The sequence below is a fragment of the Sphaerodactylus townsendi genome, linkage group LG11 (assembly GCF_021028975.2).
Source record: "Sphaerodactylus townsendi isolate TG3544 linkage group LG11, MPM_Stown_v2.3, whole genome shotgun sequence".
In the NCBI taxonomy this organism is placed as follows: Eukaryota; Metazoa; Chordata; class Lepidosauria; order Squamata; family Sphaerodactylidae; genus Sphaerodactylus; species Sphaerodactylus townsendi.
Genome location: NC_059435.1, coordinates 21,688,123 through 21,759,681, shown reverse-complemented (window position 1 = coordinate 21,759,681; position 71,559 = coordinate 21,688,123). Strand labels below are relative to the sequence as shown.

Sequence of the window (71,559 nt, the reverse complement as noted above, 5' to 3'; positions counted from 1 at the left end):
ACCCCCCCCCCCCCCCACCCCCCCCCCCCCCCACCCCCCCCCCCCCCCACCCCCCCCCCCCCCCACCCCCCCCCCCCCCCACCCCCCCCCCCCCCCACCCCCCCCCCCCCCCACCCCCCCCCCCCCCCACCCCCCCCCCCCCCCACCCCCCCCCCCCCCCACCCCCCCCCCCCCCCACCCCCCCCCCCCCCCACCCCCCCCCCCCCCCACCCCCCCCCCCCCCCACCCCCCCCCCCCCCCACCCCCCCCCCCCCCCACCCCCCCCCCCCCCCACCCCCCCCCCCCCCCACCCCCCCCCCCCCCCACCCCCCCCCCCCCCCACCCCCCCCCCCCCCCACCCCCCCCCCCCCCCACCCCCCCCCCCCCCCACCCCCCCCCCCCCCCACCCCCCCCCCCCCCCACCCCCCCCCCCCCCCACCCCCCCCCCCCCCCACCCCCCCCCCCCCCCACCCCCCCCCCCCCCCACCCCCCCCCCCCCCCACCCCCCCCCCCCCCCACCCCCCCCCCCCCCCACCCCCCCCCCCCCCCACCCCCCCCCCCCCCCACCCCCCCCCCCCCCCACCCCCCCCCCCCCCCACCCCCCCCCCCCCCCACCCCCCCCCCCCCCCACCCCCCCCCCCCCCCACCCCCCCCCCCCCCCACCCCCCCCCCCCCCCACCCCCCCCCCCCCCCACCCCCCCCCCCCCCCACCCCCCCCCCCCCCCACCCCCCCCCCCCCCCACCCCCCCCCCCCCCCACCCCCCCCCCCCCCCACCCCCCCCCCCCCCCACCCCCCCCCCCCCCCACCCCCCCCCCCCCCCACCCCCCCCCCCCCCCACCCCCCCCCCCCCCCACCCCCCCCCCCCCCCACCCCCCCCCCCCCCCACCCCCCCCCCCCCCCACCCCCCCCCCCCCCCACCCCCCCCCCCCCCCACCCCCCCCCCCCCCCACCCCCCCCCCCCCCCACCCCCCCCCCCCCCCACCCCCCCCCCCCCCCACCCCCCCCCCCCCCCACCCCCCCCCCCCCCCACCCCCCCCCCCCCCCACCCCCCCCCCCCCCCACCCCCCCCCCCCCCCACCCCCCCCCCCCCCCACCCCCCCCCCCCCCCACCCCCCCCCCCCCCCACCCCCCCCCCCCCCCACCCCCCCCCCCCCCCACCCCCCCCCCCCCCCACCCCCCCCCCCCCCCACCCCCCCCCCCCCCCACCCCCCCCCCCCCCCACCCCCCCCCCCCCCCACCCCCCCCCCCCCCCACCCCCCCCCCCCCCCACCCCCCCCCCCCCCCACCCCCCCCCCCCCCCACCCCCCCCCCCCCCCACCCCCCCCCCCCCCCACCCCCCCCCCCCCCCACCCCCCCCCCCCCCCACCCCCCCCCCCCCCCACCCCCCCCCCCCCCCACCCCCCCCCCCCCCCACCCCCCCCCCCCCCCACCCCCCCCCCCCCCCACCCCCCCCCCCCCCCACCCCCCCCCCCCCCCACCCCCCCCCCCCCCCACCCCCCCCCCCCCCCACCCCCCCCCCCCCCCACCCCCCCCCCCCCCCACCCCCCCCCCCCCCCACCCCCCCCCCCCCCCACCCCCCCCCCCCCCCACCCCCCCCCCCCCCCACCCCCCCCCCCCCCCACCCCCCCCCCCCCCCACCCCCCCCCCCCCCCACCCCCCCCCCCCCCCACCCCCCCCCCCCCCCACCCCCCCCCCCCCCCACCCCCCCCCCCCCCCACCCCCCCCCCCCCCCACCCCCCCCCCCCCCCACCCCCCCCCCCCCCCACCCCCCCCCCCCCCCACCCCCCCCCCCCCCCACCCCCCCCCCCCCCCACCCCCCCCCCCCCCCACCCCCCCCCCCCCCCACCCCCCCCCCCCCCCACCCCCCCCCCCCCCCACCCCCCCCCCCCCCCACCCCCCCCCCCCCCCACCCCCCCCCCCCCCCACCCCCCCCCCCCCCCACCCCCCCCCCCCCCCACCCCCCCCCCCCCCCACCCCCCCCCCCCCCCACCCCCCCCCCCCCCCACCCCCCCCCCCCCCCACCCCCCCCCCCCCCCACCCCCCCCCCCCCCCACCCCCCCCCCCCCCCACCCCCCCCCCCCCCCACCCCCCCCCCCCCCCACCCCCCCCCCCCCCCACCCCCCCCCCCCCCCACCCCCCCCCCCCCCCACCCCCCCCCCCCCCCACCCCCCCCCCCCCCCACCCCCCCCCCCCCCCACCCCCCCCCCCCCCCACCCCCCCCCCCCCCCACCCCCCCCCCCCCCCACCCCCCCCCCCCCCCACCCCCCCCCCCCCCCACCCCCCCCCCCCCCCACCCCCCCCCCCCCCCACCCCCCCCCCCCCCCACCCCCCCCCCCCCCCACCCCCCCCCCCCCCCACCCCCCCCCCCCCCCACCCCCCCCCCCCCCCACCCCCCCCCCCCCCCACCCCCCCCCCCCCCCACCCCCCCCCCCCCCCACCCCCCCCCCCCCCCACCCCCCCCCCCCCCCACCCCCCCCCCCCCCCACCCCCCCCCCCCCCCACCCCCCCCCCCCCCCACCCCCCCCCCCCCCCACCCCCCCCCCCCCCCACCCCCCCCCCCCCCCACCCCCCCCCCCCCCCACCCCCCCCCCCCCCCACCCCCCCCCCCCCCCACCCCCCCCCCCCCCCACCCCCCCCCCCCCCCACCCCCCCCCCCCCCCACCCCCCCCCCCCCCCACCCCCCCCCCCCCCCACCCCCCCCCCCCCCCACCCCCCCCCCCCCCCACCCCCCCCCCCCCCCACCCCCCCCCCCCCCCACCCCCCCCCCCCCCCACCCCCCCCCCCCCCCACCCCCCCCCCCCCCCACCCCCCCCCCCCCCCACCCCCCCCCCCCCCCACCCCCCCCCCCCCCCACCCCCCCCCCCCCCCACCCCCCCCCCCCCCCACCCCCCCCCCCCCCCACCCCCCCCCCCCCCCACCCCCCCCCCCCCCCACCCCCCCCCCCCCCCACCCCCCCCCCCCCCCACCCCCCCCCCCCCCCACCCCCCCCCCCCCCCACCCCCCCCCCCCCCCACCCCCCCCCCCCCCCACCCCCCCCCCCCCCCACCCCCCCCCCCCCCCACCCCCCCCCCCCCCCACCCCCCCCCCCCCCCACCCCCCCCCCCCCCCACCCCCCCCCCCCCCCACCCCCCCCCCCCCCCACCCCCCCCCCCCCCCACCCCCCCCCCCCCCCACCCCCCCCCCCCCCCACCCCCCCCCCCCCCCACCCCCCCCCCCCCCCACCCCCCCCCCCCCCCACCCCCCCCCCCCCCCACCCCCCCCCCCCCCCACCCCCCCCCCCCCCCACCCCCCCCCCCCCCCACCCCCCCCCCCCCCCACCCCCCCCCCCCCCCACCCCCCCCCCCCCCCACCCCCCCCCCCCCCCACCCCCCCCCCCCCCCACCCCCCCCCCCCCCCACCCCCCCCCCCCCCCACCCCCCCCCCCCCCCACCCCCCCCCCCCCCCACCCCCCCCCCCCCCCACCCCCCCCCCCCCCCACCCCCCCCCCCCCCCACCCCCCCCCCCCCCCACCCCCCCCCCCCCCCACCCCCCCCCCCCCCCACCCCCCCCCCCCCCCACCCCCCCCCCCCCCCACCCCCCCCCCCCCCCACCCCCCCCCCCCCCCACCCCCCCCCCCCCCCACCCCCCCCCCCCCCCACCCCCCCCCCCCCCCACCCCCCCCCCCCCCCACCCCCCCCCCCCCCCACCCCCCCCCCCCCCCACCCCCCCCCCCCCCCACCCCCCCCCCCCCCCACCCCCCCCCCCCCCCACCCCCCCCCCCCCCCACCCCCCCCCCCCCCCACCCCCCCCCCCCCCCACCCCCCCCCCCCCCCACCCCCCCCCCCCCCCACCCCCCCCCCCCCCCACCCCCCCCCCCCCCCACCCCCCCCCCCCCCCACCCCCCCCCCCCCCCACCCCCCCCCCCCCCCACCCCCCCCCCCCCCCACCCCCCCCCCCCCCCACCCCCCCCCCCCCCCACCCCCCCCCCCCCCCACCCCCCCCCCCCCCCACCCCCCCCCCCCCCCACCCCCCCCCCCCCCCACCCCCCCCCCCCCCCACCCCCCCCCCCCCCCACCCCCCCCCCCCCCCACCCCCCCCCCCCCCCACCCCCCCCCCCCCCCACCCCCCCCCCCCCCCACCCCCCCCCCCCCCCACCCCCCCCCCCCCCCACCCCCCCCCCCCCCCACCCCCCCCCCCCCCCACCCCCCCCCCCCCCCACCCCCCCCCCCCCCCACCCCCCCCCCCCCCCACCCCCCCCCCCCCCCACCCCCCCCCCCCCCCACCCCCCCCCCCCCCCACCCCCCCCCCCCCCCACCCCCCCCCCCCCCCACCCCCCCCCCCCCCCACCCCCCCCCCCCCCCACCCCCCCCCCCCCCCACCCCCCCCCCCCCCCACCCCCCCCCCCCCCCACCCCCCCCCCCCCCCACCCCCCCCCCCCCCCACCCCCCCCCCCCCCCACCCCCCCCCCCCCCCACCCCCCCCCCCCCCCACCCCCCCCCCCCCCCACCCCCCCCCCCCCCCACCCCCCCCCCCCCCCACCCCCCCCCCCCCCCACCCCCCCCCCCCCCCACCCCCCCCCCCCCCCACCCCCCCCCCCCCCCACCCCCCCCCCCCCCCACCCCCCCCCCCCCCCACCCCCCCCCCCCCCCACCCCCCCCCCCCCCCACCCCCCCCCCCCCCCACCCCCCCCCCCCCCCACCCCCCCCCCCCCCCACCCCCCCCCCCCCCCACCCCCCCCCCCCCCCACCCCCCCCCCCCCCCACCCCCCCCCCCCCCCACCCCCCCCCCCCCCCACCCCCCCCCCCCCCCACCCCCCCCCCCCCCCACCCCCCCCCCCCCCCACCCCCCCCCCCCCCCACCCCCCCCCCCCCCCACCCCCCCCCCCCCCCACCCCCCCCCCCCCCCACCCCCCCCCCCCCCCACCCCCCCCCCCCCCCACCCCCCCCCCCCCCCACCCCCCCCCCCCCCCACCCCCCCCCCCCCCCACCCCCCCCCCCCCCCACCCCCCCCCCCCCCCACCCCCCCCCCCCCCCACCCCCCCCCCCCCCCACCCCCCCCCCCCCCCACCCCCCCCCCCCCCCACCCCCCCCCCCCCCCACCCCCCCCCCCCCCCACCCCCCCCCCCCCCCACCCCCCCCCCCCCCCACCCCCCCCCCCCCCCACCCCCCCCCCCCCCCACCCCCCCCCCCCCCCACCCCCCCCCCCCCCCACCCCCCCCCCCCCCCACCCCCCCCCCCCCCCACCCCCCCCCCCCCCCACCCCCCCCCCCCCCCACCCCCCCCCCCCCCCACCCCCCCCCCCCCCCACCCCCCCCCCCCCCCACCCCCCCCCCCCCCCACCCCCCCCCCCCCCCACCCCCCCCCCCCCCCACCCCCCCCCCCCCCCACCCCCCCCCCCCCCCACCCCCCCCCCCCCCCACCCCCCCCCCCCCCCACCCCCCCCCCCCCCCACCCCCCCCCCCCCCCACCCCCCCCCCCCCCCACCCCCCCCCCCCCCCACCCCCCCCCCCCCCCACCCCCCCCCCCCCCCACCCCCCCCCCCCCCCACCCCCCCCCCCCCCCACCCCCCCCCCCCCCCACCCCCCCCCCCCCCCACCCCCCCCCCCCCCCACCCCCCCCCCCCCCCACCCCCCCCCCCCCCCACCCCCCCCCCCCCCCACCCCCCCCCCCCCCCACCCCCCCCCCCCCCCACCCCCCCCCCCCCCCACCCCCCCCCCCCCCCACCCCCCCCCCCCCCCACCCCCCCCCCCCCCCACCCCCCCCCCCCCCCACCCCCCCCCCCCCCCACCCCCCCCCCCCCCCACCCCCCCCCCCCCCCACCCCCCCCCCCCCCCACCCCCCCCCCCCCCCACCCCCCCCCCCCCCCACCCCCCCCCCCCCCCACCCCCCCCCCCCCCCACCCCCCCCCCCCCCCACCCCCCCCCCCCCCCACCCCCCCCCCCCCCCACCCCCCCCCCCCCCCACCCCCCCCCCCCCCCACCCCCCCCCCCCCCCACCCCCCCCCCCCCCCACCCCCCCCCCCCCCCACCCCCCCCCCCCCCCACCCCCCCCCCCCCCCACCCCCCCCCCCCCCCACCCCCCCCCCCCCCCACCCCCCCCCCCCCCCACCCCCCCCCCCCCCCACCCCCCCCCCCCCCCACCCCCCCCCCCCCCCACCCCCCCCCCCCCCCACCCCCCCCCCCCCCCACCCCCCCCCCCCCCCACCCCCCCCCCCCCCCACCCCCCCCCCCCCCCACCCCCCCCCCCCCCCACCCCCCCCCCCCCCCACCCCCCCCCCCCCCCACCCCCCCCCCCCCCCACCCCCCCCCCCCCCCACCCCCCCCCCCCCCCACCCCCCCCCCCCCCCACCCCCCCCCCCCCCCACCCCCCCCCCCCCCCACCCCCCCCCCCCCCCACCCCCCCCCCCCCCCACCCCCCCCCCCCCCCACCCCCCCCCCCCCCCACCCCCCCCCCCCCCCACCCCCCCCCCCCCCCACCCCCCCCCCCCCCCACCCCCCCCCCCCCCCACCCCCCCCCCCCCCCACCCCCCCCCCCCCCCACCCCCCCCCCCCCCCACCCCCCCCCCCCCCCACCCCCCCCCCCCCCCACCCCCCCCCCCCCCCACCCCCCCCCCCCCCCACCCCCCCCCCCCCCCACCCCCCCCCCCCCCCACCCCCCCCCCCCCCCACCCCCCCCCCCCCCCACCCCCCCCCCCCCCCACCCCCCCCCCCCCCCACCCCCCCCCCCCCCCACCCCCCCCCCCCCCCACCCCCCCCCCCCCCCACCCCCCCCCCCCCCCACCCCCCCCCCCCCCCACCCCCCCCCCCCCCCACCCCCCCCCCCCCCCACCCCCCCCCCCCCCCACCCCCCCCCCCCCCCACCCCCCCCCCCCCCCACCCCCCCCCCCCCCCACCCCCCCCCCCCCCCACCCCCCCCCCCCCCCACCCCCCCCCCCCCCCACCCCCCCCCCCCCCCACCCCCCCCCCCCCCCACCCCCCCCCCCCCCCACCCCCCCCCCCCCCCACCCCCCCCCCCCCCCACCCCCCCCCCCCCCCACCCCCCCCCCCCCCCACCCCCCCCCCCCCCCACCCCCCCCCCCCCCCACCCCCCCCCCCCCCCACCCCCCCCCCCCCCCACCCCCCCCCCCCCCCACCCCCCCCCCCCCCCACCCCCCCCCCCCCCCACCCCCCCCCCCCCCCACCCCCCCCCCCCCCCACCCCCCCCCCCCCCCACCCCCCCCCCCCCCCACCCCCCCCCCCCCCCACCCCCCCCCCCCCCCACCCCCCCCCCCCCCCACCCCCCCCCCCCCCCACCCCCCCCCCCCCCCACCCCCCCCCCCCCCCACCCCCCCCCCCCCCCACCCCCCCCCCCCCCCACCCCCCCCCCCCCCCACCCCCCCCCCCCCCCACCCCCCCCCCCCCCCACCCCCCCCCCCCCCCACCCCCCCCCCCCCCCACCCCCCCCCCCCCCCACCCCCCCCCCCCCCCACCCCCCCCCCCCCCCACCCCCCCCCCCCCCCACCCCCCCCCCCCCCCACCCCCCCCCCCCCCCACCCCCCCCCCCCCCCACCCCCCCCCCCCCCCACCCCCCCCCCCCCCCACCCCCCCCCCCCCCCACCCCCCCCCCCCCCCACCCCCCCCCCCCCCCACCCCCCCCCCCCCCCACCCCCCCCCCCCCCCACCCCCCCCCCCCCCCACCCCCCCCCCCCCCCACCCCCCCCCCCCCCCACCCCCCCCCCCCCCCACCCCCCCCCCCCCCCACCCCCCCCCCCCCCCACCCCCCCCCCCCCCCACCCCCCCCCCCCCCCACCCCCCCCCCCCCCCACCCCCCCCCCCCCCCACCCCCCCCCCCCCCCACCCCCCCCCCCCCCCACCCCCCCCCCCCCCCACCCCCCCCCCCCCCCACCCCCCCCCCCCCCCACCCCCCCCCCCCCCCACCCCCCCCCCCCCCCACCCCCCCCCCCCCCCACCCCCCCCCCCCCCCACCCCCCCCCCCCCCCACCCCCCCCCCCCCCCACCCCCCCCCCCCCCCACCCCCCCCCCCCCCCACCCCCCCCCCCCCCCACCCCCCCCCCCCCCCACCCCCCCCCCCCCCCACCCCCCCCCCCCCCCACCCCCCCCCCCCCCCACCCCCCCCCCCCCCCACCCCCCCCCCCCCCCACCCCCCCCCCCCCCCACCCCCCCCCCCCCCCACCCCCCCCCCCCCCCACCCCCCCCCCCCCCCACCCCCCCCCCCCCCCACCCCCCCCCCCCCCCACCCCCCCCCCCCCCCACCCCCCCCCCCCCCCACCCCCCCCCCCCCCCACCCCCCCCCCCCCCCACCCCCCCCCCCCCCCACCCCCCCCCCCCCCCACCCCCCCCCCCCCCCACCCCCCCCCCCCCCCACCCCCCCCCCCCCCCACCCCCCCCCCCCCCCACCCCCCCCCCCCCCCACCCCCCCCCCCCCCCACCCCCCCCCCCCCCCACCCCCCCCCCCCCCCACCCCCCCCCCCCCCCACCCCCCCCCCCCCCCACCCCCCCCCCCCCCCACCCCCCCCCCCCCCCACCCCCCCCCCCCCCCACCCCCCCCCCCCCCCACCCCCCCCCCCCCCCACCCCCCCCCCCCCCCACCCCCCCCCCCCCCCACCCCCCCCCCCCCCCACCCCCCCCCCCCCCCACCCCCCCCCCCCCCCACCCCCCCCCCCCCCCACCCCCCCCCCCCCCCACCCCCCCCCCCCCCCACCCCCCCCCCCCCCCACCCCCCCCCCCCCCCACCCCCCCCCCCCCCCACCCCCCCCCCCCCCCACCCCCCCCCCCCCCCACCCCCCCCCCCCCCCACCCCCCCCCCCCCCCACCCCCCCCCCCCCCCACCCCCCCCCCCCCCCACCCCCCCCCCCCCCCACCCCCCCCCCCCCCCACCCCCCCCCCCCCCCACCCCCCCCCCCCCCCACCCCCCCCCCCCCCCACCCCCCCCCCCCCCCACCCCCCCCCCCCCCCACCCCCCCCCCCCCCCACCCCCCCCCCCCCCCACCCCCCCCCCCCCCCACCCCCCCCCCCCCCCACCCCCCCCCCCCCCCACCCCCCCCCCCCCCCACCCCCCCCCCCCCCCACCCCCCCCCCCCCCCACCCCCCCCCCCCCCCACCCCCCCCCCCCCCCACCCCCCCCCCCCCCCACCCCCCCCCCCCCCCACCCCCCCCCCCCCCCACCCCCCCCCCCCCCCACCCCCCCCCCCCCCCACCCCCCCCCCCCCCCACCCCCCCCCCCCCCCACCCCCCCCCCCCCCCACCCCCCCCCCCCCCCACCCCCCCCCCCCCCCACCCCCCCCCCCCCCCACCCCCCCCCCCCCCCACCCCCCCCCCCCCCCACCCCCCCCCCCCCCCACCCCCCCCCCCCCCCACCCCCCCCCCCCCCCACCCCCCCCCCCCCCCACCCCCCCCCCCCCCCACCCCCCCCCCCCCCCACCCCCCCCCCCCCCCACCCCCCCCCCCCCCCACCCCCCCCCCCCCCCACCCCCCCCCCCCCCCACCCCCCCCCCCCCCCACCCCCCCCCCCCCCCACCCCCCCCCCCCCCCACCCCCCCCCCCCCCCACCCCCCCCCCCCCCCACCCCCCCCCCCCCCCACCCCCCCCCCCCCCCACCCCCCCCCCCCCCCACCCCCCCCCCCCCCCACCCCCCCCCCCCCCCACCCCCCCCCCCCCCCACCCCCCCCCCCCCCCACCCCCCCCCCCCCCCACCCCCCCCCCCCCCCACCCCCCCCCCCCCCCACCCCCCCCCCCCCCCACCCCCCCCCCCCCCCACCCCCCCCCCCCCCCACCCCCCCCCCCCCCCACCCCCCCCCCCCCCCACCCCCCCCCCCCCCCACCCCCCCCCCCCCCCACCCCCCCCCCCCCCCACCCCCCCCCCCCCCCACCCCCCCCCCCCCCCACCCCCCCCCCCCCCCACCCCCCCCCCCCCCCACCCCCCCCCCCCCCCACCCCCCCCCCCCCCCACCCCCCCCCCCCCCCACCCCCCCCCCCCCCCACCCCCCCCCCCCCCCACCCCCCCCCCCCCCCACCCCCCCCCCCCCCCACCCCCCCCCCCCCCCACCCCCCCCCCCCCCCACCCCCCCCCCCCCCCACCCCCCCCCCCCCCCACCCCCCCCCCCCCCCACCCCCCCCCCCCCCCACCCCCCCCCCCCCCCACCCCCCCCCCCCCCCACCCCCCCCCCCCCCCACCCCCCCCCCCCCCCACCCCCCCCCCCCCCCACCCCCCCCCCCCCCCACCCCCCCCCCCCCCCACCCCCCCCCCCCCCCACCCCCCCCCCCCCCCACCCCCCCCCCCCCCCACCCCCCCCCCCCCCCACCCCCCCCCCCCCCCACCCCCCCCCCCCCCCACCCCCCCCCCCCCCCACCCCCCCCCCCCCCCACCCCCCCCCCCCCCCACCCCCCCCCCCCCCCACCCCCCCCCCCCCCCACCCCCCCCCCCCCCCACCCCCCCCCCCCCCCACCCCCCCCCCCCCCCACCCCCCCCCCCCCCCACCCCCCCCCCCCCCCACCCCCCCCCCCCCCCACCCCCCCCCCCCCCCACCCCCCCCCCCCCCCACCCCCCCCCCCCCCCACCCCCCCCCCCCCCCACCCCCCCCCCCCCCCACCCCCCCCCCCCCCCACCCCCCCCCCCCCCCACCCCCCCCCCCCCCCACCCCCCCCCCCCCCCACCCCCCCCCCCCCCCACCCCCCCCCCCCCCCACCCCCCCCCCCCCCCACCCCCCCCCCCCCCCACCCCCCCCCCCCCCCACCCCCCCCCCCCCCCACCCCCCCCCCCCCCCACCCCCCCCCCCCCCCACCCCCCCCCCCCCCCACCCCCCCCCCCCCCCACCCCCCCCCCCCCCCACCCCCCCCCCCCCCCACCCCCCCCCCCCCCCACCCCCCCCCCCCCCCACCCCCCCCCCCCCCCACCCCCCCCCCCCCCCACCCCCCCCCCCCCCCACCCCCCCCCCCCCCCACCCCCCCCCCCCCCCACCCCCCCCCCCCCCCACCCCCCCCCCCCCCCACCCCCCCCCCCCCCCACCCCCCCCCCCCCCCACCCCCCCCCCCCCCCACCCCCCCCCCCCCCCACCCCCCCCCCCCCCCACCCCCCCCCCCCCCCACCCCCCCCCCCCCCCACCCCCCCCCCCCCCCACCCCCCCCCCCCCCCACCCCCCCCCCCCCCCACCCCCCCCCCCCCCCACCCCCCCCCCCCCCCACCCCCCCCCCCCCCCACCCCCCCCCCCCCCCACCCCCCCCCCCCCCCACCCCCCCCCCCCCCCACCCCCCCCCCCCCCCACCCCCCCCCCCCCCCACCCCCCCCCCCCCCCACCCCCCCCCCCCCCCACCCCCCCCCCCCCCCACCCCCCCCCCCCCCCACCCCCCCCCCCCCCCACCCCCCCCCCCCCCCACCCCCCCCCCCCCCCACCCCCCCCCCCCCCCACCCCCCCCCCCCCCCACCCCCCCCCCCCCCCACCCCCCCCCCCCCCCACCCCCCCCCCCCCCCACCCCCCCCCCCCCCCACCCCCCCCCCCCCCCACCCCCCCCCCCCCCCACCCCCCCCCCCCCCCACCCCCCCCCCCCCCCACCCCCCCCCCCCCCCACCCCCCCCCCCCCCCACCCCCCCCCCCCCCCACCCCCCCCCCCCCCCACCCCCCCCCCCCCCCACCCCCCCCCCCCCCCACCCCCCCCCCCCCCCACCCCCCCCCCCCCCCACCCCCCCCCCCCCCCACCCCCCCCCCCCCCCACCCCCCCCCCCCCCCACCCCCCCCCCCCCCCACCCCCCCCCCCCCCCACCCCCCCCCCCCCCCACCCCCCCCCCCCCCCACCCCCCCCCCCCCCCACCCCCCCCCCCCCCCACCCCCCCCCCCCCCCACCCCCCCCCCCCCCCACCCCCCCCCCCCCCCACCCCCCCCCCCCCCCACCCCCCCCCCCCCCCACCCCCCCCCCCCCCCACCCCCCCCCCCCCCCACCCCCCCCCCCCCCCACCCCCCCCCCCCCCCACCCCCCCCCCCCCCCACCCCCCCCCCCCCCCCCCCCCCCCCCCCCCCACCCCCCCCCCCCCCAACCCCCCCCCCCCCCCCCCCCCCCCCTCCCCCCCCCCCACGCCCCCCCCCCCCCCCCCCACCCCCCCCCCCCCCCACCCCCCGCCCCCCCCCCCCCCCCACCCCCCCCACCCCCCCCACCCCCCACCCCCCCCCCCCCCCACCCCCCCCCCCCCACCCCCCCCCCCCCCCCCTCCCCTCCCCCCCCCCACCCCCCCCCCCCCCCAATGCTGTCATAGCCTTCCTTATCTTAAAACTGAGTAATGCCAGCAAGAAGGGGAGGCCTATGATGATCCTTTTTAAGGTGACTATACCAGGGAGCAAACTTGGAATGTAAAATTATATCTCTGTCCATACACCGTTTATCTCCTCTTTTGAATATCCAGTCCCCGAATTAAGTCGATTTAAAATTGGTGAAGAAGGGAATAAATGATCGGGAAGAGAATAACTGATGAATATGTTATGTAGGGAGGTATTATGTAATTTTGAGGCCTTTTAGTAATATCTTCCAGACTTTGATTCCCCAAACGAAGTCGGGTTTTAGTCGAACTCTTTTTAACGTATTTCAAAATTGCCAATTCAGCTCGAGCTTTAATAGAAGGCAAACCGAGTTCTGCCCTAAGGAGGGCTGCTGGCGTTCCTTTAGGGAGTAGGAGAATTCGTTTAAGGAAGGAGTTTTGAATAGTTTCTATTTTATGTAGGACTTGGACATTCCAGCCACAAATCTCTGTAGCATAGAGTAACATAGATATAACTTTAGTTTTAAAAATTTTTAGGGCTGGATCAACTAAATGACCTCCTTTTGTATGATAAAATCTCAATATTGCCCCAACAGATTTTTGGGCAGCTGCTTTGACCACTGCTAAGTGGGCATTCCAATTTAGTGAAGGACTGAATGTAACACCTAAATATTTAAAATAATTGCATTGCTCTATAGGAATATTATATATATAACTCCGAATAAGCTATAATGTAATAAACTGTAATATAAGCTATAATATAATGCTGTTCTCTTACTTAATGAATTGTTGTCCTAATCCAATCAAATGCAGCAGGCATGTATCCAGCCACACAGTTCCCCCTACAGAATAGCATTTCCATTCGTCGAAAAGGGGGTGCCCATTTCTGCCAGTTCCTCTCTCCCATGGCAGGCCCCCCCACTTTGCCTCCTACTGCTTGTATGGTTCCACTGTCTCCCCCGGAAAAAAAGATTGGGTGCTCAGTAATCTACAGCGAAAGGGGGGAATGGGAAACTCCCATTCTGGGAAGTCTGGTGGTGGGTCACAGGCCACTGTTATCACACCTTCAACTTGCCTTGAAGCCCCCACCAAGAAAGTGAGATACTCCAAGATAACCCCACAGCTACATTTTCTGAAGAATTTACAACTTGAAGGCAACTCTATTTTCCATCTCAGAGACTGCAGCTTTAAGCCTGTCTAAGAGGCTGTCAATCATCAGCATAAGAGACCTGCACAGACCCCTGCTTGTGTTGGCAGTGTCCCGTGAGGAACTTCACACACGGTCCCAAGCAGTATTGGCATGTGGTTATCACCACTCACCTCCCGGGACATCTTAGAATAATAAACCAGTAATTGAAAGGCGAGTTCAGTGCTGCTGTTTGCAGCGAGCCATGGCCCGTTGAATGATTACCACAGCAGGCGGTGTGCCCGGAGGTGCTGAAAGAGTCTATTAGTTTGCTTAGTCTCAGTCGGTATTAATACAAGCTCTCTGCAAACAAATAGACACAGAAGAAGGCTTGTGGGGGGCAGAGAGCATAGGGGTTAGAATTCATTTCTCTGGAGCCTTCCTAGTCTTCCTTCTCGGCAGGAAAACGGTTTTGTATGCAAGTTTGAAATACGAAGTGCCTACCAACATAGGTGAAAGAAGGAATCGACCAATTCAAAATCACTGTTTCTTTAAAAGAGGGGAGAAGTTCTTTGACAGAGTTATACCTCTTTTCAAGGGTTAAGAACAACCCAGTAAAAACTGCAGCAAATGTCTTGGAGGCAATGCTCAATTTTTTCACACGTGCTAAATTTGGTTGCTTTCCAGTGGTAAAATACCAATGGTTTTGCAGGGAATTTTTTACGGAACCAAGTAAGGTTCGTACGGAACCAAGTAAGGTCACGGGAAAGAAGATGGATCAGATCGCACTGATTCAATAATATCACTAGTGTAAGGTCACAAGGATGTATACTTGAAGCATTTGCCAAATAGGCAGAGAGCACCTTCTGTCAACCAAAAGGCAGGCCCACCCGTCCAGATATTGCACAGGTATTTCACAGATAAAGCCATGGTAGATACATGACGGATGCCCTCACTCTGCCAGGTGCAAATGATATGGCTCCCTTGAGATTAGGAGTATTTGCCCACACAGAGTTGGACTGTGGAGCCTTTTGAAGATTTTTCCATAGGGATTGGCAACAGGGAAATGGTATTTTTTTTTTATCCAGATATCAGGGAGCTGAAAAAAATTGTATTTCCAGTTGTCCAGGTTTCAAATACTGGTTTGGTATTCAGATCTGGATTCCCACCCCCCACCCAACCCCAGGATTCTGGTATTATTTGACTCCATTATTCCCTATAGGGAATATTTCTGAAGCTGCAAGGTGGTCATTTTTTAAGCCAGTGGAACCAAAATTGAAGGCAAGTTGCTTTTGGCCTGTCAATTAAATATTCCCACGTTTCAAGTGAATTGGATTAAGAAATCCAATTCTATGGGCCCCTGAACAAGGCGACTCCAGCTATCCTCCATTATATCTTTTATGGGGAAATGCCAAGTTTTCTCCAGGACAAACAATAACCAAACACTGGCCAATTACATACAACATGTCTGCTGTGTGTTGGGGGCAAATGTCCGTCACAGCGAGATTTCTTGTATGGCCCTATTTCCTCAAGCCCTGCTTTCACTTTCTATCCTCCTTGCAGCATGTGAGACCACTTCTAGCACAAAAGTAATTTTGCTTCACTGCCAGCACAGGCAGACGTGCCAGGGAGCACAGCTTTGCCCCAGACCTCTTCCCACTACCCATGGTGAGAATCCTAGCTCCACCCTTTCCAGTCCCACACACTGCTGTTCATGCCTTCACCACTGCCCCTGTTCCATGTTGCCGACTCCCTCCTGCTTCTCTAAGTGCTTATATTGAGATTTCAATATAAACCAGTCTCTTTCTAGCTTCAGCTCATCTCCCTGGCTCTGCTTCCACTCTCCGCGATGTTTGGGAGGGCTTTTTAAAACTTAATTTGAAGCAAGCCTATTTTTTTTTGAAAAACAAGTCTCTCTTGCAGTAGTAGCAGCAGTGGTGAGAGAAAGAGACAGAGAGAGTGGAGGGGAAGGGGGAATACAGAATATCAGCAGAGTTAAGAGAAGCAGCAAAAGGAGGGGCCAGTTGAGACTAGCAAGCAGCTGGGAGGCAGGCACTGGGCTGCCTCTTCATGTGTAAACAGAGAAATGCAAGGAGACCACACTTCAGTCCCACCATGGAGCTATCAACTCCTAGGTAAGTGTTCCTTGAGTAATGAGTCACTCAAGAGCAAGCAAACCAACCAATGTCCAAAAGCTTCCCAAAGCAAACAAAACCAGCAAGTCCAAAGAACCAGTGCAGAACCAGGGAACCCTAGCAGAAGCACAGGACAATGGGGCAAGCCTAACACAACAAATGTCAAATCAGAGAAGCCAAACCTATGTCAACGCACAGAATTATCCATGCTAAACCAAACCGGAATGCTGTTGCAAAGACAACCAATGTAAAATTCAAGAATTAGAGCAAATTGGAGAATCCAAGTCAAGAATCTAAAGCAATGTCAAACCCAAGAATCTATCACAAACGTCACCAAACCAACTCAAGCAAAGAACCCAATGCTGCAAGACCACAAACCAATGCCAAAGGACACAGACAAAGCCAAAACAACATGGCTAGCTGGTATCAAGCTCCTGGAAGACACACAAACATAATAAAATTAAAGAAAAATAAGTCCTGAGAGCCTTGAAATGCTGGTTCCAGATATTCCTGATTACTTCCAAATATTTCTGGGAATTTTCAGGACCCATTTCCAAGTATTCTGGAAAATCCTGGATATTTGGAGGCTTGACTATATCCAAAAATACTGATAGAGCATTTTTCAGATGTAAATTCAGATTGGATATATCCAAATGAACAACCCCAGATGGGAACACTTTCTTGCCCAGCAAATATTTGATTAATTACTTGACCATTGATGGATTCAGGCTTGTTTCTATTTTTCTGGGAGTTTTAAGTGATGATTTTATGGCTGATAGCTATGTATGAAACAGTTTTAGTCATGCGTCCTCCTTGAAATATGGAATAGCAATATATACATTTCTAAATAATAACATTCCATAGATATAACATATACACTCATATCATGGGTGGTTGGACACGGATAGGTATAGAGATGAGTCCTCAACAATACCTTTAATTATGCTTTGGAAAAACAAGAGTGTCAATATAAATTTCAGCATCTGATGCATGGTTTCTAACTGCGGGGGAAGGGGGACCCCTGGATATCATATTAGGATAGGATCATTGCTTAACAGTGCCTTCCTATACAGGTCTACTCAGACTCAAGTCTATTCAAAGGGCCTTACTCTCAGGAAAATGTTCTTAGAATTGCACTGCCAATCATCTATCCTGATTGTGACTTTCTCATTAGAAGCAAACGGTGCCTTCAGAAATCTCAATAAACACTGGTGGAAACTGGATCAACGTAATTCTTTCTGGAGGAAATATTTACACAGTGCCCTTTAAAAATGCTTTTCTGAGTCCCCAGTGCCAGAGTTTCCAGGTCCCCAGCACCACAAGCCCTCAAATGTCAGGGGCTGATGGTAGCCCATGATCTACTATCAATAATGCTAATATTTCCACACACCCACTAAGCATTGCACCAAGTGGTAATTTCTGGTTTATATGTTAGCAGTTATCATAAGTGGCCATGGAAAAAAAAGAAACCCACAAGGGTGTTTGTGTGAATGAGCGTGTGTGCACATGTCAACAGTTTGCCCTCAGATTTCAGCTGGCAGTCCTTAAAATCAAACCAACTTCAGGCCCAAAGTCTGGCAACAGTAGGCCCCATTCCAGAGATAGTTAGCACGTCACCTTATCTGTTGGTTTGTTTATTAGATTTATATTCCACCCTTTCCTGATTCTAGTCAAAACTATAGTCCCGCCCTTGCAAGTATCAATGAAAAATTTCCATTTTGGTGAGAACATAGAAATGCAATGACAGGAAGTAGAAAGTTGGGTCACTTCCTGCTTCTCTTGCTTCCTCAGTGCATCCAAAAATACTTAACAAAGCATTTCTATACTGTTACTGATTTAATAATTATTTTCTTCTTCCCAACCCTGAAAGGGTGGGGGCTGTTAAACAGGATTATCCACAACCAAACCACCATTCCTCAGATCCCAACAATTAAAGTGGTACTACACAGATAGCATAGATTTGTCACTAGTTAACGGTTGTGAGCACAGTTCCCTCATTAGTTTTAGAAAAGCAGCTGAAACCCCTAGTGTAAGGGGTTTCTTTTTTAAAAAACAGTTTGCTAGTATGGCATTCTGATCTTGCCAAATGTGAAGAAATGCTCAATATCTGTGTCCCTTTTTGAAAAATAGCAGAGAGAAGTCATTGTAATTATAACCAGTTATGCCCTTCAGAATGAGATAATCCCATCCAGTTAATTTGTATGTACTGAGGGGATCACGTGTCTTCAGTGAGTCGCTGCTCCGGCTGCCAAGTCACATTAAAATCTGGCCGTTCCAAAACACGGGACTTGAAGCCGGCCATGTGATTGCAGGCGCTGAGGCTGTCCGGTGGCATAAGCACATCATATGGCTCCATGCTCTGCACATTGGGGTAATCATTTGGAAGGAACAATTACAGGACAGGAAATTAGAGCTCGGGATGGAAGGAAACAATCTTTCAGCACAAGATAAACCACAGACACTCGATCTGCAGTTATCACAACCTGACCAATGCGATGTTAGCCTGAAAACCACTCCTTTTCCTCTTTTTCTTATTTTGTTTATGACAGTGGATTACCAGAATATAATTGGATGCAAAGGCAACAAAAGCGGCTAAACAATCTGCTTGATTGATATCCCATGTTCAGTCCGCAGTTAAACAAAATAGGCACCAGGTGATGTGAGAGTCTGGAGAGCTATTGCCAGTCAGAAGACATGATACATACCATATATACTCGTGTATAAGTCGACCCAAATATAAGTCGAGGCACCTAATTTTACCACAAAAAACTGGGAAAACTTATTGACTCAAGTATAAGTCTAGGGTGGGAAAAGCAGCAGCTACCGGTAAATTTCAAAAATAAAAATAGATACGGTCGGTTGCTATTTGGGGGTCTCTGCCACTGATTCCCCTATCTCACCAATCCCAAGGTCTCTGCCACCAACCTCTCCATCCCGCAGCTTGTCCAGCTCACCCAGGTCGACTGGCTGTCACCCGTCAAGAGCCAGGGGCTGGCTGCCGCCGAGATGAAGGCAGAGGCAGAGAAAGTGGCTGAAAGGGGGAAGGCAGAGGAGAGCGAAGACGGGAGAGGGGGAACGCCACACAAGAATTAAGTGGGACCCTCACTTGAGTATAAGTCGGGGGGGGCTTTTTCAGCACAAAAAATGTGCTGAAAATGTAGACTTATTCTATACATGAGTATATAAGGTACTTTTACAGACTGACAGTCTGACTAGGTGTGAGGCAGATGCCTGTATTCAGGTGTTCAAGGCAGGAAATAGAATTCTTCATAGAATCACAGCCTTGCTTTAAACCACAAGCGCATGGGTGGCAAATCAATGTCATGGTTGCCACATATGGCCCTAGTGGTGTGTGTATGGATGGCAGAGGACTTATAAAGATAACTATTATTGGAATAGGCAGTGGCTGGTGTACGAAGAAGATAAGACCCTGCAGGGGGAATCAAGGCAAACGCATAGCAGCAATGGGGATATCCAGGGCAGCTTGTTCTAGGTGCTGTCATTGCTGTCATGTGTCGGGGGGTGGGGGGGTGTTGGGCCATTTCGGGGGCGGGGCAGGGGCGGGAGGGGGTGCACTGGCAGCTCATGCCTCAGGCACAGTTCCCCCTCCCTTCGTCACTGTCACACCCATAGACCTTTTACTTGGCACAGCTTGTTTATGTTTCTGTGTTTGACCACCTCTTCCTATGGACAGACAGACAGCTAACACTCCCATTTTAAACTGAAGTCAAACAGTGTTTCTTCTCCTAAGCAAAGTCGTCCTGCCCTCCTTGAAAGTCATTTCATCACTGGCCACACCCACCACAACAGCCATTTTGTTATGATTATTTCTACCCTTTCTGAAAAAGCTCCCACAGGCTCAATAAGGTTAAGGATCTCATCTTAGAATATGTGAGTGAGAGGCATTGGATGCATCTGCGAGAGTGCTCACTGGGACACCAGTGAGAGAGAACATTGGACCTGCGCTCTTCTGGCTTCATTGGTTGCCAATTAAATTCTGGATCACCTTCAAGGTTTTGGTTCTAACCTTCTAAGGTTTTGAACAAGCTGCTCTTCTGGCTGCATTGGTTGCCAGTTGAATTCTGGATCATCTTCAAGGTTTTGGTTCTAACCTTCTAAGGCTAGAAGCAGTCCTTCTAAGGACTGTCATATCTTCAGGACCGCATCTCCCCATATCGTCCACAGAGGACCCTTCAGTTCTCCAATAGTAATCTACTGGTGGTCCCCAGCCCCAAGGACAGTTGGCTGAATTCCACCAGAGCCAGGGTCTTCTTGGCTCTGGGCCCTATCTGGTAGAACTCACTTCCTGTGAACATCAGGGCCCCTGAGATATATAAACCAATTCCACAGGGCCTGCAAGACCAAAATGTTCCACTGGGCCTACAATGGAAGACTCTGGTCCTAAACAGTGACCTCTTGGCCCCTGAATTTACACCCCCTCCTCTCTCACCCATAAGTTTCCTATCTGTGGTGAGAGTGGGACTGATGTGGACCTGGTTTGGTTAAACTGCCATCTTTGTATTTATGGTACACCGGAGGATTTTAATCCATTTATTGATTTGTAATATTGTGATTGTTTTCAAATATATGTGCCAGCCGCCCTGAGCCTGGCCTCTGGCTGGGGAGGGCACAATATTAAATCAAATAATTTAATAAATATGTGAGAGAGGGGAAAAGAAAGAGCAAGCGCCGCGTGTTATTTGAGGGGGGAGGAAATTGGAATGAGATGAACACGCTCATACACACAAAGGGGCAAGGACTGCAGCAAGCAGTATTCCTTGTACACTTCGAGGGTCCCCGCATGGCTAAGAGCCTGCTGAATCATCACCATGTGCAAGTTTATATTTTCATAGCTTGAACAGAGCCAATAGACCGTCTCATAGAGGCCAGCCAGGCAGATGTTTATTTGCTTAAACTGGACCGGGTTGCGGGCGGAGTCCAGCACACAGCGCCCTCTCGTCTCTACTTCACCGGGGTTGTTCTTTCAAACATATCAAGAAACATCCACGCTGTCAGCGAAGAGAAAAGGAAATTCTCAGATGAGCTGTTTGAAGCATTCAGTTTGCAGTGGTCCAAAAGTAAATATATTAGGCTTGGAGGGGGCGGGGCGGGGGGGCTTCTTAAGAGAATTGTTTTCATTGGTCTCGAGAATCTGCTAAGTCTTCCTAGAACCCGCAGCCACACCATCATCCCACTGGTGTTAGGGCTTCATAACTGTTGGCCTTATTCATCTTTGGCATTTGGTTTATTAAACAAATAGAATACTTGAATCTTCAAGGTGTATTTGCTTATAAAATGCAATGCACCACAGCAGCTGTGAGTGCAGAAGGTAAGAACGTTGACCATTTCCCAAGAGTCACATTTTGGGTGTTTGTTTTTTGTTTAATGGGGGGGGGGGGGCTGGACTCCACTAGGAAATGAAATAAGAATGAGAGTGAGAGACAAGGGGGTATAGGCTGAGGTACATAAATTTCTTGCTTACACTTGTCACAAGATGAGGCAGATCCCAAGTTCAAACAAGTGGTAAAACCATTAATAGCTTTTTAAGGGGGGGAAGCACATCTACAATGTGAAGCCTGGAATATATAGTAATGATCCCAGCCTTGGCACTTCAGATGTTTGAAAACATTAAACTGTCTACCAAGGTCTGTTTTCTTTTGAGGGAAATTAGAAATCTTTCATCAGAGTGTTTCATGCCAGCAGGTTTGAGGGGCCTATTTTTGTTTTGTTTTGCACAGTGGTTGTGGAGGCCAGAAGAGAATTCTCCCGTTAGCAGAAGGGAAGGCAGTGTGCTTAATTCCCCAATCGCTAGGCGAAACATTTGCCTGCCTACATCAAGCTAAGTAAACATTGGTTCACTTGATATACCTATACTAAAAAAGAAGAATTGAAACACATTTTGAACACCACATATTCTTTAAAAGAAATACTCAAGTATTTCTCAGAATTGGAATTGGAGTAACAGTGACTCAGCATTCCTGAAATTGCTAATTTATACATTTAAAATAATTAAATCAGGAAAACAATATTAATGCAGGGGAGCTTGTGTGGTGTAGTGATTGAAAACACGTTGGATTTGGATCTTGCTTATCCACATATACACACATCACGAATGCAGGAAATGCCAGATCCAGAGTGAAATATAACCTGTGAAAACCACAACAAAAGACATATTAAATCTTACAAATCTGCTAACCAGAAGATTCCAAGCTTCAGAAGTTAGCTTCATCCAGTTCATTATGACTTGCCTCGAACCAAGATGTGAAGATAACTGTGGAATTTAGTCCTGCTTCATGCATTGTTTTAAATCTAAACTGTTCTGAAACATGGAATCAGCAAGATGAATAGGATTCTACTGCCAGATGCCATGCCTGTAAGTACTGGGCATGAAAGCAGCTGATAAGATACCTTCACTAAGGCTCTTCCCAAGTGATCTTTTTTCTTTTCTTTTTTTTTAACCAGCAATAAATGACCACTGTTTGATCTCTGCATGAACGGGCTTCTTTCTTCCCTTAAAATCTCTGAGAGCTTTGCCCTCCCTGTCTTCAGGTTGGAACAGATGATGTGTATTCCTTCTAGGGCTTTATGCTAGACGTACTGCCTTTCCCCACTTACCTTAAGCCCCGCGCTACTCTCCTTAAGTAGCGTGGGGTCCCGGGGCACTCCCCACGACAGGGGCGGCAACAGCGCAGCCACCCCAACACTGCGGCTGTCGCACCCCCTCAGCGCACGGCATCCCTGGCGCTCTTGTAAACGGCGCCTTTTGATGACCCCGCGCTCTGGTCATGGGGATGCCCGGGCGCGCGCCAAGGATGCCGCGCGCTGCTCTCATAGGGGGGGTCGGGGTGAATGGGGAAACGCCCGTAGCCCACCTTTTCCCTCTTGAGAATCTCAGCTTGCATTTTTGTAAAAAAAAACACAACCCAAAACAAGTCACTGGTTCTTATGGCTATGACCATGGGTTTGAGACTGCACAGATAATACTTACTAAAAAATAAAAATAAAAACTAGAGCTGGCTGAGTAATATTTCCAGAGGTACACCTCTTGCTACCGTACTCCCTAGCAAATTGGAGTAACTGGTTGTTGTGGTCTTTCCAGGCTGTGTGGCTGTGGTCTGGTAGATCTTGTTTCTAATGTTTCGCCTGCATCTTTGGCTGGCATCTTCAGTAGTGTCAAAGGCTGGATCCAACTGGTTGTTGTGGGCTTTCTGGGCTGCATGGCCATGCTCTAGTAGCATTTTCTCCTGATGTTTCGCCTGCATTTGTGGCTGGCATCTTCAAAGGTGTACATCTCTGAAGATGCCAGCCACAGATGCAGGCGAAACATTAGGAACAAGACCACGGCCACACAGCCCAGAAAGCCCACAACAACCAGTTGAATCCGGCCGTGAAAGCCTTTGACAATAAATTGGAGTAAGTTATACAGTATAGTCAAAGATAGCAGTATCAACTCTACTGCATGGGCATTTGCAGGATCGGATCAAGCATTTCCCCTTTCACGTGGCAGCCATTTCTGACCTCAGTGAAGATTACTCCCAGGATTGTAGAATCCCTAATAGCCATGTGGTTCGGTAAGCTGCTGTGAAGAGGAGCAAGGGGTGAAATCCCTTTAGCAAAAGTCGGGGGGGGGGGGGCACTTCTTCGACTGAACAGAGCTACTCCCTAACAATTGATTATCTGTGTTCATTAACCTGGTAATATTTTTTTAAATTTTTTCATAAAAGCATAACAGCATTATAAGACAATGAAACAAAATAATAGAAACTGAGAACGAAACTTAGCTTACTTACGATTCTAAATGACGATATTGAAGAAAGGGCCAGTACAATTATACCAATGAAGATCTACAAGGGCATTTCGTTCTCTGATTGTTAAGAAATGTTACCATGCATATGTTTTTGTTGTACGCTTTGGTCCCCCCACCCACCATGATAAGTTAGGCACAATTATGTGACGCAGTCATTCACTGTAAATTTATAACAGCACACCAAACAAAGTCTGCCCTGCATTCAAATTTATCCAAGGTATGCCCTGACCCACACGGCCCAGGCTAGCCGGATATCATCAGATCTTGAAAGCTGAGCAGTTTCGGCTCTTTACACTTGGATGGGAGACCACCAAGGAAGGACAGAGTTGCTACACAAAGACAGGCATCAATTCGTCTCTTGCGTTGGAAACCATACAGGTTGCTACAGAAAGTCAGCTGATCTCTGATGGGACTTTCTATCCCTTCCCCGAAAGTATTCCCCAGAATCCTCTGGAATGTGCAGGGGGCTCCTTAGCATACACAGCAATGAGGAAAGGTTGTCTGGATACGGAAACTTTGCAAATCTGCTTTAAAGAGAGCAATGATCTGTACCCAGAGTGGGATTCATTCTTACTACCTGTTGTGTAAGAGGCCAGTTCTAAAGAATAAGATCCAGAAAACTGGACTGTTCTTAAGTGCGGAGCATTAGCTTCAATCCTACTCCCCTTTGGAGTCTACATTCCAATGAACCCACACAAATCCTCCGTACACACTTTCCATATTCCACCTTCTATAAATCATAAGTACCAGGGCTGAGGGAGCCAGTTTCCATGCAATCTAGGAAATGCAATAATTTTAAGACGTGTCATGGTGGTGTAGTGGTTAAGAGCAGGTGGATTCTAATCTGGAGAACCGGGTTTGATTCCCCACTCCTCCATCTGGATGGTGGAGGCTTATCTGGTGAACCAGATGTGTTTCTGCACTCCTACATTCCTGCTGGGTGACTTTGGGCTGGTCACAGCTCTTTGGAACTCTTTCAGGTGACTGTTGTGAGGAGGGGAAGCTTGTAAGCCACCTTGAGTCTCCTTACAGGAGAGAAAGGTGGAGTATAAATCCAATTTCTTCTTCTTCTTCTTCCTCCTCCTCCTCCTCCTCCTCCTCCTTCTTCCTGGTAAATTTCAAATATTTCAATCAAACATTTCATGAAAATATAAATCTTTTCTGTTCTTTAGACACATTTGTGAAAAACAGAACAGCTGATGCAAGGGTTCTTAAGAGCTTGGAAGCACTGAGGGGCATCTGCCACCAAGAGCCATTTTGTACGGAATTGCTATTACAGCAAGCCATATTGAACTATATTATTTCAGAGATCACAATTCAGATATTCATTCTTTTTGATCAATTGGTTTGCTCAGTACATTATGCATTGGAAGGATGTTCAGAATTGCAGATATTGTGTGTTTTAAGGGGAGTGCAGTCATTAAAAGGTCAAAACAGTAATTGGGAGGTAATACGATTGTGTGAGATTGTACTAAAGACCACAGTTATTCAGCTTGTTTCATTTGGTCATTAGCTACAGAACTGTCTATCTATCTCGGATGGAGCTGATTCAGTTATGTTAATGCCAGAAATCTGGGCTTCGGGGCTTTCTGCTTCTGCTACCTGGAATGCACATCACTTCCAATCATAACGCAGTTCGATCAAGTCCGTTTCAAAAGCAAAGTTCCTTTTACACTCCAATTACCGATGCAATTATTGGGATGATGCATTCATTTCAGTGGGATTTAAAGGGCAAGAGGCGACTTAGAACTGATCCAACCAGTTAGAATTTTCGTCAAAGTATGGTTGTGACCATGACTCAGTAGAAGAGCAACTGTTTGCTAGTAGAAGGTTCCAGGTTCAATCCCAGCTTTGGAAGTTAAAAGATCTTCAGATAGTAGGGAATATTAAAAACCTCTCCATGAGACCCTGGAGATCCACTGCCAGTCAGAATAGATACCACTGACTTCCATGGACCAATTGTCTAATTTACTAGTCCTAAGCCAAATCCCCACTGAAAATTTAATCTAGATACAACCAAGTGTCAAAAGAATCGGCACCTTTTCATCCAGGTTCCAACATCCTCACTGCAGCATGTTTCTAGTGAAGACATCTAGGCCTGCCCCTGAGGGGAGGGTGCCTGCTGTCAGGGGTGCAATTGTTAAGCTAGCAGCACCAAAATTTCAGAGTATCTTTAGGAGACCCTCCTGGTGATACCATCCAGGTTTGGTGAAGTTTGGTTCATGGGGGCCAAAGTTATGGACCCTAAAATGTGTAGCCCCCATCTCCTATGTACTCCTATTGGAGTGTTTTTTCAAAAAGGTGCATATACAAGCAGGTCCAGGAAAATCCTGTGATAAGGGGTGCGGGGAGCGCCAGAAATGGGACTGATCTGTGTTCCGTGGTTCGGCTGTGAGGAGATCTCAGGTAAACCTGGATATTTTGGGTGACTATCCCAGGATTAATCGCCAGTGGGAATTAGCCCTTATTCACACATTACAGTGTACGCATTCGCAACCTACATTATGTGCAAATATTTGCAAGAAAAAGTCAACGCATGGTGACTTTACAAATATATCTGGGCATGAGTACCTGGACAAATGTGAGGTTTTTCAACCACACATGCAGCTGGACATGTGTTAAATAATAATGATGATGATGATGATGATGATGATGATGATGATGATGATGATGATGATGATGATGATGATGATGATGATGATGATGATGATGATAGCCTTTATTTGCCATAATTATGTGTTAAATATGATAATTACTCAATGCATGGATAAAGAAAAATCAAGCGTACACTGTGCATGACTATACATGTACTCACGGTTACTTGTGAACAGGGCTACAACAAGGCAGCTTAGTTCGTACTTCATCTACTTAATCTCAGCTGTCCTTAGAACAATACTTTGATTCTATATTGCAGGTGACAGTCTGAGAGGTGAAGACTTGGCTCAAGCTGTAATTCAGTGGTACTTTCACTCCAAACAGCCCATTTTAGTTCCTGTTTAAAAAGCTTATATACCAGGCAGCAAAAGACCTGCACACAAGACCCTGAGTGCTTTTGGCAGTCACAGCACTGAGCTAGATGGATCAATGGTTTGAATCCATATATTAATAAATTCATACAGCACAGCTAGTGCGTGTAGTGGTTAGAGCATTTAATTAGGATTTGGGAGACCCAGGTTTGAATTCCCGTTCTGCCATGGAAGCTCTCTGCATGGCTTTGGGTTAGTTCCATACTGACTCAGCCTATTCATTCATTCATTCATTCATTCATTCATTCATTCATTCATTTGATTTTTAAACCACTCTCCCCCCAAAGGGCTCAGGGCAGTGTACAACATAAAACTATAAAAGCATTAAAATTATTTCAGATTAAAACCATTTAAAACATCAACAATAAATACTAAAGGAACTTTAACTGTAACAGATTCTGATACACCCCCCTCCCACACACACACACACACGCACCCACACCCAAGTCCACTGGGGGCCAGGATCAATCAACCCAGCTGGCCAAATGCCCGGCGGAACAGGTCCATTTTACAGGCCCTGCAGACAGCTTGTAGATCCTGCAGGGCCCTGGTCTCCTTTGGGAGCCTGTTCCACCAGAGCTGGGCAAGGGCTGTGAAAGCCCTAGTAGAGGCCAGCTGGATGTACTTCAGGCCGGGGACCTCCAATAGGTTGTCATGAGTACCAAAAGGAGGCGAGGAGAATCATGTTGTAAGCCATTTTGGGGTCCTCACTGGGAAGAAAAATGGGGTATAAATATATAAAACTAAGTAAATAATACATCCACCGCTAAGACAAGGTTTGTATTGGGGATCACCAGGGGATCTTACTCTTTGCCACTGAATTACCCAAGCTCCTGGGATCCATATTTATTAGGAATTCCTTAACTCTACACACACACACACACATTTTTTAGGGGGGAGAAGTATGTGAAAAATAGAACATCATCATCATCATCATCATCATCATCATCATCATCATCATCATTATTATTATTATTATTATTATTATTATTATTATTATTATTATTATTATTATTATTATTATTTCAATTTAATAGACCGCCCTACCCCCGAAGGGAGTAATTTAGGACTATAACTTATTTTCTTCTGACTTCACTAAACAACTGGAGCTCTTTACCTGTACTGATGCACAGATAGAGCTCATGCAGAAACTAAAATCTCCTATTCCCTTGGAGAGAGCAGAAACTTCTGCCTGTGTGCATAGGTATGCGTACAGGGAAACGCCCCCCTCAGTTGTATTGAATGGGACAATCTTTTGAGCTCCATGCGATCACTGAGCTGAATCGAACACTAAACGCACACATGGAGGCTGTTCCTTTGCAGTTACTTATTACTCTTGTTTTCCATTCCATTTCTGAAGTATTCCATGAATGTTCTCCCTTTCCTTCCTTCGTGCACAATCTTTTGGGGTCAAAAGCAAAACCACCATAAGTGTTTTCATTTCCTCTTTTTAGAAAGAAACCCTGCTAAATGAGCCCTGGTTTGCTGCAAGTTTTCCATCATTAATGTAAGCACGGCTCGAGCCTCAAACCGGTCTCAGACAGATACTAAGCAAACTTGGAATGATTTATGCATTCACGTCAAAACCGTCTGCAAGTGATGATCTTGCATATTTTGCCGAGAGAAAAACAAAATGGTTTCAACAGGGATTAGGCTTCCAACTTGGAAGACTATTTGAAAACCTGAACAGGATTCACGCAGCTTCCACCCTGGGTCAGCACTTTGGTAGGCTGTAACTATGTCTTTGGAGCATCATACTAGCTCATTTCAGCACACAGTAGGGAAAACATAGGAATGCTGCGCAAAGGTCTTAGCTAGCTTGGTTCCACCACGAGTCAAACATCTAAGACAGCATTATGAATACAAGCAGTGGCGCACGCCTGGGGTGGAAAATCGCCCCAGGCCCCTCCCCCTGCTCCCCTGTGGCGCCCCCATCCCCCACCCCCTTCCCACACTTACCTTAGTTTTTTTCCTTTTCCTAGAACTTTTTCAGGCTGAAAAAAAGGCCTGTTCACAGTACAGGCTAAAAACGGCCTGAGGAACTACAGTTCCCAAAAGACCTTGGGACTCACAAGGTCTCCTGGGAAGTATAGTTCCCATCAGGCCGTTTTTAAGCCTGAACTGTGAATGGGCCTTTTTTTCAGCCTGAAAAAGTTCTAGGAAAAGGAAAAAAACTAAGGTAAGTGTGGGAAGGGGAAAAGGGGAGTGCCACGGGGTGATGTTGCTGCAGGGGGGGGGAGCATGGGGGGGCAGACAATATAGACTGCACACTGGGAGCAGTTTGGCCCAGCTATGCCTCTGAATACAAGCTGTTCACATGTGGATGTTGTAAGCTGGAAGGATTCAGATCAGTTTCGCTACTACTTTGCTGGAGAGAAAGGGAGAGCCATTGAGTAATTTACATCAAAGTACAAAACAAATGAAATGCAAATAAAGTCATCCCTGAACCACTGGGAGCTCTTGGCTGTGTTTCATTCCACATCACATAAACAGTAGAGACTCATTCTCTGGAATATGTATACAAGGGCAGAAGCTTCAGAATTTCAGCTTCAGCTTCAAATGATTTGCCAGGAAAGCACGGCTCAAAAATAAGATTAATTATATGCTGATGAATCCTATTAGTCTCTACTCTAGCCAATTCAAAAGCTGGCAGGAACCTTTTCAAAATGGGCATCAGTGCAGTGTTGAAATGTGTCGTCTCTGGCATAGATGAGAGGAGTTTGTGGTTGATGCGGAAGAGCATGGCACAGCCTCCCAGCCAATCTCTTCCCCTCCTCCTCCTTAAAAACCTCCAGAGGCATATCTAGGGACAATGTAGCCCGGTGCAAAATCTGAGTCCCCCTTCCCCATATGGGCGGCTGCCCTCCCCCACCATGATTAAACAATGTTCTTTTGCACCAGGTCTTGAAGTCAGTGTATGGGCCCGGGGAGAAGGAGGAGGGATATGGGGGGCGATTTTCCCTAAAAGGCCGCAGCCCAGGGACATTTGACCCCATATGTCCCCCTGGGCGGTACGTCCCTGCAAACCACTTTGGTCTCTTTTGGCTGAACATTTTCTCAGATCATTTTTTTAAAATGTTGAAATTATGGTTTATTTGAAGGCATGCATTTCTCAAAAACAAACTGGGATATCATGGAAAGTTATACAGGATCAGGCCAATGGTCCACCTGAACTGGCATCCTGTTTCTCACAACAGACAACCAGATGCCCTGGAGGGCCTAAGAAACAGGGTTCAGAGGCCAAGACCTTCCCCAGGTTCTGCCTCTTGGCACACATATTCAGAGGTTTACTCCCTTTGGACATAGCTGCGGGGCTGTTGTATCACCCCTCTGCTGAAAGGTCTGTCCTGCTGCCTACAGGGTTTCTGGGTACAATTCAAAGTGCTGGTTCTTATCTTTAAGGCCTTTAAGTCTTGGAATGAGGATGCCTAAAGGACCATCTTCTCCCAAACTATCTGGCCAGAGTTCCTTCCACCTTGCCTAGTAGGACTTGTTTTTCCCGACCATTCTTCGTCCCTTCTGAACTCATTTTAATTTGCCCGCATCTTGCTTAAATGGAGGTGCCCTGAATTAAACATTCTAAGCCAGTGATGGCGAACCTTTTCGAGACCGAGTGCCCAAACTGCAACCCAAAACCCACTTATTTATCACAAAGTGCCAATGTAACCTCAGCTTGTGGGTTCTGTGGGGCAGTACTTGGAAGGAGTTGCAAAGAACCAAATTTAAACAAAACAGTTTACTTCTCTTTACAAATAACATTAAACATCAACATTTAACATTACAATTCAAGGTCCTGTTCAGGTTTTGCATTTCAAGTCCTTCTAGTTACAGTCTACTGATACTGCCAAGTCCAATTCTTCTTTGCAAGTGGGTTGGCTCCTGAAGACTCCAAGGGCTTGATGAACAGGATGCAACATGATGAAGGTTTCCAGGAGAACTCTCACCCATTACAACCACAAAAAGAAACCCTGAAACAATAAACTCCAACATTTACAACATAGCAAAAACAAACAACTACCTTCCCAGTAGTTCCCAATAATATTGCAGTTTACCTTAACAAGGTGTTAAGGGCTTATAGAACCAAGGTCCGAGTCTGGTAGCCTTGTCTTCTCCAAAGAGATCTGCAGCCTTTCTGCTGCTCTGAGTCTCCACCCCCTTACTGGTTCAACCCATTCTGGGCATGGGGGTTACACCAACACCGCAATTTAACCTGAATACTGAGGTTTTAGTTTAGAATAAATGGTTGGCTCTGAGGCGTGCGTTACTCGGGAGTAAGCTTGGTGGTAGAAGGTGGCTGTGCTTTGAAGCAACCATGCAACTCTTCGAACGGGTGAACCACAACCCTAGGAGGGTTTACTCAGAAGCAAGCCACATTGCCAGCAACCAAGTTTACTCCCAGGTAAAGGATCACGCTTCAGTTCTTTGCATGAAAATCAGTGGGGTTTAACAGCACTTAACAGGGTTACCTATACTGCTTCCCCAAAACTAGGTCTTAGGTTTAATGCTAATAATCGAGCCCAGCGGCCCAAGCCAGCCTAGATGTGGGGGGGGGGTGATTCCCCCCCACACACGATGAACTCTGTGCATGCCCGCAGAGAGAGCTCTGGGTGCCACCTCTGGCACCCGTGCCATAGGTTCGCCATCACTGTTCTAAGCCAAATGACTAGAGTGAAGAACTTTGGATGTTTTAGGTCTTAAGACGCTATGCTCCTATTAACGCAGTCTGAAATCTCACTCCCCTTTTAAAAATGACATCACACTGTTGACTTGCATCATGCAACTCAAGCCGGATCAAAGCAAACATCTACCCATGAATGCATGAAACAACATTTATGGGAAAAAGGAAGATCCTGTAAAAGCCACACACTGAACACAAATGCTGTACTTTTCAGCACCGGTATTTTTGATGCCAGCCTTCACCGAAGTGAAATCCTTCTACTCAGCAATCACTCGCAGGTTTTCTTCCCCACAAGAGAGAAATCAGTCATCCCTTCAGTGTGAAAACAAATTTTCCCAGTGTGGCCGCAAGCTGAGCTAACACAGAAAACATTTCCTACCAGTGCTTATGGAGGATGGGTTTAGTCCCTGGACATTGTATTTGGTTTCAGCAGAGAGCTGTGAAGCCAGCCCTGAGGCTGGGAAAAACCACCCTGCCCGCGGAATGAAGGAAATGGTGTTGAAAGCCAAGCATTCGGCTCGGTTAGGGTTATTTCTGAGCACCCACAATATCGCTGTAAAATGAATAAACCGTGTCATGGAATTCCCTCCATGGTATGCACCAAACAAGGGCAGTAAAACAGAGCATTTCATAGCCTGGGCCAATAGATAGGACAGGCACGTCGGTTTCTTTCCTTAATAAAACAAAGGGGAATAGGTGCTGCTAATGAGGGATGTCAGAAACCAGAGAGGATCCTGGTTTTTTTGAACGGCTATACATGTGGAAACAATTTTTTAAAGCAGGAGAGAAATAAATCCAGGGCTCGCCAAGAATACGTAGGGGCCCCCTTCCATTCCCAAGCCTTATTCACACAAACACCCACTTGAAAGAGGAAAACTGAATTAAATAAAACTCATACTAGATATTGATAGGAGGTGTGACGGGCAGAATGTTGGACCGGGGTGGTGGGTGGGATTTGTTGCCGTTTTTCCTTTGTTTGCCGCTTCTTCCATTTGCTTTTCTGAGTTTGAACGGGAAATCCAGAGTGAAAACAGGAAACGTTAAAAGGAGGAGGAGAAAGCACCCTGCAATATTTTTTAAATTGATTAAATTGATTTCATTTTTACCTTGTCTGCCCTTTGAGGAGCTCTCGGCATTGTATATAGCAGCAGGGGCGAACCTAGGCAAACTGGAGCCCGGGGACAAAACCTGAGTTTGCCCCCACCCCACCGAATGGGTGGCCACCCTCCCCCACCATGAACAAACAATTATTTTTTGCACCAGCTCACAAAACACCAGCAAAACATACATGGCTCTCTCCCCACCAACTCTTTTCCTAATTTCCTAATCACAACAACCCTGTGAGGTAGGTCGTTAGCCTGAGAAACAACTCCAAGCCAGTGCAAGTGGGTATTAAGCTTGTAAACCTCTCACAAACCACCCCCAGCAAAACATTTACCAAACAAATGTCAGCATCATCTCTCACAAAACACCTCCAGTGGAATCCACCCCCAAACAGCATCAGTTTCAATGGTGTTTAAACTAGGGAGCTCAGATTCTTCTTTTAAATCCACCTTAAAGGGAGAATCTGGAGTCTCCGGTTAAAACAAAATTGAACGTGATGCTGTTTGGGGGTGGATTCTCCCCCACCCTGAAACAACATCACTTTTGAGGGTTGGAGATTTAGATGAAACAAATACCAGATTCAGCCAGAATCTGGGCAAATTTGGGCACATTTGAACAAAAAGTGTCCAATTATGTCCTGCCCAAATATGAACAAATGTGAATGCAAGGTATTTGGGCTTTTGGGGGGGGTATTTTTGGTGTTTTTTGGCCTGCAGGGAGGGCATTTTTAAAGCTAACAGCACCATGATTTCAGGGCTTCATCCAGAGACTGCCTTGATGATACCACCCAAGTTTGGTGATGTTTGGTTCAGGGGAAGCAAAGTTATGGACGCCCAAATGGAATGCCCCCATCCCCATTGTTTTCAATGGGAGTTCAGGAGATGGGGGCTACCCATTTGAGGGACCATAACTTTGCTCCCCCTGAACCTAACTTCACCAAACTTGGGTGGCATCATAAGAATAGTTACCAGATGATACCCTGAAATTTTGGGGTCACTAGCTTTAAAAATACACCCCTTACAGGCACCCCAAGACAGTTGCCCAGGATTCTTTGTTTTGCAATGACTTTGCTCCATTGTAGCCAATGGGGAATTTCTGAGTGTGTAGGCAGGCTGCACATTTCTGAAGATAGAGGCACCAGACTTTCAAGGTGGCTCCAGGAAGCCCTCCTGGTAATAGCGTCCAGGCATAGAGACCTTTGCTTCTGAGGGTTCAATTTTATGGGCCCGCAAAAGGCTTATTTGGTTTCCATGCTCCTGCCCATGAAGCCTGCGGGCTGAGTTCTCTCAGAACTCTCTCAACTCGCCCCCCCCCACTCCAGAAGCAAAGCTCACCAAGCTTGGATGCTATTACCCAAGGCCTCTTGGAGCCACCTTGAAAGTCTGGCGCCTCTATCTTAAAAAATGTGTGGTCAGTGCTTACACACTCAGAAATTCCCCAGAATCTGCCAGGCTCTTCAGCAAGTTCTATGGTGGGAAACATTATTTTTCCCACCATAGACTTCAATGGGGCTTTCTGTTATGCCCAGCTGGTGCTGTGGTAGAGGTTTCAACAGGAGGCAATGTGGTAGTGGTCTTGCTCTGGGTGGGGGCACTAAAGTTTGCCTGGGATGGCCGAATGCTGTGGGCATCAGGTTCACCTTCGACTTGGTGCCCACAGCATTTTAGCAAATTTGGTTGGTTCCTTTAAGGAGACTCACACCAGCAGCCTTGCAGGAAATGCCCCCACCCAGAGCAAGACCCCTACCACAGTGCCTCCCATTGAAACCTCTACCACAGCACCAGCTGGGCATAACAGAAAGCCCCATTGAAGTCTATGGTGGGAAAAGTAATTTTCCCACCACAGAACTTGCTGAAGAGCCTGGCAGATTCTGGGGAATTTCTGAGTGTGTAAGCACTGGCTGCACATTTTTGAAGATAGAGGCACCAGACTTTCAAGGTGGCTCCAAGAGGTCTTGGGTAATAGCATCCAAGCTTGGTGAGCTTTGCTTCTGGAGTGGGGGAGGGAATGAGTTGAGAGAGTTCTGAGAGAACTCAGCCCGCAGGCTTTCATGTGCAGGAGCGTGGAAACAAAATAAGCCTTTTGGGGGTCCATAAAATTGAACCCTCAGAAGCAAAGGTCTCTATGCCTGGATGCTATTACCAGGAGGGCCTCCTGAGCCACCTTGAAAGTCTGGTGCCTCTATCTTCAAAAATGTGCAGCCTACCTACACACTCAGAAATTCCCCATTGGCTACAATGGAGCAAAGTCATTGCAAAACAAAGAATCCTGGGCAACTGTCTTGGGGTGCCTGTAAGGGGTGTATTTTTAAAGCTAGTGACCCCAAAATTTCAGGGTATCATCTGGTAACTATTCTTATGACACCACCCAAGTTTGGTGAAGTTAGGTTCAGGGGGAGCAAAGTTATGGTCCCTCAAATGGGTAGCCCCAATCTCCTGTTAGCTCCCATTGAAAACAATGGGGATGGGGGCATTCCATTTGGGCGTCCATAACTTTGCTTCCCCTGAACCAAACATCACCAAACTTGGGTGGTATCATCAGGACAGTCTCTGGGTGGTACCCTGAAGATTTGGTGTTGCTAGCCTTAAAAACGCGCCCCCTGCAGGCCAAAACGTAAAGAACTACAAAATTTTAAAAATCACACAAACGACCCTGAAATGGTGGCGCCCCCCCACGTGACCAAATGGGGGCGCCCAGGGACATAGGGTACCCCCTGTCCCTAGGCAGAAACACCACTGTATAGCAGTGGTGGTGAACCTATGGCACTCCAGATGTTCATGGACGACAGCTCCCATCAGCCCCTGCCAGCATGGCCAATTTGGGGCTGATGGGAATTGTAGTCCTTGACCATCTGGAGTGCCGTAGGTTCACCACCACTTCTATATAGCTTTCCCCTCCTCCCATTTATATTCACAGGGAGGGAGGTGAGCTGAGAAAGAATAGCCCGGAACTTACCAAGGGCTGCCATTGCTGGCCTGGAGCGGGAGACGGGTCAAGGGTCAGCCTCTGCGATGGCTGCGCGGTGCCCACAGGGGCACGGCTGCTGGAGGTCTGGCCGAAGCAAGCTAGTGAGGTGGCTGGGGGTGGAGCTGCAACGGCCTGGCCAGTTAAGTCCAGGCAAGGTGGACTTCTGCCTCTTCAGCCCCCATGCTTTACTGGCCCCCACGCTCAGCTCAGATGGCTCCCGCTGTCTTGCTGCTCCTGTTTCCCTCAGACTTGGGCCTGGGGAAGGGGCATCACTAGGGACAGCAAGGATGTTGCCCAGTGTTTGAATCCATCCCCTATGCTGCGCTTCCATTTCCTTAGCCAGCCATTCCAGTAAACAGGCCGTGGCCAGTTTTTCCCCACAAAATTGGTTGTCTTGTGTCTTACTATGGGCCCATGGACAATCTCTCCCCTGGGTGGCAAGCTGACCCACTGACCTTTAAGGCAGAGAGAAGAATTGAACCCAGGCTGCTGGTCCTTAGTCCAACACACCCACCTTTCTACTACAAGTACACCTGCCCTGTAATCCTGAATTTCCCACCCAAACCCTACCCCCACGCACACCCCTCAAATCGCAGATAAATCTTCTCCGAAAGCCGCCATAATTTGTCTAACAGAGCCGTGGCACTCAACATGGAAGCTTCATTTATTTACCTAGGCTCACACTCGGCTAGAAAGTCTCCCTTCCCACAACAGTTTGGATGGCTGGCCTCTTATTCCCAGCTGCCATCAGTAAGCTATTGAGAAGAGTTTACAGACATGTGGCCAACCATAACAGAGGCCTGAGCATCACAGCCATGTGCACGCCTCGCCTATTAACAGGGGCACTTATCTCCTCACCCATGATATGATGTGAAAAAATAAAGACAGATACATTCCCATCGTTCCAAGCGTTCCACAAACAGCCCATTTTAAACAAACCCAACAGTCCGAGGGACAGGCCAGAATCGGAGACGGTCTGCTTTGGTTTAAATCCACCCCTGAATGATGTCCCTGAGTTACTAGTGGGAGTTGCGAGGAAATGAATAAATAAACAAGGAGGGGAAAAACGGGGATGGGGAGAGAAGGAGCCAGACATTTCAAACAATCAGACTCCAGAGTCATTCGCGAGCTAACATCCATACGTTTCAAACAGCTCTGTGGAAATGCAGCAAAAGTCAACACTCAAATCAGCCTAGGAAGGAACAACACAAAGATGGGGCCCAGGACTACATTCAAAACTGGGGAACACAACTCAAATCTCAAGCTTGTTTTCTCACTGAGGCCCAAGCTAGACATTACTTTTGGCCCCAAGGCGGGTTGTGGTTCCTTGGACCTAAACTTAACATTTCCATAGCAAAACTTGACCTCAGAGAACACAAATTTCCGAGTGTACCAGGGCGCAATTCAACTTGGGGGTGCCAGCAGTGGTGGAATCCAAAAATTTTAGTAACAGGTTCCCATGGTGGTGGGATTCAAACTGTGGTGTAGCGCCAATGGGGCTGGGCGGGGCACGACGGGTGTGTGGTCGGGCATTCCGGGGGAGGGGCATTCCTGGCCGGGGCTGAGGCAAGGATGCAGCCGCTGCACCGGTCCTTGGGCGGGAAACGAATGCACGCAGGCGCAGGCTGCCACGCACGCCGGCACACCTCCTGCTAGACTGCTCCAAGTTCTGCGCGCTACTGCTGAGAGGAGGGGCGTAACTAAGGCAAAAATCTCGTGGCAAAATCACCCATTAGTAACCCCCTCTCGGCACACACAAAACCTACTCTCGGGAACCTGTGAGAACCTGCTGAATCCCACCTCTGGGTGCCAAGCTCCAGGCAGGGCCTGGAGATCTCCCAAAATTACAACTGATTTCCAAATGACATAGTTTAGTACCACTGGAGCATAGATGGCAAACTCGCGGCCCTCCAGATGTTATGGACTACAGTTCCCATCATCCCCTGCCAGCATGATGCTGGCAGGGGATGATGGGAACTGTAGTCCATAACATTTGGAGGGCCACGAGTTTGACACCTGTGAACTGGAGAATAGCTGGTTTGGAGGGTGGACTGTATGGTATTATGCTGAAGTCTCTCTTCTCCCCAAACTCCACCCTCCTCAGGAGCCACCCGCAAAATCTCCAGGTATTTTTCAATCCAGAGTTGGACTCGCTTGAAAACTTTAATTCCCTGTCATCACGTTTGTCTGCACAGACATTACAGTTGGTCGTATCAAATGCATCATCTAGTTTGCACTTGAAAATGAAATTCCAAGGCTCTACCTTAAGTTCAGCACAATGTGAAAGAACAGAAAAACTGACTTCTGGCTTCTCAAGTAGAGAAACAGGATAATTAATTAGGGATAATTAGGGGATAATTAGGAAAGGAATTGATAATAAAACTGCAAGGATTGTCATGCCCTTATATAAAGCAGTGGTGCGACCGCACTTGGAGTAGTGTGTCCAGTTCTGGTCGCCGCATCTCAAAAAGGATATCGAAGAGATAGAAAAAGTGCAGAAAAGGGCAATGAGGATGATTGAGGGACTGGAGCACCTTCCTTATGAGGAGAGGCTGCAGCGTTTGGGGCTCTTTAGTTTGGAGAGGAGACGTCTGAGAGGGGATATGATTGAAGTCTATAAAATTATGCATGGGGTAGAAAATGTTGACAGAGAGACATTTTTCTCTCTTTCTCACAATACTAGAACCAGGGGGCATCCATTAAAAATGCTGGGGAAAATAATTAGGACAAATAAAAGGAAACATTTTTTCACACAACGTGTGATTGGTGTTTGGAATATGCTTCCACAGGAAGTGGTGATGGCCACTAACCTGGATAGCTTTGAAAAGGGCTTGGACAGATTTATAGAGAAGTCAATCTATGGCTACCAATTTTGATCCTCCTTGATCTGAGATTGCAAATGCCTTAGCAGAGCAGGTGCTCGGGAGCAGCAGCAGGCCATTGCTCTCACATCCTGCACGTGAGCTCCCAAAGGCACCTGGTGGGCCACTGCGAGTAGCAGAGTGCTGGACTAGATGGACTCTGGTCTGATCCAGCAGGCTCTTTCTTATGTTCTTATGTTCTTAGGAGGCATGGTGCATTTGCTCTCTATTCGATTGCATGATGTTTTCCCAACAGAAAATAAAATGTGGTGGATTGTGGGGAGCTCAGCTCAGGTGGGATTCCTCAACCTACATGGGGTGAACACCACTCTCTAACCTGCTTGGATAGGATATGGTTTCTTTACAGTGCTCAGTCTATCAGACACCTTCGTATGCTGGTAAGACACTATGTAATGTGCAGATCAATTGCATAGTTTTAATGGAACTATGCAAAACTCTTCCTTGTCAACAGGTCTCCATAAGAGTTAAAAAGTCAGCATCATCAGAATATAGAACTTCACATATGCCAACAACTCAGGTTCTTTTTATCCCCAAATGGTTCATGTGGAACTTTGGAAAGGCTTATGGTCCTAGCCCAGCTATCAACAGGTGAATCCCCAGGTGACAAGCCATGCTACATCCGGATACCAATTCCCACTCATTTTCCCAATGACATCAAACCTACATGCGTCCTCTGTCTGTGAAGTCTTGTCCTTTGGATTCTCTGAGAAATTTCAAAATGCCTCTTGCTGCAATCAAACTATTGGAAAGTACTGCCAGCCACCTCTTGAAACTCTCCCAAAGCTCATCCGGCAATCGTTTATTTAAATGATTTCCAAGATATTTAGCAAAGAGCCATTTGAAATCTAGCTTCGGCTGGATCTCTTGATCTAATTGACATCTAGTTTTCGAATTGAGCTTTTCAAGAGTTGAAGAATAATGTGCGTATTTCCTACTTTGGAAGGTATTAGACCAAGTCAATACAATGAAAAGCTTTCCCCATCCTTTTCCTTGAAACTCTTCTTCAACTTAACCCAATTTCCTAAGTCACTTAGAGGCCTTTAAACAAAATGAAATCCTAATGATGTCACTGCCATGAATAATTAATTGTACTTGTACAATCTCTTCAACAAAATCCATTCTCATTAGATTAGAGGTTCTCTCAAGATGCAAGAGCTCATGAGGGCATTTTTACATCCTTCTTGTCTCTTATGTTTCTTTGTCTATTCTTATCTACGTCTGCGATCAAGGATTCCGTCGCTTCTGTGTCGTCTTGAAGGCTATTTGCATCGCCAGGCTGGGACATCTTTTAAGAAATTGCTGTTTAATTGAAAAGCGCTCAGGCCCTGCCAAAAAAAAATGGCAGCACATTTTTAAGGGAAGGGTTCTCTAACTGTCAATCAGCAAAAGTGGATGAACGCACACCATTACTTTCTTGTCTTTTTTTGCAGACTTCTCAGAATCAATTCCACTTCTTGAGATTTGGGAATTCAGTTATAGACATGCTGAATGCTCCTACGCCAAGAGTTGGCTAGGATGGAGGACCTATTTGCTGAGATGTGGACCACTCTAGATGAGATCTGATCGGTGATTGGATTATCTGTGTGTTTTTTTAAGCACCTGTGAAGGGCCTGGCTTGCATCAGGTTTGTTGACCAGGAGAGGGATGGTTAACCCTTTTCTCACATATATACATACATCTAAATCTATTTGCTCTGTGAAAGGAAATATGAGTACCAGAATGAACCTTTTCAGTCATAGGCTGAGGTAATCCTAATTTTTGTCACTCATGACAAATAACTGCTTGGGTTTTAGCATATTGGAAACTGCATTGAAAAGGGTTAAAAGGGGAAAGTCAGACAAGTAATTGTAATAAGATGATAATTTAGTAGTAGGATGTGCATTTTGTAAGAAAAATTTGGAAACCAATGTCAGTAATTACATATCAATATGTTTAATATATTTTATTAGAGTTTACTTATTTTTTTAAAAAAAATGTAAAATGTGTTGATTTTTAAAATTATTTTATAGAATATTATTTGTATAACTATGCTGGATCTCATTGTGCCTATATTCCAGAAAAGATTCCTTCCCTTTTAAAAAAACTGTTTCTATTGTTTTTCTTTGTCCTTGTTAATATTGAATTTTTAGAAGAAGAAGAAGAAGAAGAGGAGGAGGAGGAGGAGGAGGAGGAGGAGGAGTTTGGATTTATATCCCCCTTTCTTTCCTGTAAGAGACTCAAAGGGGCTTACAATCTCCTTTCCTTTCCCCCCTCACAACAAACACCCTGTGAGGTGGGTGGGGCTGAGAGAGCTCCGAGAAGCTGTGACTAGCCCAAGGTCACCCAGCTGGCGTGTGTGGGAGTGCACAGGCTAATCTGAATTCCCCAGATAAGCCTCCACAACTCAAGTGGCAGAGCGGGGAATCAAACCCAGTTCCTCCAGATCAGAGTGCACCTGCTCTTAGCCACTATGCCGCTGCTGCTCCTTTTTAAAAAAACGAGTAGATGATGAAATGGCTAGATGATGTTTAAAAGGTGTCAGCTCTGAAGTGGTGAAGAGACCACCCACCCATCCACCCACGTACATACCTCCAAACTATCCGAGGATGTTGTCAGTTTTCCCGGTTGTATGGCCGTGTTCCAGTAGCATTTGCTCCTCTGAAGATGCCAGCCACAGATGCAGGCGAACCGTCAGGAGAAAATGCTACTGGAACACGGCCATACAACCGGGAAAACCCACAACACCCTAGTGATTCCGGCTGTGAAAGCCTTCGACAATATATCCAAGGATGATCTTTCTTGTTCTACTGCATCTTAATTGAATGTAGCATTCCGCCTAGGTATAAGGGGAATCCTGCAACCAACAAGCAGCTGGAAATAAAATGATAATTTATGCCCACCATGATTCCAACACAGTTTCCTTAAATATTCATTCTGGGGCTGTCGCATTAATGAGGGTCCAAAACAGATCACCTTGTTCTGCCCGCTCCACCTTATCCTCAACCCGCTTGTGAGGCAGGTCAGACTGAGAAGGAAAGAGACTGGCCCAAGGTCACACAGCAAACTCCCATGTCACCTTGAGCCTTGAAGAAAGGATATCAATATTTAAAGAAGTGTTTTAAATATGATATAAGTATTTACATAAATTCTAGTCCAGCACTGTAACCACTACGCCACAATGGCTTTCCCTGTTAGGCAATTGATGCGACTCCTAGAGAGAGTAAATAGTGAAACAATCATGGAAGTTTCTTACAGGGCAAACTTCACTCTAGGTAGCTCCTGCTCACCACCTCCAAGAGGTGGAGCACTCATGGGGACATGTGGGGTCACATGTCCCCAGGCACATGCCAGCTGGTCACGTGGGGGGCGGAGAATCACCCCACACCCCTCCCCTTGGCTCCACGTCGCCAGGCTGCTCCTTCAGCCAGCGGGGTGCGGGGGATATAAATGCGGGGGGTGGGGAGCACGGGGGCAGGTGAAGGGGGTGTCCAGAGCAGGTGTTGCCCCGGGCACCATCCCCCCCCCCCACGCCTCTGCCACCTCCCAATAAATCAGTAGTCCAGAACATGTTTTTTCTACAAAGGAAACAATTTGATTGCTTTTGAGCCCCTTAGCTCACCATCGATATAGGCCTGGGTTCAGAGAAAATGGCAGAGACTTGTGAGATTCCCAGCTAGCAGCTGGTCTGTTTGGGATTATTGCCCAACCTGATTTCATGAGCAGCAACTGGAAACAACAGGAATGGAATCTACTAAGTTTTTTCCCCCCAAAGAAAATAGCAGAGTAACAAAGGAAAATGCAACTTCGTTTCTGGCAGGTTGAATATTACATTTTTCTAGCTTCTTTTAAATATAAAGGTGCAGTTGGAGAAGTCTTGTAAAGGTTGTGGTGAACTTAGACAGCAGTTTGGATACCAGTCTCGCCTCTTAGTGAAACTGATGATTTTATAAGTAGCCAATTGTCACACAACACCCAGCAGGCAGTAGAGAGCAAAGTACAGCAGTCTGGGGCTGGGGATATCAGAGGCGTGGATATTAACTGTAAGCGCAGTGGTAAGTCAAACTCTACGACGGCTCCTTCAAATCTAACACATCAGAGGTTATTAAATTAAAATAACTAAAAGGTAGAGGAATCAGATTAAATGAAACATGAAGGATGTATCCACTTATTCTTCCTAATGGACGCTTGACCTCTCCTAAAGAAAATTACTGGGGAATGCCAGACGAACACTTAGACCAGAAAAAGTAGTCCTTGAAACACGGCTTCATCTTGATTAGGTTGGGCGTAGATGGGCTTCGGGTCAGATAAACCATCACACGGGGGCGTTGGCTCTTACAGAGCTCTACGTGGCGGTGCTCTCGTCGATCGGGGTGAGCATTTGTCTCCCCCTTTGTTCTGCATTTTGCAAGCCTTGCAGAGAGTTGCATTGTTATTTATCTTTTCAAGCAGCAGCAGTGTGGACCAGAGGTAACATGCATCACTTCTGCGTTGCTTACCTTAGCATTGCAGGGGGTGCAGAGAGGGATAAGAGGAGCTACTCTTCCTCTCTGCTTTGTCTGCAGTCTGAGAAGGGGGAGAGGAGGGGCAGTTTCCTATGATGGGGTTCGTGCAATAAAGGAGGGAGGAGGGAGGAATTTTCCCTTTTCAACAAGGAACTCCACCCAGTCGCTACCCACCCAGAGGTCACAGCAACTATCTGCATTGGAACATCTGATCTCTTACAATCCAGAGGAAGTCTCTGTGTCACCAACCAGTCCTCAGCTCAATTGTAGCAATATACTGATGACAAAGACAGGCTTTTGGATTTAAATTCAGGGGCAAATTAAAGACTGTGTCCAGTGCAGTTCTTGCCAGCTGAATAGGTCGGGACAAACCTGGGACAAAGTGACATTTAAACCTACTTGGACATTGAAGCTCACATCACATTTCTTTCCTTTCTCCTCCACTCCCAAAACTGCTTTTTGAAAGACCAGTATTTCCCTGCAGACCTTTGAAAAGATCACCTACAGCACAGGCAGCCTAAGCAGAAAGTGTTAAAATTCCCTCTCAATCTGACTATTTTCTGTGCCAACGGCGCCATCTAGAGGGTCGTGCTGCTGTTGTTTCCACACTGTTGGTAGGGTCTAACTCAGGGATGACCAACTCTGGCGCCCCAGATGTTCATGGACTACTATTCCCTTCAGCTCCTGCTAGGAGGGACTGATGGGAATCGTAGTCCATGAACACCTGGCATGCCAGAGTTGGACACCCTTGGTCTAACAATACTCTTTTCAGAATAAAGATGATTTGAGAATTCATCCATCATTTTCTGGACCAACTTTGCTCTGGAATGCTCCACCTTGGGGACAGAACTAGGTAGGCACTAGGACCCAAGCGGAGCATTCCAGAGCGAAGACAATCCAGAAAATGGTGGATGAATTCACAAATCTCCTGTCACCTTTATCTTCAAGAGTATAGATGAGCCACTCACTCGGAAAGCTGTGGTCAAGTCTCTCCAGAATTTTAAAGGCCAGCTGCAGGCCCCAATTTGGATCAGAATGGTCTTAACCCTTCTCAAGTCTGTCAATCAAGACCCCCACCCCCCCATCCCCGCCTTCCAAAAGAATGGTCACACCAGAACAGAAAAATGATGAGTGACACTTTTCCTTTCTTTCAACATTATTGGCAGCAGAATTCTGGGGTGGGGAAATCCGCTGAGAGTATATTATACTGAAAAATTATTTGAATGCTATCTTTAAAATTATGAGGGATTACATAACACTTTGTATCTGAAATGTGCAAACCATTTTAAAGTCAAAGGCTTTCACGGCCGGATTCAACTGGTTCTGGTGGGTTTTCCGGGCTGTGTGGCCGTTTTTCCAGCCACACAGCCCGGAAAACCCACCAGAACCGTTTTAGAGTCCCTCAGTGTCCTGACATGGATGACTCAAACTGGCCTGATCTCAGAAGCTAAGCCTGGTTGGTCCTAGCTAGTATTTGGATGGGAGGCCACCAAGGACCACCAGGGTCGTGATGAAGGGGCAGGCATGACAAACCACCTCCAAACGTCTCTTGCTTTGAAAACCCCACCAGGGATCACCATAAGTCAACTGTGATTTGATGGCACACTAAAAAAAAGTCCATAACCCACCCCTCCGAAAAGTCCATAACCCACCCCTCTGATGCTTTTGTATCACTGACATGCATCGCAAAGAGTTTAATCCCACTGCTTCTTGCCACGTCTCCTGGGTGAGAAGACCAACTCTGACCGCCTTGGAAGAATCTGGAAACACTCAGAATCATACATGTGCAGGACAACCCACCTCTGGCACTTCCCTAGACACCAGTCTCTGCTGGCGATTTGCATCGAGATTTGGAAGCTCTGCCCCAATCTTTTTAGATGGATCTCAATATTCCTTATGAGAAATCAATGAGGGAAAGAGAAGTACCAGCGTACAATTTGGGTAGATGGGGGAGGAGCCAGACTTTTGGGACAGTTCACTCAGCAGCCATGTTCAGATTCCATCAGCTACCGCTCACATTTCTGTTGGTGCAACATAAGCATCCCCAGAACACAAATGCTGGGACTTACAAATTGTTCAGCATCAATCATATTTGCAAGTTGCTGTTAGGTAGCCTTTTAATTTTCAACAGCCTTCAGTAGCCTGGATTTTCTTCTTCTTCATGGTTGGATCAATATTTCCAATGAGCTATTTGCCATGACTTTAAAGCCTCCTTCCTGATTAATTACCATCAGTTCTGACCCCCCCAGGAGTGTAGATGAGAGTAGCTTTTTGTCTCATTGTGTATCTGTTTAGTTTTACTGACAGGGTCCCCATCTGTCGTTTCATTGGCCACCCATTTTAAAAAGAAGGTTGCTTTTGTTTTTGCCTTTGAGCAGCTTGCTTGGGTTCCCTGCATTGTTTGGTGTTCCACAACAAGGGCTGGAATAAAACTGAGACACTCTCATCTATCTTCTGCTTATTCCGAATAACTTTAATCCTGAACTGAAAAGTCAGGGTCGATCTACCAAACGCCCTGCTGAAAGGCAGACTGCCTTTCATGTTACCCAATAAACATTCATTTCCCAGGCAAGAAACCACCCCTAGTAGCAATCATTAGAGGCTTCCAAGTGATGCTGATGTGACAATCCTGATCATTAAGTCTTCACAAAATCCTATACTTTCTAGGGTTACCAACTGCAATCAGTAAGGGATATTTTATATGGGATATTTTATATCCCAGTAAGTTTAATTATTTTTGAGGCACCCGCCCACTATAGAGTTGACTTCATTCTCTTATTTCTCTTCCCCCATGCATTTTTAAATTACCCTTCTCTCCTGCACTTGGGCTTTCTCAGTACATACAGCTCTACGTCCCATAACAACCTTGGTGTGATTGCACCCACCAACTTTGGTCTAGATTCCAAAGATGCCCCTAGGCTCAAAAAGGTTTGGGACCCCCTTGGGAAATGAAAGCCATGGGTCTCAAACCAGTATAAAGCCGTGGGTCTCAAACCAGTATTCTATCTACAGTTTAATCTTGTCCGTTTTAACTGAAAATACCCTCTCTTTCCGGAAGAAGCAAAAATGATAATCCTTCCGCAAAGGTGCACTCCACATTCTCTTCAGTCTTGGGAACAACATCTTGGGAACAACATCTGCATGAATACATGCCTTGAGACTTTGGGATTCCCCCCTCCCCCCACCTTTCCACCTGACCTTGGTACATTCCTAAGGTTGCGTTATTACAGGATCTAAATGAAGTCTAAAAATTATGCATGGGGTAGAAAATGTTGACAGAGAAAAAATTTTTCTCTCTTTCTCACAATACTAGAACCAGGGGGCATCCATTGAAAATGCTGGGGGGAAGAATTAGGACTAATAAAAGAAAACACTTCTTCACGCAAAGTGTGATTGGTGTTTGGAATATGCTGCCACAGGGGGTGGTGATGGCCACTAACCTGGATAGCTTTAAAAGGGGCTTGGACAGATTTATGGAGAAGTCGATTTATGGCTACCAATGTTGATCCTCTTTGAGATTGCAAATGCCTTAACAGTCCAGGTGCTCGGGAGCAGCAGCCGCAGAAGGCCATTGCTTTCACCTTCTGCATGTGAGCTCCCAAAGGCACCTGGTGGGCCACTGCGAGTAGCAGAGAGCTGGACTAGATGGACTCTGGTCTGATCCAGCAGGCTAGTTCTTATGTTCTTATGTTCCACGTGTGTCTGTGCTTCCCAGTACATGCTTTAAAAAAAAGTAGTACAGCATGTATTAAACATTTTTAGCCTACCCCATCACTATTCGTTCCCTTTGAAGAGCGGCTTTGCCATATACAGCATGAGGGACCACACGTGCTTTCGGGAAGGCGAGGGCTGCCACAAACACAAAACTCGGGTGTGGGTTTTAAGGGCTGAACTGCTTTGTTCTCGTTTGTTGCGTACAAGAAAAATTCCCACACAGATTTCATCTTTTTTTGTAAAGAATTTCATTTTGTAATTTAAATAGCTCCTTCGAGGGATGAGGCAACACATCGACTACAAACTCCTCGTCTCGGAGTTCACACGGTTCAAACAAAACATGGAAGACCGGTTTTTTTGTATGTTTTATTCTTCTTTAGGGAAAGAAGAACCTTTTAAAAAGCATTTTGTTAAGTAGTCCGCTGTTGCTTAAAATATTTATACGCGTGAGGAAGCTGGAAGGGAGGGGGAAATACACATTGTCCTTTACACCATGATCAGAAAGTTTACATTATAAATCTTTTGAAATTGCACTGTATTTAAAATTCCACTAGAGTCAACGTCCACTTTTAAGCACAACTGTTCTATCGCTCTCCGCTTGCCCTTAGCCTAGTTGCCAACCGGAGGCGGCCCTTCAGGAATGAGGGATGTAAAAAAGGTGGTGATGAAGGACCAAGCGGAAGCCATAAATCCCGGATGTGGCTCTGCGTTCACGTCGGCTGCATCTTCGCCGCTGTCTTCGTCGATTCCGTCGTCCATAAGGCGCTCCTTGACAAAAGAAATGCTCTGAGTGATATAACTGTTTTAATCTGAGGGATACATGCCATATTAATGGATACTTTCCCCCATGTGGAATACCCTATTCCAGTGGTGGCGAACCTATGGCACAGGTGCCAGAGGTGGCACTCAGAGCCCTCTTTGTGGGCACATGCATTGTCGCCCCAGTTTGGGCACTCAGCAGTGGCATAGCGCCAAGGGGGCGAGAGGTACATGATGTACTGGGTCTGCGCCCCTGCAGGGGTGTGGCAAGGGTGTTTTGGGAGCAGGGCAGGGTGTTTTGGGACATTCCGGGGGCATTCCAGGGCAGGGTGGGGGCGTTGAAGGGGCACAAGACACACATGTGCCCCAGGTGCAGTTTCCCCTCGCTCTACCCTTGGCACTCAGTCTCTAAAAGGTTCACCAACACTGCCGTATTCTGTTTTCTCAAGAGTTGTGACAGACTGCAGGGAAAAAGTTTGACAAGCAAGCACAGCACTGATAAGGAAGAAACCACGATTAACGCTACCTATCTAAATCATGACAATAACCTTTCTCTCGTTGTGTAACCTTGAAAAGAACAGGGCTCAACAGTGAAAAGCGACTGCCAATACACATGAAGGTATGAAGATATGAACATCCTGTATCAACCCCATCGAGTCCAGGATGGTCTCCTCTGAGCAACTGCAGCTCCCTAGAATCTCAGGCATTCTTCTGCATTCATTTCCAGAGATGCCCAAAATGAAACCTGGGACTTTCTGCATGCAAAGTATGTACAGGAAATCTCTAAACCCCAGTGCTACGGGACATCATGAGAAGACACCAGAGTCGATCTATGGCTACCAATCTTGATCCTCCTTGATCTGAGATTGCAAATGCCTTAGCAGACCAGGTGCTCGGGAGCAGCAGCAGCAGCAGAAGGCCTTTGCTTTCTCATCCTGCATGTGAGCTTCCAAAGGCACCTGGTGGGCCACTGCAAGTAGCAGAGTGCTGAACTAGATGGACTCTGGTCTGATCCAGCAGGCTAGTTCTTATGTTCTTAAGGGCTTTAAAGGCCCTTATGACCTGTTTGTTCCCCACCCCACAGGGCAAATAGATGACCACCATTTGAAACAAAATGTTGAATGAGATGGACCACCGGTTTGATCCAGCAAGGTTCTTATTATGCGGTACCACTTCACTGCGACTCCCCCCCCCCCCCAAGTCTGCACCACCCTTCTAGACTTAAAAATAAAAAAGTGCCTCAACCTGTTTCCACTTACCATCTCTTCAAGTCCGGCATTATTCACGTTTTGCCCATCATGGTTCACATCTGCGTTATTGTTTGCAGCAGGCTGCTGAATTCCATCTTGCCTGAATGGAAACCACCCGGCTTGGTGTCTGTTTCATTCAAATTAAAAACAAAACACAGAACGCCATTTGAATTCACGGACCTGGCTAAGCCAAGGATGCTGCGGACCAAATTAACACGCAAAGGGACGACAACGACAAACAAGTCATCTGCTTGAAATCTTGCAATGAAATCCCCTAACTTTAAAACCCCCTCACTTTAGGAACAGAGTGACGCACAAGAACTTTGAAAAACGGTGATTACGGCAGACAAAAAGAGGTCTGGATGGAGTGTTCTCGCCACTGGCAAAGTAAACACTTCACAGAACTCCGTGTTAATTTTCCCTCCGCTCTGACATCAAAATTTTAATTGTCAGCCTAGATAGCAGAGCAATCAAGGTTCATGCCATCTAGTTTATTCAAAGGAAACCACTCTTTCATCTCTCCTCCGTACATTTCAAGATAATGAATACAAATACACAGGAGCAGATGTCACGTCACTTTAAAAAATCCTTAATTCAGTATGTAGGAATGTTATTTTCGCTTTCATTAAAAGCTGTGCAAGATAACCCTTAGTGGACAAAACCTGGCCACCATTAGCCTTCAAGTACAACTGAGATCTTAAATCACCTGTTCTGTAAAATCTGCACACCTGGTAAACGTGCGAGAGCCTTCGCTTCTGCTGATGGGAATCGCAGTCCATGAACATCTGGAGGGCCAGAGTTGGACACTCCTGTCTCAGTGTAATTTTGAAATGCACATGGAGCAGGTCTCAGTTTATTCAGTGCCTAGATTGGAGACCTCCTGGGGCTTCTATGTATGCAGCTCTAAGTTTCATAATAGAAGTAAAGCAGGGTATAATCGGGCTTCATGGCTAAGTGAGGAACTGAACCCACATTTCTCCAGCACTAGACTGATACTCTAACCACCAAGGCACACCATATGGGTCCTTTTTTACACCAGCTTTCAGAAAAACCCGTATGAAACATTTAGGCATTTCTGAAAGCTACTTGGAAAAAAACCAAAACATGTTTTTAATCTAAACCCCTGTGCGTTAAACTGATGAATATTATGAGATTTCAAGCAACTGACCTTAGTTTTGTAAAAGCACAAAATAAAGGCAATACACTGCACACAAAGCATTTTTAAGACCATAAAGTTAAATTTGAATTTTTAAAAACAACACTTAACTTTTAGAAGACTGGTGTTGCATCAGTTAAAGTTGGTGATCAACGCTAAGTTGTGAAAAGTATTTGAAATGTCGGGCAAGGTGGTGGGTGTGAGGGGAGAGCAGAAGGGTGATAGTTGTTGTATACGATATTTTAGAAAGAGGAGGAGGAGGAGGAGGAGGAGGAGGAGGAGTTTGGATTTATATCCCCCCTTTCTCTCCTGTAGAAGATTCAAAGGGGCTTACAATCTCCTTGCCTTTCCCCCCTCACAACAAACACCCTGTGAGGTAGGTGGGGCTGAGAGAGCTCAGAAGAACTGTGACTAGCCCAAGGTCACCCAGCTGGCGTGTGTGGGAGTGCACAAGCTAATCTGAATTCAGATAAGCCTCCACAGCTCAGGTAGCAGAGTGGGGAATCAAACCCGGTTCCTCCAGATTAGAATGCACCCGCTCTTAACCACTACGCCACTGCTGGAACAAAGGGACATCCCAAGTTCAAATATCACCTAGGGCAAGTTACTCTTTCTCCCCTTCAGTCCTTCACATGCAACATTAGACGTACTCATACTAGCATGCCTCGCAATTTCCCGGCAAACAACACTGAGATAATGCGTGCAAAGTGCTTTAGATGCAGGGGGGGAAATACCAAGTATTGACTCACAGGCACACCAGTAACACGGCTCCCATCACCATCACAAACCGACTGAAGGAGGAATAAAAATATACAATGCTAAGGAGGATAGCTGCTCTGGAAACCATGTACATCCAGTCCAGCCAGTCTTGATTGAAGTCCTCCTCGTTCATTACCGGGCCTCCCTGCGCATTCATCTGGACATTTTGATTGACAGGCCTGTTCTCCTGGGCGGCTACATTTGGTGCTGCGGGGGGCTCATTGGTCGGAGCATGCTCAGAATTTGCAGGCTGCGGGGCTGAAGGGCTGGCCGACTCTGAGCTGGGTGTGGCCTGGGCTGAAACTGCAGCTTGGCTGTAACACAAACACACAAGAGTTAGAAGTGAACCGCTGAGCAGCTGTTCATGTACACATTTTTATAGCTCACAATTGCCAACGAATATGTATCGCTGAAGGCTTTCACAACCGGAACCAACTGGGCGTTGCGGGTTTTCCGCGTTGTGTGGTCGTGGTCTGACAGATTTTGCTCCTAACATTTCGCCTGCATCTACGGCTGGCATCTTCAGAGGCATGTCACAATAAGAAGTATTTCTCTTCATTGCAGTGTGGAATGTCCTGTGAAGTTGGGTATCTATTTTGCCCACTTTGTCACCTCTTACCAGGTTTAAAAGTACCCTTGAAGTCGAAAAGATACTAATTCCAAAGGCCAGTTTTCCTCACTTGGCCCTTATCCAGAACAGCCACTTTTACCCACGGAAGTGTACCACCAAGGCCCCTTCCGCACATGCAGAATAATGCACTTTCAATCCACTTTCACAATTGTTTGCAACTGGATTTTGCTATTCCGCACAGTCAAATCCAGCTGCAAAGTGCATTGAAAGTGTGTTATTCTGCATGTGCAGAAGGGGGGCCCAAGGCACCCCAGACAAACAACACTCAGTACTTCACAAAGGAAGGATGGTAGATTACAGTTTCCCATCAGCGCCTCCACTGAAAAAACTTGGGCTTCATTTAAGGAAAAAAAAACCCTGCTGAGATGGCCACAGGCAGGATGAAAGCTTTATGGGGATGTTTCTCGGGCATGACGGTCGGTCATCTGAATGACATGGCAGGATTGTGGCTCACTGTACCATGACAGCTCCGTAATACGTCAAGACAAAATGAGCTTTGATCTCGACCCATGTCTCATGCGGACAGATCATTCAAACAACGGGTCAACATGCGGACAATCCAGCCTGTAACAACTTCAACATCTAATTCACCACTTGGGCCCCTTCCGCACGTGCAGAATAATGCACTTTCAATCCACTTCCAATGCACTTTGCAGCTGGATTTGACTGTGCGGAATAGCAAAACCCACTTGCAAACCATTGTGAAAGTGGATTCAAAGTGCATTATTCCGCATGTGCGGAAGGGGGCTGAGACTCTCTTTGACAGAGTCTACTCTGTGGGAACTGTCTCAGATGGAGACCGTCATGGTTAGAAAAAAATTATCCTGATAAAAAAAGTGATTGCTAAACACATCAGTACTTGCCCATACTTTTCCCCTTCTTCCTGCGAAAGCATCAGCAGGTGCTTTGTTTATTTATATCCTGATTTCTGTCACAGTGGAGATGCAAAGCACCTTACATCTAGGCTTGGAGATTTGGGTGCAACAAATACCGGATTCAGCCCGAATCTGGACGAATTTGGGCATATTCAGGCCAAAATAGGCCGAATATGTCCTGCACAAATATGAACAAATCAGAATGCAAGGTATTTGGGCTGGGGGGGGGGGGGGTTTTGGTGGTTTTTCACATTTGGGCCTGCAGGGGGGCACATTTTTAAAGCTAGTGGCACCAAAATTTCAGAGTATAATCCGGAGACTCTCCTGATGATACCACCCAAGTTTGGTGAAGTTTGGTTCAAAGTTATGGACCCCCCCATTCCCCCCAAAATTAGACAGACCCAAATATTCAGGTGTGTCTGAATATGTTATTTGTCTTATTCGGGCATACAGACAATTTTATGCCCGAATAAATCCAAATACGAATTTTACCGAATTTCTGGGGTATTGACCAAGCCTACTTACATCATCATTCTCCAATTTACCCTCACAACAACCATCCTCTGAAGTAAGACTGAGAGAGTAATGGGCCCAAGATCACCTATCAAGCACCCATGATGGAACAGGAACCCGAACTTTGAGTCTCCCAAGTCCTAACCCAAAAACTGCAATTCCAAACACACATCCAGCCCTGGCAGGAAATTTTTGGAAAACATTGCTTCATTCCAAAGGCCAGCTGCAATTACTTTAAATTAATGTGGGGTCAACTACCTTGATGAGTTAATAATAATGCCCTGTACAAGAATCAGATAGTGAAGTACAGGACTGAAACGAAGGACCTGCTGCGTTCCACTTGATATTATAAGCAAGATCTTGTGTACTGAACACTGGAGCTACTCCAGATAACAATTAAAAAACTAAACACTGACTTGCAAGAGCAATTGCTCAGGGATGACAAACTCTTACATCATTTCAAACTGTTGTCTGTTACACATGCAATATATTTAATCAAAGGCTGAAGCTAGGCAAAAACAAGAAGAAGAGTTTGGATTTATATCCCCCCCCCCCCCCGCCTTTCTCTCCTGTACGGAGACTCAAAGGGGTTTACATACTCCTTTCCCTTCCTCCCTCACAACAGACACCCTGTGAGGCGGATGGGGCTGTGAGAACTCCAAAGAACTGTGACTAGCCCAAGGTCACCCAGCTGGCATGTGCTGGAGTTCACAAGCTAATCTGGTTCACCAGATAAGCCTCCACAGCTCAAGTGGCACAGCGGGGAATCAACCCGGTTCTCCAGATTAGAGTGCAACTACTCTTAACCACTGCACCACGCTGGCTCTCCGTAAGAGGGGATGAACATGGGGCTTTTCCTTCTGTCTCATTTTAAAATGACCCTAGCAAGGAAGCCCATGTTCCAGTTGGCCAAAGTGGGCTACACATTACAAAGCAAGCAGAAGATTATCAAGGTAGGAAGCAAAACATCTCTCCGATCCTTTGGCTGTACAAGGGTAAGTTCCCAAAACTGCTCATAAGGGACAAGCCAGCAACAGAGAAGGATTGGGAAGCCAAGTTCTACAAAAACCCTTCCCATCATGAAAGAATGCTGAGCAGGAGTCACCTGGGTTCAAGGTGAAGGAAAAGAGATTCCACCTAACCATCAGGGAAAAACTTCCTGACAGTTAAGGGCTGTTCGACAGTGGAACGCACAACCTCAGAATGTGGTGGAGTCTCCTTCTTTGGAGGCTTTTAAAAAGAGGCTCAATGGCCATTTGTCAGGAGTGCTTTGATTGTGTGTTCCTACATTACAGGGGGTTGGACTTGATGGCCCTTGGGGTCTCTTCCAACTCTAGGATTCTATGATGGGTAATGTTTCCTTCGCCTGAGTCAGCCACCAAAAATAAGGGCATGCACAGACAAACCCAATTTTTTTTCAGGTGGAGCAATTTGTGGTGAGCACTCTGAAGAAGTGATGCTTCTAATCCAGTTCACTTAAAGCACAGGTGTCAAACTCATGCTGACAGGGGATAATGGGAACTATAGTCCATAACATCTGGAGGGCCGCGAGTTTGACACCTATGACTTAAAGCCATGCAATGAAGAAGACGAAGGCAAGACTGTGAGGCTTTGCCCCAGCGCTGCAGTGTCAGTTGAAAGGACACACCATGTATACTTACTACTGCATATAGTACTGCCGTGCATACATCTGCTGCCACCATATCATCTGAAGTGGGCTGAAAGCAGGATACACGGGGAACCCAGCCGGCACTCCTTGCCCAGGGAGCTGGTCGCCTACGTTGCTATAGAGAAATCAAACCAATCACATGAATGGTTGTTACTTGGTGGAGACATCTTTTCCCGCAAAGAGAAATGTGGGAGAAATGAGCATCTGATTTTAGGCCAGATCTGTCAAGGTGAAAAGCAGCCAGACCCCGTGGCCATTTCATATGCCAGTTTCCTGAATGCGCTTAGAAAACGCTTCCAAGAATTATACCACAATGTATTGTCGAAGGCTTTCATGGCCGGAATCACTGGGGTGCTGTGTGGCTTCCGGGCTGTATGGCTGTGTTCTAGCAGCATTCTCTCCTGACGTTTCGCCTGCATCTGTGACTGGCATTGAGGAACCTCTGAAGATGCCAGCCACAGATGCAGGTGAAACGTCAGGAGAGAATGCTGCTAGAACACGGCCATACAGCCCGGAAGCCACACAGCACCCCAATTATACCACACTTTCCTCCCCCTTGAGAACTCAACGCATCTTATCACGTTCCCCCTTTCTCCTCTAGATTATTACAATGACTTTGTGAGGTATGTTAGGCTGAAACTGAGTGACTGGTCCACTGGGACCACCTAGCAAGCCTCCAATGGCAGAGTGGGAATTTGAGCCTGGATCTCCCAAATGCTAGTCAGACACTCCGACCACTACACAATGTTGCCCTCCTAACGTTGTAGACTCTCTAGAGTTCCACCAAGTTCACACGTCTGAATATGCCAGAGTGCTACAGTGCTTGGATAGCATCTGAGAGACCTACATTTAAATCTCTGCTTTGCTGGGGAAGCTTGCTGCCAGACCTTGGGCCGGCCACACACAGACAGCCTATCCTATCGGTGGGGTTGTAGCGAGAATAAAATAGAGAAAGGGAGAATGAAGGCGGCTTCCATGGGTCCCTACAGAGGAGAAAAGTGAAATATAAATGAAGTAAATAAATATTATGTAATGTACAGTATTTCAGTACAACCACAGTAGGACTGCTTCTTGAGAGAAGTAGCATTAAAAGTGAGATCTGTGCCTTCCATCTAGATCAGGGGTCTGCAACCTGTAATTGGCCTTGCTGGCAGGGGCTGATGGGAATTGTAGTCCATGAACATCTGGAGAGCCGCAGGTTGCAGACCCCTGATCTAGATAAGTGGAGGCAAAAAAACAAAACAAAACAAAAACAAGGCTGGCAAAAATCTCTGCCGTTGCCCGTGACTACATGGCAGAATGTTCTTCGTTGTAACCTTTACGTATGAGTTTTTGAGCACAGTATCCTCACCCCATCCTTGACTGCAGTAGACCACAATCAGCTGCTGGACCTACCTGAAACAATACTGACACAGGTCGAGTATACCAAGGATGTGGTCGGCTTCAATATGGAGCAAAGCTTCTCAAATAGTATTTAGGAATAAGCACTGTGTGCGTGACCTTATGCCAACAAAGCATACCAACAGAGTGTGCTAAAGACAGCCACGGGGTGAGGACTGAGTCAGCGAGGCCAAATGCCACAGTGGTTTAAGAAGCCGCCGGCATGACAGAAAGCCCACGGCAACTCGCATTTCTTCAAAAGGTTGTTTGGGATGGAGAGGTCTCGTGTTAACTTCCAGGGGCAACAGCAGCAAGCGTGCTGCTCGCATCGTCAGTTGATGCAACCGTATTGCATCAGACCACAATTGTATCTTGGAAAGAAAATTGGCTCCAAGATGCCACAGGAGACCTCACTAGTTCACTATGTGTTCAGTCAAGAAGGAACATCAGACTGCGGAGAAGGCAAGGAAACAAGAGGCAGAAGGAATGAGGAAATAAATATTGCCCCCCCCCCCCCATTGTTTCTTCTGCAAAAAGTTTTTTTCTTTGCAAGGAACAATTTCTAAATGTCTTTTACAAAGCACACTAGGAAGTTAAGCAGGTCACTTGTGGGGAAGGCTGACGGCATACTAAAAGGGAGGATGTTAAGGATTTCAAAGCAAGTCAGTGGGCCAATTCAACACTAAATTCACTGAAGGCCTGGTTCACCAGAGTGGATTTTTAAAGTAGATCTCCAGTTCTGTAATTCACGTATTTTCTGGACAAGAGTACACGCTAGTTGTTTGGTAAAACAAAACATGTTTGTTCATAGCTTTCTAAATGAACAGGAGACAGAATAATCTCAGTTTCTGACTCTCATTTTTTCACTCCTCCTCTTTCTTACAAGCTATAACATTTTTTAATCCTTCCCTGTTAGCTTGGTACAGTCCAAGCAGAAAAACAAGGATTTATTGAATGATGTCTTTGACTTATGGAAAGTGCAGGTTTGTTTTACAGATTACCATGGAACAGAAGCATCCAGAAAGCAAGCCACTGGGTGTTTAGAAGATTGCTTAATGCAGAGCGCTCTCCAAGGACGTGGCAGCAACCATAAATAAAAAGCAAGTTCACTTGGAAAAACAATCCTCTTACAGAGTACACAAGTTGTTTACACGCAGAGTACACAAGTTATTGAAATGGCCAGAATCCAGGGCCCCAGGCTGGGGGAGGGTCAGTGGGGGACTGGGGAGGCAGGGGTTGGGGTACGTGGAAGGGCGAGCGGGAAAAGGGCCAGCTTCCACAGGGCCCAGAAGGACAGCAAGGACCACTGTTGCAATGGCGCCAGACCCAGCTTCGGTTTCGGGGAAGGGGGTGGGGATAAGGCCAGTTGTTGCCGGGCCCAGCGGGAGAGAGCGGTTCAGTGCCATTCTCCTGTTGGGTCTGGCATCAATTCGGGGTGGGAGGGGGATCCAGGTTCAGTTTGGGGTGTGGAGAAGGGTGGGTGGGGGGAAGGGCCAGCTGTTGTTGTCTCCACTGAAGCCCTCCTCCCCCGGGAAGGCTAAGGTATTCCTGGGCTGCCCTAAAGTGGGAGGATTTCTGGTAAGGGTGGGTAAGGTGCTTTTGGTGGCTATGGAAGGTCCCTGTTCTGGGCGCTGATGATAAGCCTCCATTTGTTCCCACACTGCTGCCTTTAGAAGCTGAGCAAACTGAGCAGCAGACATGCTCTGGAGGTTAAACAACTGTTCCTCCGCATCTTCCCTTAATTCCACTTCGGTTCCGCTCCCCCCTCCCATGGCGATCTCTTGCCTGTACACGTCTTCTGACTCATCCGGTTCAGAGGAGGTTCATGGGGATGGCGGTGCAGCGGTCAATGCCTCGCTCTGGGAGCATTGTAGCTCGTGAGGGGCCGGCGGATCCTGCTGCTCAGAGCGGCGCTTCTTAGCCGCCGCGGCTGAAACGGGCGCGGCGTGAGACGCGGCGGCCATAGCAGCGACTGAATGTTCCTTTCTTTTCCCCCCAGTTTTGATCTTAGCGGGTGGATTTTTGCCAGTTAAGATGGACTCCACCCCCAGGAGAATCCTGTGTGCTCACTGGCTGAAGGTTCGGTGTTGCAACACTGAGCATATTACAAAATTATACACAGTAAGAGTTGAAACTTGGAAAGGGTCGTTACATGTAGCTGTTCCTTTCCAGCTCTGGAGGAGAAACCACCCAACCCTAAGTCCTTCCAAGCCTGCTCTGAGACATATCATCAACAAATCAGCCCAGATAAAGTGGCAAGAGTTGCTATTACAATACATCTGAAACAAATGCAAATATTTCAATGAGGGGCTTTACTTACCCTTGCATTATGTATGGGATAGGATGGCTCTGCGTTGGATTGCTTTGGGCTTGCGGAAGATTCCGATGTCTCACACCATCAGAGCTACTGCTGGTAGCTGAATGCAATGTTTCTTGGGATGGTGAAGGGGTTGTTGATCCTGAACGTTCTGAACTCTTAAAAGAAAATGCAACTGCCCTTAATAATTTCTACCGGAGAATTCTACATTTATGCTAAGCAATCTGGTCCCCCTAAAGTATTGACGGCACCAATATTTGCCTGACACCAGCCATTCCCTCCTATTTACAACCCATTCCAGATGCTGGGAAATCAGAATCCAGCATGGTGTGGTGATTAAGAGCGCTAGACTCTAATCTGGAGAACCAGGTTTGATTCCCTGCTCCTCCACATGAAGCCTGCTGGGTGGCCTTGGGCTAGTCACAGTCCCCTCTGAACTCTCTCAGCCCCACCTACCTCACAAGGTATCTGTTGCGGGGAAAGGAGTTTGTAAGCTGCTTCGAGACTCCCCAAAGGCAGAGAAAAGCAGGGTATAAAAACCCAACTCTTCTTCTACTAGCTCAGGGGTCTGCAACCTGCGGCTCGCCAGATGTTCATGGACTACAATTCACATTTGGCCATGCTGGCAGGGGCTGATGGGATTTGCAGTCCATGAACATCTGGAGAGCCGCAGGTTGCAGACCTCTGTACTAGCTAAAGCACCACATGAAGCTACATGACACCGACGCAGGAGCACTGCTCTACCAAGGTCAGCACTATCTACTTACACTGGCATCACCATTCCAGTGCCTTAGGTAGAGGTCTTTCCTATCACTAACTAGTTGATCCTTGTTCTTAGATTGGAAATGCCAGGGATTGAACCAGGGACTTCCCGCATGCAAAGTAGATGCTCTTTCACTGAGCCACGGCCCCTCCCCATCACAGGCACAACAGCCCACGTGGTGTAGTGGTTAAAGTGTTGGGCTAGGATCTGGAAGACTCAGGTTCAGATCTCCACTCTGCCACGGAAGCTTCCTGGGAGACCTTGGGACAGCCATTCTCAAGCCAACCTAACACACAGGGCTGCGGCAAGGACAGAATGGAGGAGAGGAGAAAAACCTCAGATGCTTTGTGGCCCCATCGGAGAGGAAGGTGGAGCACGCACAAAGTAAATTCAACAGTCACGCAAACAGGAAAATAAAAACAACGTGAGCAGGAGGACAACGCCATATTATGATTGCCACAGAGATGCTACCCAAAATAGCCTCCCTGTGATGAGAAATTTCTGCTTGGTCTGTGACATCTGCTTGTACTTGCTAAATTATTTTGTTGTCAGCACAGTCACATCAATAGGCATTTCACACACCACAGGCCATGGGTTGAATACAATTTAAGTGCTTTTTAAAAAACCTGTAAACACTTAACGATGGAACCCAGATTCCCAGCCTAATAACTTGGCAAGTTAAGCCTGAAACTTTTGACACAAAGGACAGCATTTTCTTAATTAAAAGGGGTATTCTATTTATACAGGAACATCATCACCTGAGAAGTTGCTCTAGGAGCGGAATGTAACAAAACCATTGCAGGAACAACAAAACAGAAAGAAATATTTCAACATGAGATGCGTTCTCACTAAATGTTTCCCTGTGAATACAGAACTATTCTTCACAAAACACAAAGGGATATTAAGCATAAGGAAGATTAAGAATTCATAATAATTGGAAAGAAAAAAAGGGAAAAGTTTTAAAATAACTATCCTGGGTATCTTATATGTGCTTATACTGTTTGCATCTGTTTTGTTACAAAACTCAAACTGAGAATATTTTTGAACTTGAAACGGATATAAATAGTTGATGGCTTACATGCTACCTTGACATGCCCTGTGCTCATGTTATTATGGGGATAGAAACACTAAAAATGGCTTAACAAATGCATCATGTACGAATCCAACTTACCAAGACGTTACTAGATGTTGATGATCTAGAGTCTTCCCTACGGGTATCAGGCTCTGGAGAGCTTGGGGGTGTCCGTGAAGAACATACTAGATGAACCATATGATACTCATCTTGCTAAAATAAAAATGAGTGATTTTAAGAGCAGAATGTGACAGATTTCAGACACGTTGAATTATAACCTAATTATAACTGAATGGTACAGGCATCAAATAAATTGCTCTTTTATAGCAAGTATTATTGGACTCTAGAAAGACTGTCAGATATTTTTGCACACATAGAAGAAAAATCTATCTGGATAAGAACAATCCTTGAGAAGACATATTCTTATGTTTCCTTTTTCAAAAAAAAGATGAAAAGGAGCTAAATCAGGAAATTACACTGTCACACACCACTTCACATTACAGCTACACTCTCACCTTCATTAAAACTTGTGAACATAACCTCAAATGTAAGTCCCTTCACTAGTGAGACAGAAATGAATCAACCTCTGTGAAAAACTTAGTGGATGCTATCCAAACTAAATATGTATTCAAAATAAAAGGCCTGCAGCTGCAATTATTTTTGTGGAGCTGGAACAGCAGGAAAATCAAATTTTGTATTTTTCTAAAGAAACTCCCAACACAAAAGAATTCCAGCTAAAAACACTTCAAAGAGCAAATACCCACAAAGCGGGAAATGGATGGGAGAGCGTCATAAAGCCGTAGAGTTCAAATTTGTCCATTAATCTGGTATACAACTTCTGGATGTTACTGCAGAATCCCAGCACATTTTAGCTGAGTTCTAGAATGGGTTCCGGGGGCCTCACAGCCACCAACCAGCCTTGTTCAGTTAGTCATTTGCAAACTGAGTACGCTCTCGTACACAGCCTCTACTATGCCACATTGCAGGGGTGGCTGCACGACTAACCTTCTCATCAATGGCCCATTACAGCAGAACTCTGCTTCCTAGGAGCACGGGTTGAAAACCATTGTTATAACATACAGGAGACGACATGGCGCTGTGCTACGGGACACGGCGCTGCGGTTTGCGGCCAGTCACAGGTGCTCACTGATACCTGGATGGTCATGCGTGAAGAAGGCACAACCTTCCTCCTCGCTCAGCCAGGCTCATGCAGTCTGGGTCTCTCAGGGGCCTGGCAAGACTTGGAGCCATGGCACGGCGAGAGAACTCTTTGCCCCCACTGGGTCACCTGGCTTCCAAAGTACCCAAGCTCAGCAGCCTCATTTTGCTGGACAGAGAACACCACTCAGCCAGCTGTCAATTGCTAGGTTCCGATGGCATCGGCATTGACTGACGCTGCCCACAGTGTCGGTGCCTCAATTTTTCTACCTTAGGGGAAGCTCGCTAGAAAAGCTTCCCCCCCTTTTTGTGTAAAAGACAGAGGTGACAATGCAGAGCACAAGACCGCAGAAAGACTACGTCCCCCCATCACCCCTCAGCAGCACACGACAACACCACATCTGGATGTCACCATGACCACACTCTTTGGCAGATAGACAACTATTACAAGCAACCTTATTGTTTTTATTTTATTTCAACACCTGCTAACTGAAGGGTCCCTAGGTTTCAGAATCCTAGAGCGCTCGGTTTTCGCCTGCCATGGCCGGTGGGACTGCTAGTAACCCCGGGAATTCGGCGCAAGATCAGCTAATTTGCCCTGGGGAATGCACTGGGCACTAAGAACAATCAGCGGATCTGGCAATTCTCAGTCCAACGCTGATTTCCTTGTGACCACAGTATAGAGCAGTCTTCCTTGCTGTTTTCGAGGTTCAGCAACCCAGGTGTGCTTGGCTTTCACCCGCCAGGGCCGGTGGGAATCGTAGTCTGCCTGGAAAGTGCACCAACTACTGGATCAGCTCATTTGCCCAAGGCAATGCAGTGTGCAATATTAACAGTACTGCCCATTCACTGGCTAAAGCAGCACGCACAGGGCAAAAAACGCAAAAATCAGCCAGGCAACCCTGCTCCCCATTTGTCAGGGACCTTTAGCCGCCGCCTGCGGCCAAACACGTGTGCTCACCCTCTGCTAGATGTGATGGCTGGGGAAGGTAGATCTTGCGCCTTTGCTCAGGCAGGCATCTAGGGGCCAGAATTTCGGAACCCAGCAGCTGCCTGTCTCACCCGGCACCGAGCAAGGGAGTTCACTGTCCGCATGGATAAGGAGCTCTCTTGCAGGGTGACCATCATGTGGCAAAAGCATCACTGCTTGGATTGCACAATAGCCGAGAACACAGCCTAATGGACCCATGCTGGCGCAGGGACAATTGCCTGGTTCCAAAAGAACCGATCCCCAGAAAAACTACCAGGGAAGGCCAATAGGCCACTTGGCCTCTCCACCCCAAATGTTGTGAAAGGAGGATCAGCCACCAAACGGTGGGCCGCAGCCTGCGAGCCAGGCAGCTCCTACGGGAGATGGCCAGCAGGGCAGTAAGGTTGCTTCCCGCCCCACCTGTCAGAACCCAACCACCAATCCCCTGGGTCAGGTGGAAGAGAAGACGTTACCATAGCTCCAAAATGAAGGTTTTTATTGGCATGTTTCACAAGCAGTTTATAAAGTAAAATCAAAGAGGTGGTAGCAAAGAGGTCAATTTCAGGATCCGAAATGGACACAGACACTGAACACTGCGGGTGAAGGTGTCAATGCCCCTCGCACTGGTACAGGTAGGTTGCCAGGGCATCTTGCACAGCCCTGCCATCCGCGAGATGGGTGTCATCGCAAGGGTCGTACCCACCCCCTTCCTGCCCCGCCATTGTAATCGGACGCTGCTCCTCCATCTGTGTCAGCAGCGGTCCAGTCCCTGCCTCGCTCTCTAGAGCATCATGGCCCTCGTCCTCACAAATGTTGTGGAGCACAACGCATGCTTCCACAATCTGGTTGCATCCGCTGCAGCACACGGGTCATCTCCCAGGGTTGCACGGGGCAGTAGCATATTGTGTGCGCGTGGTCTGCACTTGCACAACACAATGGGCAGATGTATTCACGCAAGAAGGAGCAGACCACCCTCCCGTCGTGTGCCTTCAGACGATGGGAATTGTAGACGGACCAGGACTCTTCGTTGCTCTTGCAGAAGAAGCCATGACCCACCAGCACGTTGTAAAAACGCAGGACCTGCACCACCATTTCTGGCCGCAGATCTGTCGTCAATTGCAAAGGGGTCATGAGTGAAGGCGCCAGCAATTCAAAAAATGGGCGGAAGCGTTCATTCTAGCTGTGGCCACCCAACAAAGTTAATCAGAATGCCGGACCTTCCAGATGCACTTGCAGTTTAAGCTAACCAGCATGGTAAAATTTAAATATTCTACCTTGCAATCGCAGACAGCATAGATTGGAGTAATTCCATATAGGACTGCCCCGTTAAATATGTACTTGTTCCACAAGTCAAATGTTTAACACAGCAATCCACATTGCGGGGGGGGGGGGGGGGGGGGGGGGGAAGGGGAAGTGCGGAGGCGGTCAGAGATAGGAAACGTGGAAAAGAGGGACAGTTTAAATCCCTCCAGCTGCCCGAATCACCCCATTGAACAAGATAGCTTATGCTGCACTTTTGTGTAGTATAAGTCTGCAGAGCTAGGGGCCAGAGTTTCTAGGCTAGAACACCAGGGGAAACTGATTCAAGTTGGCTCCACCCCAGGGAACACTCCAACCTGCCCGCCTCAGCAATGGTGTCCACAGCAGCCTAGATTTCCGGGTTTACCCACTGCAGAGATGTGGGGCAACAGGATGTCAGTGTTTTAACTCCTCCTGCCGGCATGGGTGCCCCATACACTGGCAGAAGGAGCAAATGCACTGGCACAGCCCCTCCACTGCTCCTACAGCACAATCCTCCCCCCAACCTGGATCTGGCTGCCTGTCTACTTTCAATTAACCACACACAATTAGGATTGCTGTCTGTACAGTAATGATACTCCTTAGACACATAAATTTATTTAATCAATGCAAACAAGAACACCCCCAACTTTATATTCATTTTCGGTACAGAGTTTCTGCATGAACTGCTCCAGAACAACAACAGCCATTATACAACAGAACTTATTTTTGCATTGCAATAAGTGAACTTAAAGCACAGTGTTAAAAATAAAGCTTACTTTTCTGAGTATATCTTTCAGCTGCAGGTGATCAGGAAGTAATCTGCCAGAATATACCAGCCTCTGATCCTTTGTTGACTAAGGGATGGGACAAAAAAGAATCATGTTTTTTCAACTCCATTGTTCTAAAGTTGGAAATATTTGTAGGTAAAAACAGCTTACACTCCTATCTTAGTGGTTAACCTTTGATATACACACCAGTGGTTTTCAGGGTGCCGTTTTTTATATACCAACTTAACCAAGAGTCATGGTTCAGTTCATTAAGCTAGTCCACACAGTTGAAAGCACAGAGCACTTAAGCTCTATGCTTCTTGTACTAATTTCTCTAGTATCTGTAAGAAGGAGACCAAGAATACCTATAGGACAGGGGTGTCCAACCAACTGGCCATTCTGGCAGGGGCTGATGGGAATAGTAGTCCATGAACATCTGGGGCACCAGAGTTGGACACCCCTGCTATAGAGAGACACAGAAGAGTACAAAACGTTATTTTTCCTTTTAAAAGTGTTGGTTGTGGCTAAATTCCAAGGTATGCATGTGAAGCAATACTTTTTGAAAAAAATCTAAAGCAACAATTCCCCTGTAGTGGGAGGTCTGCGGTTGAAGTCCATTTCAGTGCAATGAAATGATAACGGCATACAAGCAAGGAATACAGTCTCTCTCTTGCAAGAACAAAAAAATACAATAAAGCACTGAAGTTTTATACAGCTGAAAGACATTTAAGACACCACATGCGTTTCCTGAGCAAAGCAAAGCCATACATATTTCTAGCTGCTCCAACACTTAAGACCACTTATTAACGCTAGTTTTTCCGTGCTTGCTATACAAGAAAGTTAAAAACCAGACTGGAGCATAAGCTGACACTTTGTCCCAAGTCTGACATTTGGTTCATCTAGCTCAGTAGTGTCAATTCTGGCTGGCAGTGGCAAAGATCTCTGCCGGGCTGATTCTGGTGGCTAAAATCTCTGCTGCATATCAGATAAACACTCAAGCTCCGTGGCCTTCAACAACAGCAACAACCTTTATTAGGCATATAAAATAAAATCTGATACATTACCGAAAGAAATGTGTGATGTACAGAGCGAAAATATAATCGAGACAAAGACAGAACTGTATCTAATATTAGACGTTACTTACAGAGTTCCATCCCTTGTAAGAGAACTTTTGCTATTTTTTTCCAAGAGCACAACGGATGAGCTATCTAACAGGAGCCCCACGGCAGAACTGTCAGAGTCACTTACAGATTTATCTAAGACCAGACAAGGAGTGAAATTTCTGATACCACATATCTCGGACAGTCAAGTATAATATGGGCAAGAGTCTCCACTTGATTCTTACAATGGCCTTCCTCTTTGGTAACTTACACTAGGATTGGGATCCCAAGTGGTACATATGCTGTTCCACTATTGCAAGGGACTGGCCACCTCCCTCTGTGAAGGCCAGTGCAACCGTCAAAAAGCTCCTCAAAGGCAAGGAGCCACCCCCAGACATTTGCCCCCAGGAGGCACTTGGGGTTAACCCTAGGAGGAAACTTCCCCCTTCCTCTTTTGCACAGCACTGCTCTTCCTCCAGCTTATGGGCAGCTCGGCTGCAACTTGACCCCAAATGCTAAGCAATGTATATGTGTCAGGAAATTCAAACTACACTAACATTTGAAGTGGTCCTGTGTCTATTTACTGGGAAGTCTCATTTGTTCAACTGCTGACTCCCAAGCAAGTAAACACAGGATAGTGTTTCTATCAACTGTGAAACCTTTGGGTACACGAGTACAAGATGATGAAATCAGCTTTTTCAAATGGGCATGGACCAGGTATACTAGCAGTGCTTCTAGAAACTTATATAATAACACCTTTAGAAGGAGAAAAAGAAAATGGGAAAATTAAGTATAGCAAAAAAAAAAAAACCAGATGGTATGACATGTAAATGCTAACTGCTGTCATTTTCTAATGCTGTTCTTTACCCAGCTATTTGAAAAAAAATTGTGGTCACATATTTTAAAAAACTGTACTATTAACAGATATGAACACTTGATTCCTTTCAAGGCAGAAAGGTTCCTCGTCACTGAGACACTGTTTGGCATGTGGTTCCTAGCCCCCAGTTTGTATTTCCAGGTGCACTGCTCCAAACAGAACAAGCATAAGGAGAACACACTAACACAGCAATACATACACACACATAAATTAACAAATCTGTGTATGATCATTCAAATCCAACCAGCCAAATAAGGGAATGGGGTTCGACCAGCTCCTCCTCTGAAAATAACCAGCTACTATGTCTAGAGAACTGTTCCTTAAGAACTGTTTCAGAATAATGGCTGGCCCCTAAGGCATTCCATGTATCAACTACCCCCATGGCTACCAAATCTCTTCCACTAGCTTTCTCTGACACTCCCGAGCATAAATAAAGGTTTTTCTCCAAAAAGCAAGGCACATCTGTGGAAGGAAAGACTTGAAGCCAAATGAAAGACAAAAGCAATATTAATTTCACCTACATGTCTCAAATTTTCAGCAGAGAGTGAAGTGGGGGCGGGGGTTGTAAGTTCAACAGCTTGCTGGTATATACTGAAGTTGTATTTATTTCGGAAAGAAAACTAGCTATTGTATATATGAGAAAAAAGGTGGACAGGAACTGGAGGAGGAAGGAGAGCTCACTGACTTCAACAGGATCATGCTGGGGAAAGTTTCAGCAGATGAGCCGTTAATACCAGGTCAAGGATGTGAAAAGTCAGGAATGAGCTGAGTGCACAGCTGGGACATAGCTTAAAACAGACAAGGTTAAAGCACAAAGCCAAACCATTGTGTTACCCAGCAGGTGCCAAGTAGAGAGAGGCGCTCACAGGCTGGGAGAGATAGCTTGGAAAGGAGGTATTTTAACAAGGGAACAGGTGGTTGCTTACAGGATGTTGGGGGGGTGGGGGATGAGGGCCTTTCTGGGCTTTACATTCAAAGAAACATGCCGTGGGTGAGTGAAATGGCTGGCCAGGACAGCCAGTGGAATACCAGGACAAGACAAAGGAAGTCACCATATGGAAGATAAGAGCAGATTCCCATGCTGCCCAACCAGGAGTTGCACCAGGGCAGAATACCACAGGGCTGTTACGACACTGCTTATCTGGTCCTGCTAAGAAGGGTCCTGATCTGCCATTCTAACCACTGCATCCTCCTGGCTTGGCTTGATTTCAGAGCCCAGAAAAATGAACCAGGGCTAGTGGATGAGCTGCCCAGTGTGGCACTAAGGAATAACCCCACTGCTTCCTTGGAGAACAGAGATTTCAGCACTGCAGGGCAGAGCATGAGGGGCTGCATGTTGTGCCGAGACATGGCATAGCTAGGATCTCCCCTATCGTCCTCTGAGGCACTGCAGGGCAAGGAGAAGTGGGGAGACTAGGATGCCCAGTAGCGCTTCCCTTGTTTATTGGCTCCAGTCCATTATGCCCCTACCAGCAACCTGGCACAAACAGTTCCCGTGACAAACACCATGCAAAGGGAATACCAATTACATTCAGTGGGGGGGAGGGGCCATGATAATAATTCCAGAGGAGTGCCCGTGTTAGCCAACTGCAGCAAAATTTAAAAGGAGTCCATGAGCACATTAAATGATAACCCTTTTTTCCCAGCACCAGCTTCTAAGCCTGCTCTACGCACACAGCATGCACCTACATCTTATGTATCTACTTGTCACTTTAAACGTATCTGCTGGAGATGTACACTCTGGTGCATACGATGAAGAGAGGGCTCATAGAATCATTGAGTTGGAAGAGGCCATACAGGCCATCTAGCCCAATTCCCTGCTCCATGCAGAATCAGCCTAGAGCAGTGGTTCCCAACATAGGGTTTGTGTGCCCCCAGGAGTATGAACCAGAGTGTTGGGGGGTATGTGAAAAAATAGGCAATGGGTTTGCTAATATGGGGGTACAATTTTAGGGAAATGGGTTACCAAGAGTACATGAGTGGAAAAAGATTGAGAACCACTGGTCTAGAGAATCCCTGACAAGTGTCTGTCCAGTCACTGCTTAAAGACTGCCAATTGGGTGGAAGGGGGGTCAGCACCTCCCTGCGTAGCGGATTACCCTGTTGCACAACAATTACTATAAATTTCCCCCCTAATATCCAGTCGGACCCTTCCTCCCTGTAGTTTATACCTACAGTATGACTGCAAGTCCTCTCCTCCGCTGCCCACAGGAACAGCTCCCTGCCCTCCTCTAAGTGATAGACCTCCAAATACTTAAAAAGAGCAACCATGTCTCTGCTCCATCTCCAGTGGTGGGATTCAAATAATTAAACAACTGGTTGCTTACAAGCACCGTTTTAACAACCAGTTCTGCCGAAGTGGGGCGAACCTGCTGAATCCCACCATCTCCTCTTATTTTATTTTATTAGACTTATATCCTGCTCATTCCCAAACAAGGCTGAGCTCAGGGCAGCTTGCAAAGAATAGAGACAGAGAGAGGTTTGGTGGGTGGGTGGGTGGATAGGTAGATGGGTCGATTGGATGGATGGATGGATGGATGGATGGATGGATGGATGGATGGATGGATGGATGGATGGATGGATGGATGGATGGATGGATGGATGGATGGATGGATGGATGGATGGATGGATGGATGGATGGATGGATGGATGGATGGATGGATGGATGGATGGATGGATGGATAGATAGATAGATAGATAGATAGATAGATAGATAGATAGATAGATAGATAGATAGATAGATAGATAGCCTGAGAGAGAGAGAGAGAGAGAGAGATATTGCCTGAGAGGTAGATAGATAGATAGATTGCCAGAGAGAGAGAGAGCTAGATAGCTAGCCTGAGAGATAGATACATGCACAGATTGACTGGTAGATACATAGTTTGCTAGACAATCAAATAGTCAGACAGAGCTAAAACCTGCGTAAAATGTCTTTATGGCAACAAAAATGCACTATCCAAACTGCCCCATATAATACATCTCCCCATCCTCCAGGCTGGCCATTTCCAAGCCTTTCCTCCCAGGGTCCCCGGGGGGGGGGGTCCTCCTCAGCCCCCGCTCCATCCTGTCCACATGGTGGCCGAAATAAATCTGCAGCCCTTTCAGGGGCTCCTGCGCGGTTTCTCCTGCAGGGCTTCCCGACAGCCTTCCGGCCGGGGGAGCAACGGGCCGGCGGGGCTGGGGGCTCTCACCGGCTTGCTGGGGTAGACCTGGGCGAGGTGGCTCTTGAGGCGGCCCACGGTCCAGTCCAGGCAGCAGCTGACGGCCTGGTCGGTGTATTTCTGGTTGGGCGCCTTGATGATGAGCGTGACCGGCGGCTCCATCGGGCCGGCGAGAAGGGGCGAGCGGGGCGGTTGCGGGGGGGGGGGGGGGGGCTCAGCGGCTGCGGCGGGCGGAAGGGGAGCGGCGTCGAGGGGCGGACAGGGCCCGGGCGTCCATCGCCGTCCACTGGGGAGCTGCTGCTACGGCTGCTTCGGCCTCAGGCCTCGACTCAGCAGGCCGTCCCGGCCGCGTCACACACCGGGGCCGCGCAACAAGGGGCCCCGAGGCAGCCCCGCCGTCCCGGGAGCAACCAGAAACCGCCGCCCCGGCCCCGAAGCCAGTCTAAGATGGAGGCCGGAAGAACTACCGACCGAGCAAGCGAGCGAGCTGGCGGCGGCTCTTCCCGAGCCAGGGGCGGCAGGGGGCGCTGTGGGGAGGCCATGGCCGGCCCCGAACTGAGCCTGTGCCAGCGAACGGGGAGGGGGAAACGACGGAGGAGGGCGGCGGGGTTGTTTTTCTGGAGAAGAAGAAGAATCCCGCATTCATAATGCTTTTTATTGGGATTCACCAAATGGCACAAGAACGGTTGTTGTTGTTTTCTGGGCCTCGACAGCTGGACGGAGGGCGGGACGGCGGGCAGGCAGGAGTTCGCCAGGCGCAGAAAGGCCCTTCGTGGCCTTCTGCCGGGGGAACCTCTGGCTGAGGGAAAGCGACAGCGGCCCTGACTGGGAAGGTGGGGCTGGAGAAGGTGGGGCAGGGAATAAATAAATAAATAAATAAATTTTTTTACAAATGATATATCAGTGTCTGGAAATGGGAAAGGAAAGAAGGAAGGCAGCAGGGGAGAAAAGAAGAAGAAGAAGAGTTTGGATTTATATCCCCCCTTTCTCTCCTGCAGGAGACTCAAAGGGGCTTACAATCTCCTTGCCCTTCCCCCCCTCACAACAAACACCCTGTGAGGTGGGTGGGACTGAGAGAGCTCCGAGAAGCTGTGACTAGCCCAAGGTCACCCATCTGGCATGTGTGGGAGTGCACAGGCTAATCTGAATTCCCCGGAGAAGCCTCCACAGCTCAGGCGGCAGAGCTGGGAATCAAACCCGGTTCCTCCAGATTAGATACACGAGCTCTTAACCTCCTACGCCACTGCTGCACACAGAAAAGAGGGAGAAGGAGAGATATTTTTAAAGGCTATGTCATTAACCCCTCCAAAAATTAATCAAGGGGCTATTGGGGATTGTTGTTTAGCAAGGCCAAATTTATACACATTTGGTGGGAGTGCAGAAGAGCAACAGAGTTTTGGGATATGATTGCTATATCTAAAGCCATAAAGACGGAGTTGCCAGTCAACCTGCTGACTTCTGTCTAGTCATACGCTCCATATTGTCTCTTCTGGAGCCATGCTGAACCAGACATTCAAATTGTGCACACTATACATGTACTATGGTCTGACCACTAATACCGTTGCTTGTTTAAAGAATAGTTATCTGAGAAAATAATAGTTACCTGAGTGATCCTTTACATTTCAAATATATTTGCATGCTACCAAAAATGAACACGTGTGCCACATTAATACAAAGAAGTATGAATTTACAATTTAACACACAAACATTCTTAATAAAAAAAAGGCCATCTTTAATATTTTGCATTAGAATTGCATATTAAAAGAATTCACAAAAATCCAAGCTCAACTAAACAGAATTTAAAATCAGTAATAAAACGCTGTGGATCCTCATAGCAGAAAGGTCAAGCAACAGCCAAGAAGCACCACTTCGGAAACCTACACACACATAGGATTGCAACCGCTAATGCACGGGCCCTCCTCCATTTCCAATTCTGCTCAACTGATCCAGAAACATAACACGATTGATAGCACTGAAAGCAACTGACTGAGCTGTTTGGAATAACTGGCTTCCCAAAAAATTGTTCTGATGTGTCTTTAACGCATACCATGATTTTTCCCCCATACTATTGTTTGCTTAATACTGTTCCAATAAATTTGGTGGAGTTCCAGAGCCAATTGTCATGGCCAATCCTCCGTCCTTGTTCCCCTCGCCAGAGAGGTTAATGGTTAATAAATATGTGTGTTTTTCATGTTTTCCTTTCCAAACTATTGTTCTGCAGTGTGCCATTGTATTTTGCAGTGCTGTGGTTTGTTTAACACCCTTTCTGGGTCGTTCAATGGTGTTCCAGGGGAATTTTGGCCTGGCAAGAGTTAATAAATGTGTGCTCATTCTGGGTTTTGATTTTTAAAATATTGTTCTGGAGTGTTTTTAATGTGTCCCGTGTGGGGTTTTTTGGTCCTGTTGTTTATTTAATGCCTGTTCTGAGCCGTTCTGTACTGTTCTGGAGGCATTTTGGCCTGGAAAGGGTTAATAAAGGCATACTCTCTCCACATTTTGATTTCTCAAATATAGTTCTGGAGTGTCTTTAACACAATATTATTTGTTGAACGCCTGTCCCTGGCCATTTCAGCTTGTTCTGGCTTTTATTTTGTCCCACTAGGGTGGCCATAAGACCACTTTCCCAAAGGATCAGTGGCGTAGCACCAAGGGGACAGGGGGTGCAATCCACCGGGTGCGCGCTAGTATGGGGACATGGTGGGGTGTGTGGCAGGGGCGCAGGGTGCACGCATGCCCTGGGCACAGTTCCCCTTCGCTCCGGCCCTGCAGGGGATAGACCCTTTTCTCAATGCCTGTCTTCAAAATTCTGTGATTGTGTTTCTGGCCAGTAAAATAGGCTGAAGAGGTTTTTAAAAAATTTTGCTGAAGAAGCTTTTGGTAAACATTTGCGTGACAGGCAGACAGCGCTGTATTTGTTTAAATTCACAACCATAGAATGAAATATATATATTTCATTCTATGGTTGTGAATTAACAGATGC

At 54.0% G+C, this 71,559-nt stretch overlaps 1 protein-coding gene across 2 annotated transcripts; it reads right to left on the bottom strand.

Moving 5' to 3' along the window:
• Positions 1-46,350: 46,350 nt before the first annotated feature.
• On the bottom strand, positions 46,351-69,070 carry HERPUD2 (HERPUD family member 2). Of its 2 annotated transcripts, XM_048511462.1 has the most exons (8): positions 68,610-69,070; positions 63,451-63,528; positions 59,365-59,478; positions 57,434-57,588; positions 53,726-53,848; positions 50,036-50,359; positions 48,140-48,257; positions 46,351-46,889 (listed from the first exon to the last, which is right to left on the bottom strand). In XM_048511462.1, the coding sequence occupies exons 1-8, from the start codon at positions 68,739-68,741 to the stop codon at positions 46,731-46,733; spliced, it is 1,203 nt and encodes a 400-aa protein (XP_048367419.1). In that variant the 5' UTR covers positions 68,742-69,070; the 3' UTR covers positions 46,351-46,730. The 2 variants fall into 2 exon arrangements, with proteins under 2 accessions (XP_048367419.1, XP_048367420.1); XM_048511463.1 differs by lacking the exon at positions 63,451-63,528.
• Between the last annotated feature and the right edge of the window lie 2,489 nt (positions 69,071-71,559).

Coding starts and splice junctions, on each gene's coding strand:
- HERPUD2 (XM_048511462.1), bottom strand. CDS start 68,741: ATGGAGCCGCCGGTCACGCTCATCATCAAGGCGCCCAACCAGAAATAC. Junction 63,529..68,609: donor AGGTCTACCCCAGCAAGCCG/GTGAGAGCCCCC, acceptor CCCATCCCTTAG/TCAACAAAGGATCAGAGGCT. Junction 50,360..53,725: donor CGGCAGTACTATATGCAGTA/GTAAGTATACAT, acceptor TTTGTGTTACAG/CCAAGCTGCAGTTTCAGCCC.